This window comes from Lytechinus pictus, chromosome 14 (assembly GCF_037042905.1).
Source record: "Lytechinus pictus isolate F3 Inbred chromosome 14, Lp3.0, whole genome shotgun sequence".
NCBI lineage: Eukaryota > Metazoa > Echinodermata > Echinoidea > Temnopleuroida > Toxopneustidae > Lytechinus > Lytechinus pictus.
This window is the reverse complement of record NC_087258.1, coordinates 26,727,308-26,799,396: the sequence shown is the minus strand read 5'-3', so window position 1 is coordinate 26,799,396 and position 72,089 is coordinate 26,727,308. Positions and strand designations below refer to the sequence as shown.

The window sequence follows — 72,089 nt, the reverse complement described above, 5'->3', positions numbered from 1 at the left end:
TCCAGAGTTTATGCCATTATTACATCACAGGGTTCCCAGCTTTTCAAGAAAACAAAATTCCCTGATTTTTCCCTGATGTAGTTTAAAAATTCCCTGATAATTATTTAAACAAATTCCCAGTTTCGGATGTTTTCTAAGTTGTTGCAGTGAATTACATGTATTTTCAGTATAAAAACAATAGTGTAAAACTCATTAGTACCATTATAACCAGCCATTCAATGGGTGTTGTTTTGATATGCAAAAAATATAACAGAGTCTGACTGACTACTTTGCTTTCGACTTTTGGGCTGCTCAAAATTCCCTGATTTTTCCCTCATTTGAGGCATTTTCCCCTGATTTGAGGTATTTTAAAATCAAATTCCCTGATTTTTCCCTGACTGGAAAAAAAGTAAAATAACTTTCCCTGATGGGCTGGGAACCCTGACATCAGGCTCAATTTTCATAAAGATTTATGAAAACAAATGGACAATTTATATAACTAGATTTACTATCACACAATCCAATAGGATGATTTCAGTAGCTTTGAACCGTTATTGGAAAAAAAATCATCCAAAATTAAAAAAAATTATGATATGCAGGGCCTACTGGAAGAACAGCTTACAGCTAAAGTGGCCACCCTAGGAAAGTACTGAAAGTGTCATTAATATTATTATAATTTTTATTATTATTATTATTATTATGAAACAACTCTAAGATCAAATCATCCTACTCACCTGAAGATAGGCAAATACCATAACACCCACACCAATGTAGGAAAAGATGACAGCATACTCCTGCATGGTGTCATCAAATTCCTTTCCTGGATCTAAACCCGGTGGTAATGTTGCATCTACCGGGATCGCCGTTAAATTTGTTATATTCAGTTTGTCGAAATCAACAAATTGGTCGATGAGTCCGCCAAAGACGATGTTGAGCACCGGCCAAGCGCAGCCATGGACACCGGCGGCAAAGCAACCGATGAACATGAAGAGGCCATCTAGACCGGTAGCGTACCGGAACTGTGGATAAAGAAAGGAACACAAAAAAAAGGTTATACAAATACATGTATGAAACAGAGATGAGATGGTAGTTGATAGTATTCTGCAGTAAAAAAGGATAAAGATGATAAATAGGGGTAGCATTGATAAAGAAAGGCAATTAGTGAGTTAATAACATATAGCTTATATTAATCTAATGCTGTCAAGCCAACAAAGGCTGGATTCACTTAGAGAAAACTAAATGAAGGTCATAGCTGCAGACACGAGCACTTCAAAAGAGGCCCCTATTACAAGTGCTATTAAATGTCAGAGATGATGCTAAATAATAATGAGAATGATAATGACATTGATGATGATAATGATATTGGTGATAATGCTGATGATGACATTGATGATAATGACAAAAATGATTGACAATGATGACAATGAAGATTATAATAGTAATGATGATGATGATGAATTTATAATAATGATGGTGATGATGGTGATGACAATAAAAAGGATGATAATGATGATAGTGGTGGTGATGATGATGAAAATGGTGATGGTGATGATTATGACAACAATGATGATAATGTCGATGATCATGATCATGATCAGGGTTGGCACGTTTTAAACGGTGTGTTTTAAAACGCGTTTTAAAACACCCGTTTTTTTTACAAAAAAAACGTGTTTTAAAACACCTCATAGACTTGTGTGTTGTAAATTTGCATGGGTCATGGGTGTGACTTTACATGTAGATGATTTTTGAAAAAATACTTTTATTTCTTAAGTGGTGTATTGTTTTCTTCTAACTTAATAAAACTCTTTCTCTACACCACTCTCTTATCCTCTTTCTCCCCCCCCCCCTTTATTCTCCCCTTCTCCATTGCTTTGTTATGTTCCTTTCTTCCCAGTTCAATTTTGCACATCAATCCATATTAAGAATATTCTCATTTTAACAAACATATCTGAGTGTTGTGCTCATTTCTTGGACAGGGAAAGAAACACTATTTAATATAAGCTCAAATACATGTAATTGCAGTACTTGAATGAAATGGAAGTGTTGCACAAGCATAATAGGCCTAATGTAGACTGTAAAACTTACATCGTACTCTAACTCTTGAGGTACACACAAAAGCAGGTTAAACTTTGCGCTTTGTATTGATGAACAAAATAGTACGGAAGATGTTGATCATCATGGTAGTACAGAATCGGTAAAGGAAATAATCTGTTGTCTCATGATGCGGCAAACTGAAATTGCGACGTTTTGACTGCACCTGCTAGTCTTCGTCAGGCATGCGCTCCCTACGACCGCCCAATACTCATCGGTGAACCGCTGGCAGCCGACGGTATTTCCCTGACGTCCACATGCCGCCCACCGATTGCACCGTCTGCGGCTTCTGATTGGTCGGTTGCTCTGACCAATCATAGTGTGGCGGTTCCGGCATAAAAGGTGCACGCAGCGATTGTCCACTTCACTGCCTGACAAAGACTAGCAGGTGCAGTCGAAACGTCACAATTTCAGTTTTTGCCGCATCATGAGACAACAGATTATTTCCTTTACCAAAAAGTACTAAACAGTATAAGATAATCAGCGAGCAAATCTTATAGGACAAGTCTACCCCAAGAAAAAGTTAGATTAAGTAAAAAGAGAAAAATCCAGCTAGCAAAATTTCATCAAAATTGGATGTAAAATAAGAAAGTTAAGATATTTTAAAGTTTCGCTTAATTTTGCAAACAGTTATTCTGGTCGGTATGCAGATGAGGGGACTGATGACATCACTCACTATTAGTTTGTATTTTCATTATTTTCTCCTCATTGTCATGTGAAATAAAGTTGGTCATTATTTTCAAATCTGTAAAAATTGAAATATTGTATTTTTTATTCAAACATTAAAAAAAAAATGAGTGAGTGAGTGACATCACCGACTCTCATTTGCATATCACTGACTTGTGCATACAATTGTTATGTAAAAAATAAGCGGAACTTTAAATCCGATTTCGATGAAATTTTCAGCATTATGCTTGTTTTATTTTTCTATATTGATTTAATCAACATTTTTCTGGGGTGGACTTGACCTTTAATCCTAACATTGTAATCACAGGGGACCTTAATGGCCCCCCTCAAAACTTTAAAATGATAAATCCATAGACATGACAGGGCCATGCCATATCATTCAAGACTACATTGTACTTTTGGGATGCATGAATGGGTATTCGGTTATGATATTACACAACAAGTGCATGTCAGATCCCCGAATTGCTCAAAAAAAATGATTTCATGTATAAAGCGAATGCAAATTCACGCCAAAATTTGTATCTGTAACATTATTTGTATTTTTGGTAATATTGGAAAATTATTGCCAATAATTTCCATTAAAAAACAAAAAAGTAAAAATGTGCATAATAAGTATTAAAAAAAAACATTTTTTCACTGATTCTTTAATCCAAAATGCATTTGATCAGAATTCCCCAATAAAAAACAGTTCAAGGGCTTTCTTTATATTACATAGATTTAAACCCAAATTTATATTTCATTAATGCACTAAAATTGGCATAATTGATTCAAATGAAATAAAGCATATTGATTTAATGAAATTAAGCCTCAATACCCTATAAATATGTCATTTTCTTCCATTGTGCAAATTCTTCTGCCCCCTCCCCCCTAGATTGACAAGACTCAAAATACCCGAGACTACTTGTATGTGTACATGTATGAGGAATAAATTTACAAAATGTCAACTTACTTTCTTTTTTTTTTTGCATTCCATTTCTATGATTAATTTTTGGGGAAATATGAACTTTTCTGTTGGAAATTCAGTACAAAAAATTGTAGTCATCTCTTACTTACTCCAAAAAAGTATTTCAAACATCAAGAGCTTTAAATCATCCTGTATTAAGGGTATGGTTTAATTGATTGACCGAAAATTGCATCATTCGTTGGGAAAAAAACGTTTTAAAACGATTTAAAACGTTTTAAAACAATAAAAAACGTTTTATTTGTTTTTTTTAATAAAAAACGTTTTTTATCACAACCCTGATCATGATGATGATGATGTATTGATGAAAATGATGTTGAGTAGTTACATGTTCGATAATGGCAATGATGATTATGATGACGATGATGATGACGAGGAGGATGATAACAATAGAGAAGATAGGCTTAACTTTAATTCAAAGTATGGAATACTCACCAATCTTGTAAAAGGGACTTGTGGCTTCTCTTCTTCTTTTTCCTTATCTTTCTCATTAACCCTGCAAAAAATAACACGAAAAGCAAGAAGCGATTATAAGTGCAGTGCACATCCTTAACCACAAAGTTAACCCCCCCAAAAAAAAAAACACCATATTTTTCATATCAAATGGCAATTATTTTTTATGTGCTCCATGTGTACATTTCACGCCAATATCAACCTACATATAACATACATCCCTCATAAAAAATGAAAAGGTAACTTGTAATCAATAAAAGCAAGAGCAAGCCCCCCCCCCCCCCTCCAAAAAAAAATCCATTAAGATTGCCCCTTCCAATCCCCAGCCCCTTCTAATTGACCATAAGAAATATCACTGAAAGTAAGTAAAATCACACATTATGCTGTTACCATGGCAATGCAGGAAACTGGGTCTTGCATGTCTTTACCCCAAGACCAATGTTTGCGCTAACTTCCATAATAAGCATTGGTCAAGATCAGAGGAAGTAGTAAAACTCACTTGTCTTCTGCAGCAACAGTTCCATTTTCAGCACCTTTACCATTTGTTGCGCCGTATTTTCCGTTTTTGAACTCGACCTCGGTGCCATCGAGGCCTTTGGTATCACCGTTCTCCACCACCATCACAGCTTGTGTCTTTTGGGGCGATGTCTTATCGGTCGTTTCTATTTTGATTTTGTGTTTGTGGAGCAATGGGGTGCCCTCGCGTGGTTCAGCTGTACAGATATAACAAAAATAGCAAATAGACAAGACAGTTTAACATTTGGTACAAAATATTTGCTCTGAGTCAAAATGTGAAATATCTATGCTAATATCCTGGATGTGTTTCACAGGATTTTTCAAGCTTCCACATCCACCTTTTTTATACATATTTTCAAGATTACAGTAGGCCTAAAGGCTATAGAAGATTCAAGAAATTAAAAGTTGAACAGTTGGCCTCATTTATGTATTAATTAATATTCCCATAACAAAGCACGACATGTCGGTAACTCGGTATTCTTATTCATTAATAGCTCACATGCTATGGAAATGTCTAATTTGACTTTAATACTAGATCAAATCTGCATCTGTTCCCTCACTTGTCACTGACACTGGATTACCTAGTCCTATAGGCTATAGATTTCAATTCCAGAAATTTTTTTTTCTTGTCCAAATTTCAAGATATTGACTAGGATCCATGGTATTACCCTCCCTTTGTCAACTACTCAATGATTTCAAGATAATTTCGGAAATTCAATGATAAGTTAAAATGACTTTGTCAGGCACCAGTGCCCAGACCCAGTGGAAGAACCACCCGGTATAGGTTAGACACCAATGACGTTGTCAAGACCGCCAGCAGGCGCGGCTCCTCGACGGCGCCCTGGCCGGACTGCTGGACGAGAGAAGACGCTTAGATCTAGGCCTAATACTACTACTAGGCCTAGATCTACGCGCGCCTAGCCTAGGCTTAACTTTCAAAACTATTTCACATTCACCTGATTTATCCATGGTTGGTGTAATTCACAAGAGGCAAATTACGAGGCGAGTTAATACAAGTGAGTTTTCCTCTCCGTGCATGTGCCGTGCCCTAGGGCGCGGCCTAGAGGACCCAACTGTATATTAAAGCTGTTGTTGACCAACCCCAAATTTAAGAAACCAGCCTTGATTCACAATTGGTCGGCAAAGCTAAAAGCAAAAGGTACACAATGACTCACGACAAGCAGCTAGCTGGGCTGTTCATCCGGCCGCGCGGCGCGGCTAAAGGCGCGAAGCCCGCGCCGCGGTCTAGCTATTCAGGAGGACCGAGCGAAGCTAGCGCAGCGGACCCGCCCCCCTTTTTTTAGTCTTTGGTGATGAGCTCGATCCCTCCGAGATTTATTTGAATCAAAGTTACTTTAAGCCATTAAAAGTTATAGGACCTAAACATTTATTTACACATTATACATCGAAATATATTCATTAAAAAATCCGAGTCAAAATGGTGGAAAAAATACTGAATTTCAGGCATTTAATTAATGTGACGACCTCAAAATTAATGCAGCCTTTCTCATCAAAATCCCCGTACCGGTATCATTCAATCTGAAATAACTGGCCGAGGGGTTTTCCAAGAAAATAATATATTCCTCTCAAATTAATGAGATTTTGGCACACTTACTCATTACGAATATTATAAGGAACATTAACAACTGAATTTATTTTGAAATTGAAAAAAAATCATGATTAATTATCTTAATTCTTATTGTGCCCCCACCAGTTCATCATCGGATCCATTTTCTAATTAAAATTGGGCCTCTACAATCTAAATGACTAGTAGTGCGGTACCGTCAATTAACTTTTATTTGCTTAAATACAACACTAGATTTAAAAAAAAAATACAAATGTTAAAATCACCAGACAAATTTAGAACTGATTACGGTACTTACTAGCTCTTAATTGCTGTTAACAATTTACGTTGCTTTGATATTCTATTAAAAATAATGAATGAATTGTCACATTTTTCATCGACTTTGCTTGAATAATTGAAAATGCACGCGTCATCGATTATTAGCGAGCATTTATTTGCAACCAAAGTTTGCAACTAGTGGAGCGGTTATGTGACAAAAAATGGCCAAGATGCTCGGATCTGGCAGAAAGTGTGAAATTTGGTACACAGGGGTATTTTTGGGCGCTGATTTCAAAAATTGCCGGCCCCAAGCGATTTGACCATCGGGTCGGCCGCCATTTTGAAATCCAAGATGGCCGCCATGCAAAATCATCAAATGTCATTTTTTTTAGTTTTACATGGCATGTGACACTGAAATTTGGCATATAGGGGTATTATGAGGCACTGATTTCAAATATTGCCGGCCCCCAGCAATTTGACCATTTGGTCGGCGGCAAAATGGCCGCCATCTTGAAATCCAAGATGGCCGCCATGATATATTATTGCAATCATTTTCTCGAGTTTTATATGAACTGCGGTATTGAAATTTGGCATAAAGGCTTAATTTGGGGTGCTGATTTCAAATATTGCCGGCCCCAAGTGATTTGACCATTGGGTCGGCCGCCATTTTGAAATCCAAGATGGCCGCCATGAGAAATCATTAATGTCATTTTCTTGAGTTTTACATGACGTGTGACACTGAAATTTGGTATGTTGGGGTATTTTTAGGCACTGATTTCAAATATTGCCTGCCCCCAGCAATTTGACCACTTGGTCGGCGGCTGAATGGCCGCCATTTTGAAATCCAAGATGGCTGCCATGAAAAATCATTAAATGTCATTTTCTTGAGTTTTACATGATATGTGACACTGAAATTTGGCATATAGGCTTAATTCGGCGTGCTGATTTCAAATATTGCCGGTCCCAAGTGATATGACCATCGGGTTGGCCGCCATTTTGAAATCCAAGATGGCCGCCATGAGAAATCATTAATGTCATTTTCTTGAGTTTTACATGACATGTGACACTGAAATTTGGTATGATGGGGTATTTTTAGGCACTGATTTCAAATATTGCCAGCCCCCAGCAATTTGACCATTTGGTCGGCGGCAAAATGGCCGCCATCTTGAAATTCAAGATGGCTGCCATGATACAATATTGCAATCATTTTCTTGAGTTTTATATGAACTGCGGTATTGAAATTTGGCATATAGGCTTAATTTTGGGCGCTGATTTCATATATTGCCGGCCTCGAGCGATTTGACCATCGGGCCAGCCGCCATTTGAAATCCAAGATGGCCGCATGAAAAATCATTGAACTCGATTTCCTTGAATTTTACATAATATGTGCCACTGAAATTTGTAGTATATCGCTATCTGGGTGAGTTCATTAAAATAATTGCTGGCTCCAAGCAATCTGACAATTAGTCGGCGGAAAAAGGGCCGTCATCTTGAATTCGAAGCTGGCTGCCATAGAAATATTGCAATTATTTCGTTGAGTTTTATATGATCTGCGGTATTGCACTTTGACATATAGAAGTAGTGTGGGGAGCTTATTTCAAATATTGCTGGCCCTCAGCGATCTGATCCCCTGAGTCAGGGTTATACGGGCCAAAGATATTAACCCATTTAATTCTCAATTTTTAATTTTGATATTGCTTATTGACAAAATTGAATGAATATGATTGATAATCACTGATTCTAGGGAGGGTAACTTTACTGAACTTCCTTTTTTCAAATTGGGAAGATATATCACCACTTTGGAACTATTTTTATACTGGCGGAAGAAGTATTGCCATTTTACAGTCTCAAGTGATGAATTTGATCCTGTCAGGTGTAGTCTTCATAAATGCCGATTTATTTTTAAAATGAGCTGGTCTAGGTACCCTTTCTGGTCAGATATGGAATGTCAGACATGTATCCTATCCACTGGACAGGTAGTAAACATTCAATTCTCGAATTTCATCCTTTTTTTTTTTTAGAGCGCCTCTTTAACACACGAGTCTATGGGAAATGTTTTAGGCCCGTGATACCTCAGCTGCAAAATGGCAGCCATCTTGAAATCCAAGATGGCTGCCATAAAAAATCATTAAAAAAATAATTATAACGAAGGTATTATTTTAAAATTTGGCATCTTGGGGTATTGACATTTCCCTCAAGTAATCTGTCCAATAGATATGCTGAAAATGGCCACCATCTTGAAAATTCATTAAAATCATTTTCTTGAGTTTGAAATAATTTGAGGCACTGCATTTTAGACATACAGGCAGTTTTTGGCCTGCTGGTTTTAGAATATTGCTGCCCCAGTAATTGATCCACCGGGTCAGCTAAAAATCACCGCCACTTTGAAATCTAAGATGGCTACTACGAAATATCTTTCAAAAATGTTTTCCTGAATTCTACATTACCTGTGACACTGTAAATTGGTACTATGAAGCAAAAACTTGTATTGTATGTTAATTTCAAATATGGATAGATAATGAACATAATTATAACACATAACACACTTTATCTGCCATTTTAAATCACACAACATAATGGGGCAGCTGCTCGTACAGTATATGACGTCACAAATCAAAAACTTAAAATTCCAATATCTTTGATGGATTTACCAATATCCTTTTTATATCATATTTTCTTGTGTTTTTACAACAAACTTTTCTCCGGGGTGAACTTTCCTTTTTAATGGATAGAGCAACGTCCGATGTGGCGCTGCTAAGTTGCTGCCGGGCTCATGCATGATCTACAGGGTATGGGCGAAATAAATTTTCGGAGCATTTCTGTTACTGAATTCTATTTTGAACAATAAAATATGTATTATTATCATCCATCATTAATATTAATTTCATCATCATCATCTTACCACTATATAACCATCAGTACTTCAAGCCTGGAGCAGTTTTCTTCTTGTCGATTTGTAATAAAATATCGCAATTATTGGAGCAATATTCTGAAACCAGCAGGCCAAAAACCTGCCTGTATGTCTAAAATGCAGTGCCTCAAATTATTTAAAACCAAGAAAATTATTTTAATGAATTTTCATGACAGTCGATCCACTCTAGATTTCAAGAAGGTGGCCATTTTGCAGCATATCTATTGGACAGATTACGTGATACTAGACAAAGTGATTTTTTTTCAATGATCTTTTTTCATGGCAGCCATCTTGGATTTGAAGATGGCTGACATTTTGCTTCTGACTCAGGGGATCAGATCGCTGAGGGCCAGCAATATTTGAAATAAGCACCCCGCACTCCGTCGATATGTCAAAGTGCAATACTGCAGATCATATGAAACTCAAAGAAATAATTTACAGCCTCTCAACAGAAAATGATTGTTCCGGATGGTTATTATTCAACCAAAGCCACCTCAAATGTGTAACTGCAGAAGAAGCTAGCTGTTTGTGGATTATGGTGCTTCATACTTACGTAACATCTATATCAGCAATTAAGGGTGCCAAAGTATCATAATCCTTGCAACGGACAAAGATGTGGTTGTGTTGGATTGTTTTCAGTGCCAATACAATGGGTTTTACTCACCATTATAATGTTGTACATCATTCAAACTTGGTAACCATATTGGAATTCAAAATAGCATCTATTTATTATGTTTTTTTCATTGATCAAGGATGCAAAGATCAAGTTTTTCTCCAAATTCAAAGTGTTACAGGCCATACGTAAGACTTGAGCAAATTATCTTTCATGGCGGCCATCTTGTATTTCAAAATGGCAACCAAACAGGGGTATGACAATAATCAGTGCCTAAATATATGCCTATATGACAACTTTCAGGGCCAGAGTTCATATAAAACTCAAGACAATTATCATTACTTTTAATTCATGGCGGTCATTTTGCCGAAACCCGGTGGTTATACATTGCTGGTGGCCGGCAAAAATCAGTGCCACGTACTTCTGTATGCCAAATTTTGGTGTCATATATAATGTAAAATCCAAGAAAATTATTTTGATATGGTTTTTCATGGCAGCCATATCTTGCCGCTGAACTGATGGTCAGATCACTTGTGGCTGGCAATATTTGAAATCAGCACCCAAAAATAGGTACTCTATTTGCCAAAGTTCAGAGCACATGTAAAATTCAAGAAAATGATTTTTAGTGATTTTCATGGCGGCCATCTTATATTTCAAGATGGCAGCTGACCTGGTGGTAAGACTATTGAAATAAGTGCCCTAAACTACACCTACACTGTATATGCTAAATTTCAATACCATAGCTCATACAAAACTAGAGAAAATTATTGCAACGATATTTCATGGCGGCCATCTTGGATTTTAAGATTGCGGCCATTTTGCCGCTGGCCTGGAGGTCAAATTGCTGGGGGCCGGCAATATTTGAAATCAGCACGCCGAATTAAGCCTATATGCCAAATTTCAGTGTCACATATCATGTAAAACTCAAGAAAATGACATTTAATGATTTTTCATGGCAGCCATCTTGGATTTCAAAATGGCGGCCATTCAGCCGCCGACCAAGTGGTCAAATTGCTGGGGGCAGGCAATATTTGAAATCAGTGCCTAAAAATACCCCAACATACCAAATTTCAGTGTCACACGTCATGTAAAACTCAAGAAAATTACATTAATGATTTCTCATGGCGGCCATCTTGGATTTCAAAATGGCGGCCGACCCGATGGTCAAATCACTTGGGGCCGGCAATATTTGAAATCAGCACCCCAAATTAAGCCTATATGCCAAATTTCAATACCGTAGTTCATATAAAACTCGAGAAAATGATTGCAATAATATATCATGGCGGCCATCTTGGATTTCAAGATGGCGGCCATTTTGCCGCCGACCAAATGGTCAAATTGCTGGGGGCTGGCAATATTTGAAATCAGTGCCTCAAAATACCCCTATATGCCAAATTTCAGTGTCACATGCCATGTAAAACTCAAGAAAATGACATTTGATGATTTTTCATGGCGGCCATCTTGGATTTCAAAATGGCGGCCGACCCGATGGTCAAATCGCTTGGGGCCGGCAATTTTTGAAATCAGCGCCCCAAAATACCCCTGTATGCCAATTTTCACACTTTCTGCCAGATTCGAGCATCTTTTTCACATATCTACTGGACTAAACTGATCGGTACCGGCATACCATACTATACTACGGGATACAGTAATAGGAGCGCCTTCCTTGAACACTGCTTGAACACCTATACGAGGTGAATATACAACTCCTTGTATTATTATATTTTTAATTAAAACTGAAAACGTTTGCTCGATACGCCATATCTCTCCCCCCTCAAAATTTTCAGATCATTATGCCACTTGTAAGTTTGGAAAGTAACTTAAGGACGTTCCACAGTTATGTTTGACGCTGACGTCACAATGGATGAACTGGTGATTAATCAGCTTTAGGTATGTGAGCTGATATTCCATTCGTATATTAGACAGACACGGTATTATCAGACTTTTGCTTGATTTCGGCGCATTTTGGGCTGTTTTAAGCCAACTCTCAACTCTTTAGACACTGATATATAAAAAACGAGCACATGGACACCATATTTTTAACTTCCCTATACACCTTTGCAATGCATTCCTCTACAATTTTGCCGAATTTGATGAAAATGACATGGATTTTGAATAAAGTGCAGCTTAAACTTTACTTTTTTAGTTTAATTTTCGAGTAGATTCAAGTTTTCTGCATGAAGATTTGTTTTTTGGAAGTTTATGCACCATTCTTGTCATAATTATGAGGGCGCTGCTGACTCCAAATAAATATAGTTTTGCCAATTAAAAGATATTCTTCTACTTTGGTATCCTCTAGTTACATATCCCGAAAGTTTGATGAAGTTTGATGCGATATCGACTGAGACTGAGTAAAGATGGGGTTAGTAAGAAAGGCATAATTCTAATGATTGCGCAAGATTGCAGATCATTCAAATACGGCTACTTTGAAGACCGGTAAAAAAAAATAAGCACATGAACCTATATTATTTTTTGCATTTTCATAATGCATATATACCAAAGTAACTCTCTGCAAAATTTTGTGAAAATTATATGGACTTCATTATAACTGTGGAACGTCCTCAAATAGGAAGAATATACATAGCTCAAAATATCGCACAATAATTAAGTGGCGAAATTGACCCAAAACTTGGTGGCAGAGCATCTTTAATGGAGCACGTACACACAAAAAAATCTAACAGTCGAAAGAGAACGACAATTTTGATGACTCATTATTCCAAATCTTTTCTCTCTTTTATTTTGTTTTTGGTCGTGGAACATTCGGAGGGAGGGGAAACGTACCCCAAGGGGCCAATGCCTTCATCTCTACGGCAGTGATCGCAACTAGTGACCGTCACCCTCGGGGCAAGTTAGGCAGTGCCACCGCCCCCCCCCCCTACTAAACAGCTTACATGTATTCAAGTACTAAGCGTTGCCATGAACAACTACAGCATGTCCTTGGAACTAGTTTTGCTGTGTAATGCTGAAGTGTTAATGAATTAATATCGTTAATGATTGACAAGATATTCGCAACCGAAACAATTCTGACAGAATTAATGAACACTAGATCTATAGCCGGGGTCTATGTAGTTTTGCTTGCAAGATTTTTTTTGCATGTAGATAACGTCGTAGCGAGTCATAACTGACAATCTGACATAAATTTAATTGTATTGTCATAGACATAAACTACTATAGAATGGGGGTTGTTACGGCACATTTTGGTAAATTACCCAAATACCAGTAATATTTTTATTCTGGGTTTCCTCAACATACAAGCATTATAACAGTAGAAATAACTGTGATTTTTTTTTTGCGTTGTAATATTGTCTCACATTACTTCCAAATAAATTTTGAATAATTTGATCGCAAAGTTCTTGAACTTGCCGTCTGATCCAGACAAACAACCCGTCCAGACATACGATAACCGGGTATAATATTTTATGAATAATGAGAATATTCCGCTTTCACAAAGGGTTTCATGACATTTGCTCCGGCGACAATTGCTCGGATGGAAAATCTGCACGTCAACCAAACATAAAATCCAACCTCCATAACTAAACAAACCCTAATCATTGTCTTTACATTATTCTGAGCCAAAAACTCTATTACAATCCTTACTCTAAAGCCCTCTGAGATATCAAGACCGGAGCAAATGTCGCAGGAGCAATTGTCGTGTCACCTCACAACTACGTTGAAACTATGTCTTTATAGTCTTAGGCCCGTATTCTGAAGTCGGGTTTAAATTTAACTCAGGTTTAAAGTTGTGGTTTAAGTATGGACAGCCAATTGTTACATAAATCACTAACAGTAGGGATATAATATTTCAGCTCATTTGGCTCTCAAATCTTTCATAAATTGTCTAGAAAGTATGTAGATTGTCTTCACCATTGATGAATCAGGAAAGAGCACAGCAAACATAAAAAACGTACAACTTATTAAACAAAATTGATACTTTTGGCTGTCCATACTTAAACCACAACTTTAAACCTGAGTTTAACTTAAACCTGACTTCAGAATACGGGCCATAGAAGCGCTTTAAATGTACCCCTGTCGACTCCATTCATTTGCTCTGGCGACAATCTCTCCGCTCTAAATTCCACACACTGTATAATGGAACGACCAATATTTCGACCTTGGATTTAACGCTATACCTTATACCCTAAACCTATAACAAATAAGTAAAACCCTATTGCAACCCTAAATATCTTATAAATCCCGGAGCAAATGTAGTGTCACCACCCCGGCCATCTGATTCTGACTTACCTGCAAATCATGCACTCCTTCCACTCCCTGAGCATCACCCCAAGAGCCTTTCAATACTCAATTGTTAGGCATTATAAGGTTTTGCATTATACCGGGCACTCATTTAACACCTTGGTGGAGAGTGTGGACTGATGTTATGCATGCCTCTGAGCTCTAACTCGGGGGGGGGGGGCGTACTGCTGGTGTGCAGAAGAAGTAGGGAGAGAGAGACACTGGCAGGGCTCTACGCATTTTTTTTTCATGAGGGGAGCAAGATGTGTAAAAAAAAAATTGAAGAAACTCAAAAGCGAGAAAGCAAAGCGACCATGCTTGTCATGGGAGCGCTTCTGCATTTTCAAAAGTGCAAATGAAGAATTTTGGGACAATTTTTAGTAGAAATTTCTAGAGGGCAACTGCTCCCATGCAGCCGCCCCCCCCCCCCCCCTGCTGCATATGGCCATGTGAGATAGAAGGGGGGAGGGAGACGGCGGAGTAGGAATGTGTTGGAGGTGTGAGGATAATGGCGTACAGAGTGTGGGGGGGATTGGGGGCGCTTGCCCCCCCCCCCCCCCCCCCGGCCCCAAATTTTTCACGACCAAGAAAAAAAGGAAAGAGATATGGTTGAATTATTTTCTGAATATTATGTCAAAATCTATCACAAAAGTTGATTTTTGTAATAAATATGTGAAAATATGTCAAAATCTTTGCTCGCTCGCAACTGTTTATAAACTTTGCCCGATATGCCATTCCTAGTCCCCTCAAAATGTGTGGCTCATTACACCACGTGAGGATCAAAGGTCCTTGTAATATCATTTGATATAATGTATCTTGTTTTGCATTCTTTGTAGGCTAAATATTGTGTCATAAAAATGTGAAATACCTATTTTAAAGAAGACAAATATTTTATCAAAGTTTATCATCATTTGCAGAAGGAAAAATAGGCTTAAATTTGCTTGAACCCAAAACGAATCGCACCAGATTTTGACGGACATAATCAATTAGGCCCGATTGTTGTATTGATGTCGTTGATGATGACGATGACGAGATCGGTGTGAACGACAAAGAAGATGTTAGTGGTGATGGACATAGGATACGATAATGATGATGGTGATGATAATGATGATGATTATAATGATGATTATGGTGGTGATAGTAGTGATGATGATGATGATGATGATGATGATTGTGGTGGTGGTGGTGGTGATGATTGCGATGATGATGATAATAATGATGATGACGATGATGAAGGTGATGTTAATAATAATAATGATAAAAATGTTGGTCTGTTAGTGAATATGAAGATGTATCTTTGTATCCTTCATCAAGTGAGGCCGCCATCAACTACAAGCTTAACCGCTCACGATGGCGGTCTCCTGCGTTCATTTGTTTATGCTGCTTTTTATTATCATCCTAATGTGAAGTATATGCCCAAATCATTTTTTTTCTATTTATGTAATGTGAAGTATATATACCCAAACCATTTTTTTTTTCTAATTATTATGTTTATGTTGTAAACATTATGGATTGTTTTATATATTGCAAACAATGTAAATACTTTTTGATAATGTATTGTGAACGCAGAAATAAAATAAAACAAACAAACAAACAAACAAGTATTTTAGTCTTTTTATACCCTCGCAAATTGGACCGTAAACACGTATAGTTTTCCTAGCGAAATATATAGGCCTACCCTTTTTTCATTATTTAGCGTTTTGACAGCCTTATTACGTTATCCTATCTTGAAAAAGAGATCCTTTTTACTCGTTTCTTTGGTCACACATGGTATCCACTCGTCAATGGAAGCGCCCCCCCCCCCCCTGGCTAACTTCCCTTGAATTTGACTAGCTGAGAAGCAGTTACTATGGTAACTGTCAGATACGACAGGCCTTGTCGGATAAAACAGTCCTTTCATGGAACGCTCCCCAGTCAATAGATTTGGTCGGTCTCTGGAGTCAGTTCCGCCGGTGTGATGTTGTTCTCAATTTCGATAAGGAATTAATCACAATGGCATAGGGGGGGGGGGAATCGTAAGCACATTGAAAAAGTGAACATGCAACATATTTAAGCAAAATTACAGGCCCTGTGATGTAGCAACCCACTGTGATATGCTTACATGTCAATATCTGTTCAAAAACTAAAGTAAAAATAAAACAAACCATGAATTATAATATCGGAGGATAAACTTTCAAAATAGAACAAAGCGTTCGTTTCAGAAACTCAGGCTGGAGAATCAAGGAGAGGAAAGACCTACGCACAAATAATAATCCTATCTTGTTTTCATATGCATTGTCATGGCAACTGACATGCATAATTCATAGTGCAAACAAAATATCTGCCTTAAATCTGCCATTATCATGATTGCTCTCAAAGCGTATTGTATATACGAAATGTCACGAAAACGAACTTCAGGTTTTTCAATTCAAGTCAATAATGGTATTTTATTTCACAAATTCAATTGCATACATGGCAGCCACATGGCTGAAAATTTAGCATGCTTATAATAATTCTCCAACACATTTTTTTTTTATAAATGCATATGAATGAATGAATTTCAAATTAGAAAACAGTATACAAATAATCTCAGTAGCATGATGCCATTATTATATACACATACAAACTTTAGGAGGAAAATAAATAGTTCAAGAAGAAACATAATAATGGTGAAAAAAAATAGAAGAAAAAAGACATTCCTATGAATCAAATCATGTTCTTTAGCACGATATGACATTTTTCTACTGAATTCCAAATTTGGGTCACATGAATAATCCTTTCATAAAATGGAAAAGTAAATAGCATGGAATTATCTCTTTACAATATGTTTTCATTTTATTATATAGGCAGATTTCGGGGACTACCTCCATGGGCGGCTTAAAACAGAAAAAAGGGAATTAAAATGAAAAAAAAAATGGATATGTGTAAAACAAGAAAGATAAGAGGGCCCAGGGGAATTATTATTTTCAGCTCTTGCTTTCTTAGTGAGATAACTATCCTATTCATGATTACAAAAGTTCTTAGGATGTCGTGTTCTGTTAAGAATATCAGAAATTAAAGCACGCGCTTCGCGCTGCGCTCGTTATTTATTTTTGTTTAGGCCTAATGACTTAAAACTTCATTCTTTTACTGTTGAGGATTTTCCCCTTCTTCATGAGTCACTCTAACAAGAAGTTTCAATATACTGAAGACTTTTTAAAAGGAATAATGCTGAAATTTCCTTAGAATCAGATGCAAGATAAGATAAGATTTCTTTGACATAATTTCACTAAATAGCTATGCACAACATAGACCGCATACAAATTCGGGAAACAATGACGTCGCACATTCACTAATCATTTTACCTCTTAAAAGAGATACACGACTTCGAGATGAAAATTATGATTGATTCAACCTTTAAAAAGTTGACTCTGTGGAATCGCAAAAGTATTGCGATTCGATCAAATAAATAAGCTCTTTATTAAAAGGTTGATGTTCATTATCAACAAATACACATTAAGAAAATTTCATATGAAAAAAAAATCTGGAAACTTTCCAATTTGTAGGTTTTGACAAAGAAACTTTACATTCAATCACAATATACTGCAATAGTAATTCCACCTGCATTGGCCTAATGACCCTCCTAAACAAATAATAAAAGATAAATAAGAAATGAATGAATGAATAAATAAATGAATGAATACTGTAGATAAATGAATAAATGAATGAATGAATAAAATAAATGAATGAATAAATAGATAAAATAAATAAATGAATAAATAAAAGTTGACAGGGCCCACAGACTTTTGGCAAATTTTCTATAAAATAGGCTGCTAACGAAATAAGCAAGCAAAATTGACCTTGTTGAACAAAAAAAATATAGTTTTGTGATAGATGGTGACATAAAACTCAGAAAATAATATATTCCATCCCTTTTCCTTTCCCTTTCTTTCATCATTCTCTCCTTTTATTATTGGTTCTTAAATATTTGGAGTTCACCCCCTCCCCCCCCCCCACCTGTATTTACGAAGGAATCAAACTTTAGTTAGTGTGACATCATCGACCGTCTCATTTCCACATCATCCCTGCTGCGAATTTCGCAAGAACTTTCTTTATACATTGTTTATTATTTGACATCCGTTGTTTGATGTTCTATTTTTTTTTTCGTATGATGCCCACATTGTTTCCTATTTTATTCAAATCAATTGTTGATGTGGAATTGGATTTTAGATTGAAAACGCAATACCCACGGCCACCCTACCACTAACCCTTGCGTTTCACATGCTCCATCACTGTAAAGGCGCTGGTTAAAAATTTAAGCACGTTAAAACATGTGAGCAGCTATTATTTACAGTTTAAAACAAGTTTTCAAATAAGCTGTTTGATATCATAGAGTATGGCTAATGAATATGGTGAATGGCGTAATGAGTCAAACATTTGAGGGGGTCGGAAATAGCGTATAGCGTAATCTATATAAGTTGCGAGCGAGCGAAGCAAGCCAGCAAAAAAGTTGACACTTTTATTACAAAAATAAAATTTTGTGATAGATCTTGATATAATATAATATAATATATATATATTTTTTTTGGGGGGGGGGGCCAAGAGCCCCCAAGACCCAACCCCCATATTTTCTTCATTTCCAAGGGGGATCCACACTTTACAAGCTTTGCTTTTTAGTGGACCCCCCTCATTTCCATTTATGCTCAATATTATACTGTTTTTTTGTTTTACGAAGTACGAATGCTCGTCTGTAAAATTGTATTTGATTTGTATTACTTTATATTACTTTGTATTATGTTTTGAATGGAAATGGAATAAAGAATTGAATTGAATTGAAATCTGTACGCCAGTTAATATGATATAACGGTCAGATTCAAATTTCCACGATTTCAATCAGGATTTATCTATATATTAATTTATTGCAAAATCCTGTTTTTCTTCTATTTTTCAAGTTATTATTTTAATTGTTTTTGTCGTCCATTCTACTTATTCAATGGTGATTAACCTACATATATTTTGGTTTATCATATTCTCAAAGCATTTGCTTATACGATAACAATCCGTCTTGCGCAATTAATTTGATGTTTAGTAAAGTATATATTTGATTTAATGTAAAACTTGTTTGTGTTATAAAATCAAAATCAAATCAAAATTGATATTGTTTAAGTTTGTTACGGTCATTATACTTTTGCGAGGTACTTCTTATAGTCCAACGAATATCATTATCGAGTATATGATTATATTTACCACAAATTCAGCAAGGCTTAAACGTAACCATGACATTCAGGTATATAGGCCTATACAGAGATTGATATTTTGCCAAGGCCTCCCGAAAATGACACCACAATATAACCATGGATCCTATAACTAATATAATCTACGTATATGCTGTCATAATCTTTATATGGATTAATATCAGAATGTGAAGGCCTGTATAATCCAGTTTATATTCAGTCATGCTACGTCAAACTACCTAAAATCATTGGAAGCCGAAAATGTCAAAAAATCATTTACATTGTATACTCTTTGTGAAGAAAACTGATTTAGTCAACATTACTAGACAGTTATGATTTCAGTCAGATGAGATGATTATATTGAACCTGAACTGTAATTGGCTTTCCATAGTTAAACCTCAACTTTAGACCGGCTTTATACCAGAGTTTACCTAATACAAGATCAGAGTATGGACTATAAAGGCTACGATATAGTGTACCAGCATCAGAATAATCTATTTTGAGCTAAGATCTCATGATTTCACAAAGATAGGTTTACATTAATGTACCAGATCTAGATATATGATAATATGGTGACAATTAACCTTGCTTGAAAATAATTTCTCATGAAATTAATTGTTTGCATGCTGTAACTACTTTTCTTTTACCTTTAAGTCAAATGTGTTTCTAATGTATTTTTTAATTTGTTACACGTTATACTGCCATTTACTAGTATTTTCCAAAGCCAATCCATATAAATATCACTCTCCCTTAAATAATTCATATTTACATATGACTTAACTAGCTAGTCATATTTAATATGGCTTAAAATAATAATCATATTTGACTGAAAAGCTTTCAAGCCTAACCGAAAACCCCTTCTTCCTTTAGGTCCTGTACTGTATAATTAATATATAGCTTAGAATCTGAACATACCCCTGTTGAAAAAAAGAAGTAATATCGCGCCCTGGCAATTGAGTCTTGAGCATATTATTATAACATGTCCATATCGGCAAATGTATGTATACTTCATCCGCTCCACTGGTACTAAATATAATATAATTATGATAATATATGTGAATATCATTGATATGTGAAGCACTCGTCATGCTCATAACTAGATCATAGAAGAAATACAATTTGAACATCACCCATCTATTAAAGTGGCATATCAGAATATGACGTTGTCCATTATCATGTTTCGAATGATTTCGAATGCATATTCTATTGAATACCATCCCTAACTTTACGGGGAGGTGGGTGTAATTAATGCAAATGCAGATACGAGTACACCCATATACCGCTGGCTTTGCATTCAAATACCCACACACGTACAGAGCAACGAACATAATTATATAGCTGTTGCATATTGAATATAATAAACCCGTCATAGGTTCCCTAGTAGCCTAGGTTTCGAATGCATATGATATCTTTTCCTTCTCTCGTGCTCTCCTCGATATAACATCACTTACCAAAATGCAGCTATATCCTAATTCACTCGAGAAACATCGTTTCCTCCTACGTTATATCTCGACAAGAACTGCCCCTCTATTTTTTTCCACCCAAACAAATCGTTCCTTTGGAACGGGCATCAACGCAGTTGCCGCTTTGTTTGCAATCTCCAGAGCAAAGCGAGTAGATATGCTAGTTGTATAGACGTATATCTCTATGACACATACACATTATCGTGCGTAGAAACACAACCAATCGGACTTATTACGTAATATACGTAATATTCATTGTACTTCAATCGTGCGATCGCCCATTTCAGGTCATAAAGATCGATCAGCGCTTGAGAAAAATAGTCTTGCATTTCCAGGCACTCTCATATGCTTATTTTTATGCTCTTGTGAATAGGAACTGGGTGTAGAGTTGGCACCAGAAACATGGGCGAGGGGGGGGGTGCATGGGGCAAGATCCATTTTGCTCCCCCCCCCCCATCGGCATATTCGCGTTATGAATTCAAATCAAATAAAATTCATGCATGTATATACCCTGCAGTAAAATATTACGGAATCACTGACAGCGAACATGACGATCTTTGTTTATTGAAAAGCGAATTAGGATTTGCACTTGAAGTATAATCGCTTTAATTCTTTTGTCTTTAGCCTGTCAAATATCTTTTTAAACGGACTAGTTTTGAACTTTTATGTGACACGAACATTAAACTGTTGGAGACTGATCCTGCATTCCCCCGGCACCCCCACCCCCCCCCCCCCCCCCCCCTGAATGCGGGCTGCATGGAGTGTATATAGAAGACGTAAGTTATATACCTAAATCATTCTGTCTCAAATGAGTTTTACTTAAAGGAGAATGAAACTCTTGGAGCAAGTTAGCTTTTGTGAAAGCAGAAAAATCAAAGAATAAGATCAACAAAAGTTTGAGTAAAATAGGACTAGCAATAGAAGAGTTATGAGCATTTGAATGTCGAGATCACTAATGCTATGGAGATCCTCCCATTGGCAATGCGACCAAGATCTATGATGTCACAGATGAACAACTCTCCCCTTTTGGACACTGAAAATATACCCCAAAACATCTCTTTTTGCTCATTCTAATCATATGACAAACGATTCATCAATGATATAATGTTGTGAAACCTCTGTACTTGTCCTCTCATAAAGAGAACACCTCACCTTGTGATAGACTCTATAGAAGTGAGAATATAAGTGAAATAAGTACTAAAGTAATGAGGGAGTTGTACGTGTGTGACATCACATATCTTGGTCGCATTGCCAAGAGGAGGATCTACATGGCATTAGTGATCTCAATATTCAAATGCTCATAACTTTCTTATTATTCATTCAATCTTCCTCAAACTTTCAACAATATGTTTCTTTGATTTTTCTCTTTGATATGGATTCAGCTGGTTTCAAGGGTTTCATTCTCCTTTAATGGGAGGGGAGGGGGCAGGGTTGGGCTCAATTACAAGGTAATTGATCAATTACGTAATTAATTACATTTTTGAGTAATTATAATTGTAATTGTAATTGAAATTTTGAAAGGGAAAGTAATTGTAATTGAAAAAAAATGTATTTACTGTCAAATTACTTTTAACTACGTTCTAATTCTTTACAATAACCTTACTTAATTTATCATTTAATTTCATGACCTTTTTCATGTCAACTGCTTCAGCATCAAAGAGTGTAATAGGCAGAATCGATGCTCTTTAACATAATTAAACCTTCACCTTGTCAGTTTCTCTGTAACCTAGAGTTATGTTGAAATCGGTGGTGCGAGTACATACAGAATACAGATTAATTTCATTTATGACTTTTATAGGAAGTAATTGACAAAAGTAATCAGTGATTGTAATTGAAAAAAAAGTGATTTAATTGAAAAGTAATTGCAATTGAAAATTTCTACAATTACGTAATTGTAATTCTGAAGTAATTGAGCCCAACCCTGGGAGGGGTAACTAATTTTCAAGACCGGTATAAAATCTAATCGATTACCTTAAAAAAATGACCAGTTAGATCCCCCTGTATTATTAACATTGCGAATGCAAAATCCCTCTTCTTGAAAATATTCCTCACAAAGTAGGACATATAACAGTTTTTTTCTAGTCATTCAAAAACAAAATCAAGGTTATCATGGCCATAATCAAAATAATCATTGAGAAACAAGTATTACATGTTATCATAACAAAACACTTTATAGATAAGCTCGTATAGGTATACAAAAATACAAAATTTCCTGATAATCTGCAAACAACAAACTATATACAGACATATCATAAACATATATGGCCTTTGGTAGAACACTGAAACCATACATGGTAGTAAGGAAGCTATTATGCAAACATGACGATCAGAACCCTACATGAATATTCATTACGATGTAAACTACGTGATATCGCTGCGGGTAATTAAGACATTTCCCTGTATCTGATGAGCAATAATACATCGTTGTTTTTGGTTTATTCTAGAAAAGTTGTTCTTGACAGACTCAATATTGCCCGACGTAGCAATCAGTGGCGTAACGAGCCAAAACTGAGGAGGACAGAGATGACGTTTGGGGCAAAATAAGTGAAATGAAAAGTGAGCATGCAAACATTTCAAAAATCAAATTTTGTTATAGATTTCGTTATAAATATTTAGAAATTAATATCATATTTTTACCCTTTTTTCCTTTGTTTTTCTCCTTTTTTTCTTGGTTGTCATTTTTTTTATTCTTTATTTTTTTCATATTTCATTTTTGTTTTTGTATTTCTTCATTTCATATTTTCATTTTATTTTATTTTATTTAAATTTGTATTTATTTATTAATGTTTTATATTTTTTAATTTAATTCAATTAGTTAGTTATTATTATTATTTTTTTTTTTGGTCTATGCCCCCAAGCCCATTCTCATCTGCAATCCTGATTTGGGTCCAAGTAACTTTGATTGACCCTGGACAATGTTGTGACTCGTCTCGGTTTGGTTTCATGATTAGACATGTGGTGTTAACCGGTGTATAGAGGACCACATCTGTTATTTTACACCGGTGTTAAATTGACAGTGATAGTTTAACACCTATAGTTGTTATTACAACACCTTTGGTTGTTACATTTACACTCTTTGGTGATATGTTCAATCTATATTTGTCTATAGGGTGTAATTTTAACACCTCAGGGAGTGGTACTCTATATTCAAAGGTGGTGATACAACCTCGTCCCGCAAACGGTTTATTTTCATTTCGTCCAATGCCAACTGGTCCAATTGCCAACTCGTCTACTATTTGGTCTGCCATCAGTTCGTCCAGTATCCACGTCCATGATCTAATTGTTATTTCGTCCACTCACCATTTCGTCTAATAACCAGTTGGTCCAATAGCCATTTATATTTACTCCAAATACCATGGTCTAATGATACTATAAGTGTTAATTGGGCAAGATGAAGGAAAATAAAAACGAATATTAGACCAACTGGTTATGAGATGAAATGGTCATAGACGAACTGGTGATTAGACGAAGTGACAATTGGACCAAATGGTCAGTGGCGTAACAGGCGGGGGGGGGCAGGGGGGGGGGCAAGTTGCCCCCCTGGCGGATTTTAGCGGGAAAATAAAAAAAAACGGGAAAAAAAGAAAAGGGAGGGAGAAAGAAAGGGAAAGAAGAAGGAAAGGGGAAAAGGAAAGGAGGAAAAGGAAAGGGAAAAGTGAAAAGAAAAAAATATTTTTAATGGAAAAGGAAGGAAAGCGGGAAAAGGAACGAAAGAATATTTGAGAAAGAACAAATCATTCCGAAATAGGCCTATGTAATGCAATAGCGTGATGGGAAATAAATGAAAAGATGACAAAATGCCAAACAATAGCGGGAAATGAAGGTAGAATGGAATTAGTCAAAAGCTAAATTGGAAAACAAAGAAAAGGGACAAGAAAAAACTTAATAACATGACCGGGCACTGCCGAGGATAGAAAATAAAGAGCGGGAAGAAAGATGGACTGCATATACAACATTGTGCTATAACTATAAGCTTGCTAAATTTTATGCAAATAAGCTACCGGGGCTTTGCCCCAGACCCCACGCAGTAAGGGCTCTTCATCTATAACCTTCAAATGGCTCTATAACGCCCCCCCCCCTGTAGGGACCCTTCCTACATTAAGCTTTACGTTCAATCACTGGCGTTCAAGCAGGGGGGGGGGGGTCTTGGTTCCACACTCAAGAGGAAATAAAAGAAATTATAGGAGACAACGTATAATGAAATGAATGGAAACAATGAAATGTGTTATCACATAATTAAAATTTAATTTCAATAGGCATTTTTTTCCAGCTCGCTTTGCTCGCTGGCGCCTTTTTACAAATTTTCCCACATTGCAATGTTTTGCCCCCTTAAAAGAGTTGGTTCAACTGGGTTGAATAAATGTGTTGTGTAAAAGCTATATTCTGTATATACTCGTGATTTGATTAAAAATAGCGGCAATCTGCGAGGTTTAAAAGGCTTTAATATCAAGAAGTTCCGGGGGTTTCAGACGGACCCCAACCGCAAAGCACTGCCGTATATGAATATGGAAGGGTTGGGCCATGGCCCCAAAAGTTCTACAACCAAGAAAAAAAGGAGGAAAGAAAAGCTAAAGAAAAGTGTAGGATATGATTTTATTTACTGAATATAATGTAACAAAATATATCAAAGTTAAATTCTCATGAAAATGTGATTTTTATTCTCGCTCGCTTCGCTCGCTCGGGACATATATTAAGCAGCTTTTTAGCACTTGCGCCATACTGCGCCTTTCGTTTTTTACTCTTCACGCTACTGCTGCAAATAATCATGTTCACAAAGGCATACAGACCACAAAAAAGGAATGGAAAGAGAGAAGAGTGAAATATATTATTCTCTGGATATCATGTCAAAATCGATCTCAAAATTGGATTTTTGTATTAAAAATGAAAAAAATTTGCTCGCTCGCTTCGCTCGCTCACAATTTTTTCTTAAAGATAAATTCTGCCTGATGCACAATATCTGGCCCTCTCAAAATCGTCGCCTCATTACACCATTACGCCTGTTCATACCATGATATGACCGGGAAATGTTTGGCTCTTGCCCCCCCCCCCCCCCCTGGCCACCGACCCCTGTTACGCCACTGCAAATGGTTATTAGACCAAATGATTGTTAGACGAAATGTGGAATGACATTAGACTACGTGAAGGTATACCATGGGACGAGTTGGCAGTGGACGAATTTGGCAAATTACCCGGCAAACTACAGGCCGATATCCGTTCTACCGGCAGCCTCTAAAACAAATTTTTCAAACAAACCCACAATTATTCAATTTATTTGGATTTCGTATTTATGTCTTTACTTAATCTCTCCGAGGATGCAAACAGAGCCAAATATGCTATTGTATATCAAAGACAAAATCATATTAATTCCATTAAATAATTGTGACAAAATCTGTATAAAAAAAATAATTATGAATATTCCTGTCTTCCTTACCTTGGGTTACTCCCTATTATATGGACAGATCAATCTCGATCCCGCGATGTTCTTTAAGTAAAACTATATAGTAGTGACAGTGATTCCTTTTAATCTCCTGGTAATAGCTGCAAAAAAGCAGGAGAAATAACGTATGACTGAGGCCATTAAACCATCACATTCCCTTCATGTGGTCACCGATTACGTATGGTCAGCTGTAAAGTAGCTCCAGAAAGGGCGCGCAATCGTTAACCCCAAAATCGAGGAGTTCGCCAGAATGCAGGTTTCAGTGCGATTGAACACAACGAAAAGATAACAATCGTTTGGTGCGATTTTGATTGGTTAATTCACGAGTGGATACCATGCGCGACCATGGGGTCTCGAAAAGCACCCTAAACACATAATTTCCATATTCTGAAAATGCACCCCTTAACAAGTATTGGCGTCTAAAACCCTACCCTTAACAAGTATTGGAAATAAAACGATACTTTTGGCAAATATTTCCTGAAATGAACCCCTAAACAAGTACAGGAATGTTTTATTGTTACGGGTTCTTCGGTCTCCGTCTTTACCTTATTTGGTTTAGTGCGACCCCACCTTCTACACCTCGCGCAAATCGGACTCTAAACACAAAGTTTTGGGGCAAAAATGACATCCTTTATCAAACATTTTAATTTTGTTTTATCATCCCCGCAAATTCGACCCTAAACACGTAATTTTCCTAGCGAAATAGATACCCTTTTTTCATTATTTTTGTGTTTTTGACACCCTTATCACGTTACATACGTAACGTGCCCTATCGTGAAAAAGACATCCTTTTTACGTGTTTTTTTGGTCGCGCATGGTATCCACTCGTCAATGTAAGTGGCCCCCCCCCCCCCCGGGCCTCCGTGCAACAAGTCAATTAAGATGACATAATCACGGTAAAATTATTATCTTGAAGGGGCAAGGGTCATAATTCCAGGCTGTTAGAGGGAACCATAAAAATAACCATCTTATCAAATAGGAGATGTATTATGGTGAATGGAGTGACCGTATTTTTTTTTTTTTATCGCTGATTATTTGCATCATGCAAATACTTTAGCCCTACCTTCAGTTCAGTCTTGTGACTTGCGATTATAATAGTGCGAATGGCATTCAGCTCGATCAAAGTTCAATTTTCTTGAAATATTGCGAGTATAATGCGCATCCTGAGAAGCATTCAAATGCTGAAGCGCATATCGATATAAACCATCGCATTTGGCTACATGCACATACTTTCTTTTCATAAAATGATAATAATAACGCGTGTCATAATCCTTGAACCGGTAAGAATACAATATGATGCAAATCCCTGCATGCTTGCACTGTGGCCTATTTAATTAAAAATTGTGCCCATTCTAAAGTAATTGCTGCTTATTTTTTCAACCTTACTGGACAATATGCTTCCCGCATTGGCTAAAATACTGCTCAAAATTGGTTGGACACATAATTACCCTCGTGCTGGTTAAAATTTTACCCAATATTTTTTTTACGGTGTGTACAAAATATTTCTTTTGAAATGCCTATAATGGTAAATATTTTACAGCCCCCTATAAATCTCTAAATTAAAATGGTAGGGTTCCCGACAAAACATATAGGCCTACTTTTTATCAATGTACTAGAAGATGACGGGGGTGGTCACATCTGTCCATCTGTAACACTACAGCTGATGATGATGATATTCATGGTATTTTAGTTCTAATACTGATAAATAGCCGATTCCGATAATAGGTTATTTCCATATGATTTTTCATGTGGAAAAAAAAAATCGAAATTGAATTTGAAAGTGCAATATAAAAAAATCACAATTTTTTCCCACTAGAAAAATTATATGAAAAAAATATATTATCGAGTCATTTCTGTTGGGGGGTCGAAATTGAATGTGAAAGTGCAATATAAAGATTTTCATCCTTTTTCCCCAACAGAAATGATAGTCCAGGATATAAATAGAGAAGGGGTAGAACCTTGTTTTTTTTTAGATATACAATGTTGTATGATGGTTTCTTGTCAATTCGATGGTGCTGTTTCCGAATCTGAATGATGCCACTCTTGTAACCTTGAGCATTTTCCGCAAATTGGCAAAATCCAATATGGCCGCCAGAATATGCAAATTACCCTAGAAAATCATAAAATTGCCCACACATTAACTATGAAATGTATTTGTTGTGGAGAAGTGAAATACTCGTTGGAAGAACGTTATTTGACAAAATATTAATTTTATTGATATTAAAAATGGCCGCCATAGTCCCCTGCATACTCTATTATGTAGATTATGAATGGGGAAAAATAATTTTAAAACAAGAACACTATTATTGCATGTGATTGTGACCTACGAGTGGATTACTGTCTGAAAACATGATTATTAACAAAACTATGTCATTTGTATACTATCTAATGTGATAAATGCTATATTATGATATTCAAAATGGCTGTCATAGACTCCTCAAACTCTGCCTTTGTACAATACATAAAAGGGGACAAATAATTTTCACAACATTTGAATTTGCTTGACCATAAAATGCCAATAATTGCGAAATATTGGTGTAAAAATGTCTGACAACATGATTTCTAACGAGACATATCACTTCCCTTGCCATTTCGGCAATAATGCTGTACTTTGACATTCAAAATGCCTGCCATATGCCCTATCTGTATTATGAACAAAGTGAATGAAGAAACTAATTTTCACAAGAGTAAGAACAATAAAATGAATGTATTTGTAATCTACGAGTGAAATATTGTCTGAAAACATGTTTTCTAGCTAAACATACATAATTTCCTTTGTCATGCATGAGATAAATGCTATATTGTGAAATTCAAAATGGCCCCTATGGCCCTTACAGTATTATCTATATACAATGTAAATGGGGACAAATAACTTTGTAAGGATTAGGATTCGCTGAATTTGAAACCCGTATAATTCTGTTGTATGAGGAAAATATTGTTTGAAAACGTGATTTTTCAATAAAATATAGCATTTCCTCTCCCATGTAGGTGATAAATACTGTATTTTGACTTTTAGAATGGCCGCTACAAGCCCTAACTAAATTATGTAACATGCGTATAGGGAAACAAATTTTCACAAGAATGGGAACAAAAAAAAAATGCACGTAACTATGTGATTTATATAAGTAAAATAATGTCTTGAACATGATTTCGAACTAAATAGATCACATATTAATTGGTCGAGAAGGTGATAAATGCCTTACTTTGAAATTCAAAATGGCTGCCATAGGACCCTAAAGTATGTACATTGTAACTGGGGACAGATAATTTTGACAGAATTTTTACAATAAAAATTGCTTGATATTGATGTAAGTGTAGTGTGTTGTCCAAACCCTATGATTTCTAACGAAATATAATTATCATAGCTTGTGCCATAAAGGTGATGAATGCTGCATTTTGAAATTGAAAATGGCCGGCATAGTCCCTTATCATAATATGTAAAATTTGAATGGGGAAATATAATTTCCACTTTTTTTCCAAAACCGTGTACAAAAACGTAAAAATGCCGATATGAATATGATTTTTGCATGGTCTCCCCCCCCCCCCACTTTGAAAACCGTTGCGCGGCCCATGACAAGTGTATTTTTCCAGTAGATGCGGTACAGAGATTGGTATGAAGAACATGAAGTATAATACAAATAATTTCATACATCCATAATTACATTCAATGATATAAATAATAAAATATTAAGAAATTTGCATAAAACATATAGGCCCGTATTCTGAAGTTGAGTTTAACTTAAACTCAGGTTTAAAGTTGTGGTTTAAGTATGGGAAGCCAAAAGTATCACAATTTTTATTAAGATGTATATGTTTCTTATGTTTACTGTGCTCTTTCCTGATTCATCGATGGTGAAGACAATCATCTATTCATACTTCCTACACAATAATTATGAATGATTTGAGAGCCAAATGAGCTAAAGTATGATATCTCTACTGTTAGTGATTTATGTAACAATTGGCTATCCATACTTAAACCACAACTTTAAACCTGAGTTTAAGTTAAACCCGACTTCAGAATACGGGCCATAGAATATTTTTGTAGACCTACCTTTGTTAGATTGAATCCGTTCCTTATTCGTTGCTGATATTTGAACATCCATACTAACGACAGAAATCTGGATCCAGAGAATAATGTGTTCTCTTTTTGTAGATTAAGAAGAATTAAAGGAACTCTCCCATTGGTCAATTCTTCGTTTACCAATCTGATGAGTCAGACTTTACTTCGAAAGACTCGCGCCATTATGAGGTCATCACGTACAAATTCGCGAGTGCCGAGAGTGTCAATGATAACAAAAACACCGGTTAGGTTCGTACCATCGTCGGCACTTATATCTATGTCGATTTAAACATTATTTCATTCCTTTCCACACAAATCAGAATAAGTATATATACTAAACAAAAGTGAACGGATAAAATGCTCATCAGGCTTGTACGTGTTGTTTACCCAAATTGACACTCATAAAAAATACAGACATTTAATTTTTACTCAGTAAGTCTTTCTGTACATAATATTATGTGCTTGGTCTATTCATGGAGCTCCATAGTCTATTAGGCTACGTTCTTATTGTGTCGAATGAAAAGTTGATTTAAAAAGTTTATAGACTAAACGGTGTTAGAACAGGTGGATATTAGATGAATGAGTATAAACCCAACTGGGAATTACTGAGATGGTAAAAGGGACCTACTGCAATTGGACCAAATAGTAGACGAACTGGGATAAATGTCATTGTAGGATGGATGATGGAAGCAGTTGTATAAGTATTATGCTGATCACACTGGTGGATCCAGGGGGCCCTTTTGAGAAGCAACATTAAAATTTGTAATGTAAAAATGCCATTAAAACAGAGATGTGTCCCCTCTTTTGGAATTGAAGACCTTTTTTTTTTTTTTTTTTTTGCTTGTCAATTTTTTTCGGGTACGAAATATCCTTAATTTGTGGTTGAAAACTTTTTTTTTGCTTCTCAAAATTTCCTCCGAAAAAATTGCCCCCCCCCCCTTTAGAAAATCCTGGATCCGCCCCTGGCTGAAAATGATAACAAAACTATATAATAACAATCACATTGGAGTGTAAATATCTGTTTAAATGAGAGCAAGGGGAAAGGGAGGGGGAGAAAATGAGACAGACAGCAGACAGGGAGACAGAGTTTTTCAGAGAGGCCGTGCAATATACAAAGAATAACAAAATAAAATAAGTAAAACAAAACCTATAGACATATTATTCACTCGATTTCAACGATATTGTTGACAGTGTTTTAAGCATGTCTGTTATTTTTCTTCCTCTTTTAATCTAAAATGTAACCTTTAAAGCACGGGAGTATAATATCTGCTCGATTTCCTGAAGGTTATGTATTCTTATCTCTATATTCAAGCGGCCATTTAAGATTCCAAGTTTGCATATCGAATGATATGTTTATTGTGCTAAAAGACAGACAAAAGATCCAAATATGGGCAACACCGCTAAGTGATAATGTTCTAAAAACATGATGCAATAATGTATTCTCATTTTCATATATCAATCATGTTCCTATTTTTAGTGGATTTATGGTATCTTTTTCTTCCTTTCTATCACATATGCATGGGAGAAAGAGAGACCCAAATCGTATGATGATCATGATGATGAAATTGTATTATCTGCTTACTATGTACCCTCTTTCACAACTTCCGTTCGGACTGCATGGTTAGGTTTTACAAACACAAATTATCTTTTTGATTGTTATTTTCGGCGCTTTTGTTCTCAAGCGTGCGTCATGTGAAATTATTTCGTAAGAACTCTTTCGTATGAGCAATAGAGAGGAAACGAAAATAAATTATTATTTATATCATTTGGGTAGATAGATCACCAAAAATTGGGGGGTAGAATGAATGATTGTTATGCACTGAATTTATTGGCATCTGCCAATATTGTGTTTAAAGCAGAAATACAAAATAATACAAAATATACAATACATAAATACTTAGGGGAAAAATGGTAAAACAAGGTACAACAAATTGTTAAATACAAGTAATTTTGAATGGGATGTAACAATATACAGAAACGTACATGATGCTGGTATCTGTACAGTATCGATATCAAACTGTTATTATTATTATTATAATTATTATTGTTTTCTTCATGTTTATTATTATTAGTGGTAGTATTAATAGTAGTAGTAGCAGTAGCAGCAGCAGCAGTAGTAGTAGTAGTAGTAGTAGTTATAGTAGTAGTATAGTTAGAGTAGTAGTATTAGTAGCACAAGCAGTATTAGTAGAAGTAGTAGTAGTAGTAGTAGTCGTAGTAGTAGTAGAAGTAGGAGAATGATGATGATAAAGTTTTATTACCTGCTGACACTTGCCCTCTATCACAATTTCCGGGCGGACTGCATCAGGTTTTACAAACGCATTTTATTAATTGTTATTTTCGGCGCTGTTCCCAAACGTGCGACATGTGAAATTATTTTGTAAGAACTCTTTCGTATGAGCAACAGAGAAAACATTCGTCAATGTAAATTACTATTTATATCATTGGGTAGATAGATCACCAGAAATTGGGGGGTAGAATGAATAAATAATATGAATTGAATTTATTTTCATCTGCCAATATTCTGTTCTATAAACAAAAATACAAAATAATACAAAACATGCAAACCATAAATATAATTTGAGGATAATATAACAAAAGGTAGAACAAGGTAGAGCAAATCATTACATACAAGGCATAACGTTATTTTAAATGGTATGTAACAATATATATACATTCACAAATATGATACTGACATTTGCATAGTATCGCTATCATTAAATAACATCTTTCATTGGAGGTCATAGACATAATGTATGGAAATCGCCTCTTTTTTCCTTTGGAAGTAAAAAATCTTTCTCATCAACTGCAGTAATATATAGTAATCCATTTATTTTTATTAGTATTTTCATGTTGAGGAAGCTAGTCTGTCAGAAAGGTGAAACTGGGAAACTTGTGTCGAGTACGTAGACTACGCTCGATTTACGAGCGTCTGGCGTTCGATCAACATCACCTTGACGTCATTTTCTAAATATAGGCCATTAGTCTCCCTTGTCGGCTTACAACGTGGAAGCGGATGGACAGAATGCATATGTATGACATCATCGTCACCCACCCCCTTTACCTTCACCTGATCACCTGATACCCGAGATTGCGAAAGAGCGTTGCATCATGCCTCTCTCTCCTCATTCCATGCCTCCCTCTCTCTTTCTTTCTTTTTTCTTTCTTTCTTTCTTTTTTGATCTTTCTTTTTTTTTTTCTTCTTTTTCTTTCTTCACTGCAAAAACTCCGGTGTTGATTTAACACCATGCAGCCCGGAATCTATATGTCCACACCAGAGAAGTATTGAAACAACACCAGTTTGGAATCAAAGCGATGCAGTTTTAATACTAATTGGTGTTGTATAAACACCTATCTGTTGTTAGACCAAATGAAACTAGTGTTGTTTAACACTTCTCTGGTGTGGACATATATAGATTCCAACAGATTCCAACACCAGAGATTTTGCAGTGTTTCTTTCTTTCTTTCTTTCTCTCCATCTTTCTTTCTTTTGTTCTTTTTTATTCCTTCTTTCTTTCTTACTTTCTTCTTTATTTCTGCCTTTCTTTTTTTCTTTCTTTCTTTCTTTCTTTCTTTCTTTCTTTCTTTCTTTCTTTCTTTCTTTCTTTCTTTCTTTCTTTCTTTCTTTCTTTCTTTCTTTCTTTCTTTCTTTCTTTCTTTCTTTCTTTCTTTCATTCTTTCTTTCTTTTGTTCTTTCTCTCCCTCTTGTTTGTCTCTCTTTCTATATTTTAAGGTACTAAACCGGGGATTTCGCCCTATCAGAAAGGAAAAACATAATTAATTGATATGCCAACTTTGTGTAATGCTTCTACATTTACTACATTCGATTCAAGATGTACTGAAATAGCCACATAGATTTGTATACGCCCGTCTCGACGGGACGTATTATGGTATCACGCTCGGTGTCCGTCCGTCTGTTTTTCCGTCTGTCTGTCCGTCCGTCCGTCCGTCCGTTAACTTTTCCTTGTAAAACGCGATAAATTCAGTTTAACTTAACTTAGGCTCATATAATTTGGTGTGTATGATACTAGCATGGATCCAGGAAGCCTATTGATTTTGAGGTCAAAAGGTCAAGGTCACGGTGACATATTTTCATCGTACCCTTTTGCAGTCCTTATAAACGCGATAACTACAGTTTAATTTAACCTAAGCTCATATGATTTGGTGTGTATGATACTTGTACAGATCCCAGGAAGCCTGTCGATTTACAGGTCAAAGGTCAAGGTCACAGTGACTTGTTTTCATCTTACCCTTCTGCAGTGTTTGTAAACGTGATAATACTTCAGTTTAACTTAACCTAGACTCATATAATTTGTTGTGTATGATACTAGCATAGATCCTAGCAATTCTATTGATTTTTAGGTCAGAAGGTCAAAGGTGAAGTCGCCACCTTCTACTTTTCTTGCTTGACCAATAACTCAATTTTTCGTGTTACAGACGGGCGTATTATGTGCTCGCCTTAGCGACATTCTTGTTTTCTTTTTCTTTAGACAGATCGATGTCTAATAAGGTCTATGAAACCCTGTGTTCAACATACGTCTGGTTAGTGAGACATCTACCATATGCTAAGATATGACCAGAAATCGAGTTATTTTTGTTCGGAGTCACATTATAATCCACACAGATATTCACATACATGGGGCTATATTATAAGCCCACACAAAATGTCAAATTTTGCCCGGAATATTTGTTTGCATTCATTTTTGTTTTCAATTCAATTGATTTTTCTTATTTATCTTATTTATTACAGAATATTAATTTATTTACGAATATATTTATTTATTCAATTTATACATATATTTATCTATTTCTATTGGGGGTCGTATGTGAGTCCAGAGTATATGAAGAGCATCACTTTGTAAAGGACCTTTCTTCCTGGATAAAAGAAAAAGTACGTAAAAAACATTGTTTTCATCTTCCCCATGAATAAAGGATCGTGTTCCTCTTTAAATTTTGTGCCTGCCCCGCTTTTATTGTTTTGTTTTTATGATTATGGTGATCAAAATTTAAAAATTTTCTAGTAGTGCAAAATACCCCAAAAATGTACCCCTCTCTATACTCTATCAAGTTTATGACCTCATATCCCGTATGACATGTATGATGTCGTTGACTCACCAATTATCAAATGTTAAAAATCAATGGCGATGGATACCATCCCCTCGTATCCAACCTGTTTCTAAAGATAACATGATTTACATTGTTAACTAATAATTTACAGTGCCATCCGGCATCATGATCACTTTTTAAAGGACAAGTCCACCCCAACTGCCCAACAAAAAGCTGATTTGAATAGAAAGAGAAAATTCAAACAAGCATAACACTGAAAATTTTATCAAAATCGGATGTAAAATAAGATAGTTATGTTTTAAAGTTTCGCTTAATTTCACAAAACAGTTATATGCACATCCTGTTTGATATGCAAATGTGGAGACTGATGACACCACCCACTTACTAGTTATTTTGTATTTGATTATATTAAATATTTTTATTTTCTCGTCATTGTCATGTGAAACGAAGTTTCATTCCTCCCTGAACACGTGGAATTCCATTATTTTAACATTTTGTGGATCAGGCAAGGAGGTTCTAATTGTCAAATTCGTAAAATTTGAAATATTGTATAATTCAAACAATAAAAAACAAAAGAAATAGTGAGTGAGTGACATCATCGACTCTCTCATTTGCATATCACCGAGTTGAGCATAGAACTGTTTCGTGAAAAATAAGCGAAACTTTAAATGTCGTGATTTTCTTATTTTACATCCGATTTTGATGAAATTTTCAACGTTATTCATATTTGATTTTTCTCTATTTGTTCGAATCAACTGTTTTCTGGGGTGGACTTGACCATTCAAGTTTCAATTTGCTGAATATGATTTTCTTTTCTTTTCTTAGTTCATTTCATCAAATTCATTCTTCTTTTCTATTTATGGAATATTGATTTAATGTGATTTATATAATTTACTTACACTCAGAACTCCTTCACGTAATTTGATATTTTTTTGTAATTCATGTTTTATTGATCCTTTTCATCAAAATATACATAACAAAACATTCATGATATAATGGATCACATATAAAAGTTCAGATGACGTTGGCATATAAAATAACACGTCTAACATACAAAATAGTATAAAATAAAAAAAACATATATGTTTGTTTACAACAACACAAAAAAAATCAGGCACTTGGCCTATATAAAAATATAAATAAACATAACAAAAACAGCCTTCTGCTTTATCGCCTCTTTAAAGTATTCAGAATGATAGCCCACTTGCCATCATGTTTGTCTAATTTGCATTTCCTCTGTGCTATGGTATGTTCAACAGTTTCAAATGATAAAAGAAAGTTACAAAAATGGGGGAGAGTAGGTTTTGTTTCGTCACATCGACATCTAAAAATATATTGTTTACCTGACAGGAGCAGAAAGTTCAATATGAATATATTTCTGGGAATTTGGGGCTTACAGATACCAAAAAGAACATATCTTTCTGAAAGGAAATCAGGAAGATCTAGTGAAGCAAAAAGTGTACCAACATTATTCCAAAATTGGTTAACGACATGGCAAGAATAAAAAAGATGCACTAGAGTTTCTGGTGATACTTTACAAAATGCGCAAAGTGTATCAGTTACCTTGTTAATACGGAATAACCAAACCTTGGTAGGAATCAAATTATTAATAATCTTGAACTGTAAAGCTCGAAGTCTCGTATCTATAGTAGTACGTAGAGGTAGTTTTAAGAGTTCTCTTATACTTCTTCTTGTTGAAACCCATAAGTGTCTTTTAAACGTGTAAATATATTCGAAATTGATGGGTTATTTTCCTTCATAAAAAATGTGTAAAAAAATTACTTTGGTACACCCGTTACTTTTCTAGTGATGCCATCAATAGTTAAAGTTGGAAACAATGAAATGTTGTCGACAATGGGATGAAAGTTTTGAGATAGAAAAAATACTTTCCATTTTGATGGCATAAACTTGTAACAATCAAGAAGCAAAAAGTATTCAACAAATGTTAAGCCTTTATTTTTGGCATCTTTCCATCTTAATGGTCTGCCATACTCATCCAACATATGTGACACTTTAACAAAACCTTTGTTTTTTTTATCTCTGGCTTATAAAAAGATTTTCCATTTTGTAATATGCATCTATTATTCCATAGTATTTGGTTACATATTTTTATGTTTTTTTTTGAAATACTGTGCTCCAACTAACCATGAAATCTTTATACCATTCAGGAATTGTCAGGTTTAAAATATTAAGATCATAATTGCAATAAAGTCACCACCTACATTTTGAAGCAGTGTCAACAGGATAATCTTCCATCCCTTTGAATTGGATGTAAAAACTCTTTGTATCCACTTGACTTTTTGCACTTGTAGAAGAGATTTTAAGCATATCATTTTGAGCCCCCCATCTTCATACTGCTTAACAAGTATCCCCCTTTTGATCCTGTCAGGGCCGTTCCAAATGAACCCAAAAACTAACTTATTAACTTCTTTTATATAATAATCTGGGATTTTTGACAAACTTGCAAGGTAAAGTAATTTCGAAAAGGCAAAGGTTTTGACAATTTGTATTTTGCCTATTAAAGATAAATGACGAGATTTCCATAAATTCAACTGTACTCTAATTTTATCAAGTGTTCTTTGCAATTGTAAAGAAAAAAACATCGGGTGCATAAGCTATATTTACCCCGAGAATTGTCAAAGACTTCTCGAACTGGATATTCTCTAGTGAATATTGATTATCTTTAACGGCTCCTATCCACATTGCCTTTGTTTTGAAAATATTGATAGAGAGTGATGATTCCTTTCGGAAATTCTGAAGTGTATTCAAAAGGTGTCTAAATGAAATATTGTCTGAAAGGAAAACCGTTATGTCGTCCGTATATATACAGCGACAATTTCAATTCTAAATTGTCCGATATTTTTAAACCATGTATTGTCTTGTTTTCACGAATATTTATGGCAAATGTCTCTATAGCTAAAACAAATAAATAAGGACTCAATGGGTCTCCCTGCCTAACACCTCTTTCAACGGGAAAATAACCCGATGACAGACCCCGATTCATTACCGCGCTTTCTAAATTGGTATATAAAACTTTAATAAAGTTACAAAATCCTTCTCCAAAATTGAATGATTTGATATGCTATAATAAATATTTTGGAGCAATTTATGGATCGAATACTTATCATAATAATAGTGTTTTATTTAATTATCTACTCTTCGTATAATGTCTTTGTATTGTACATTCTTATGCTATGTAAACATGAATATTCAGCCACTGGCTGCCAGTCATGTATGTCATCAATTAACCATTTCTATTTTATTCTATTATATTCTATTATAATTATGTTCTATTCTGTTCTGTTCTGTTCTATTCTATTTATTAAAATGTATTGTATTCTGTTTTATTTTTATTTTATTTATTTTATTTTTATTTATTTTTTATCTTTTTTCATTTCATTTTTTTATATTCTAAATAATCACTTCTGAGTATCTATGCATATACTCCAAACCGTAAATCATATTGTAAAGAAACGAAATGATTGGAAATTAATTATGAATGATAGTCGTCTTAAATGACTCTTGCTCATTTGTTCTTTTATGAATGTTAATTATATTATTCTTTATTTTTTCAAATGAAGCAATCGATTTTTAAAATGTAGAGTTTATAAGGCCCGTGTGTGTTTTCATATAGTAATATTTTTTCTCTCTTTCTCTCTCTCTCTCTCTCTTCCTCTCTGTTTTTGATGGAGCATCTACAATAATTATTCCGCACATCTCACCACTATTAACCATTCCCCCATCAGTTGTCCTAGTAAATAATAATGATCAAATCAGTATTGTCATGATTATCTGGTACCTTAGAGTTACGCAAGCCGCCGAACGTTGCAGGTGAAGGAGTTCCTCCTTCAATTAATTCCCCATACCACAGATGGCGCTATTGAACAATACAGTGTCATTTGGAATGAGTTCAATGATAATCATAGATCTAAGCATGTTGTGAAATGGAGATAAGAAAGTAGAAACACAACTATACCCCCCCCCCCTGTTGATTTGAATACGATGCTGAAATGTTTTAAATCAACTCCATTGGGAATTAGAGGTTAATCTCTAAGAGTAAATTGATAATACATTATATATTCAAAGCCGATCTGAATTTATTCTAAATCCTTGAAATTTAGAGTGTAGTAGTAGTGGCAGCAGCAGCAGCAGCAGCAGCAGTAGTAGTAGTAGTAGTAGTTGTAGTATAGTTACTAGTAGCAGTATTAGTAGTAGTAGTTACTAGTAGTGGTGGTAGTAGTAGTAGTATAGTAGAAGAAGTAGTAGTAGTAGTAGCACTCAGGGGCCGCGGAAGCGGGGGGGGGGGGGCGTGCTTTAGCGTGCTTTAGCCCCCACTTTTTTCCAAAACCGTGTACAAAAACGAAAAAATGACTATAGAATTGTAATTTTTCGCATGGTCAGCCCCCCCCCCCCCCAATTTTGGCTCAGCCCCCAAACTTTGAAAACCGTTCCGCGGCCCCTGGTAGTAATAGTGGTTTGATCATGAATTGGAGGCAAATCACAGACTAGTCAGTTCTTATAACACTATATACAACAGACATTTATTAGGTTAGCTGCAACAACATCATCACTATGGTGACCGCGCTTTTTCATTAATTGCCCCTTCCCTTTGGAATACAGGGGCCGCGGAAGCGGGGGGGGGGGGGCTGGGGGGGCTTCAGCCCCCCCCCCCCACTTTTTTCGAAAACCGTGTACAAAAACGTAAAAATGACCCAATGATTATGATTTTCTGCATGGTCAGCCCCCCCCCCCCCCACTTTGAAAACCGTTCCGTGGCCCCTGGAATAAGCTACCATCTTACAGGCATAATGCCAAGTCTGTGAATCAGTTCAAAACCTACCTGTTTAATAAATGATTCACAGTTGTGGGTCGATCAATTGGAGGTGCACACCAGTTTATATTTTTTCATTATTAGTATAGTTGCATTAGCTGTGTCATTTTCCCCTGCCACATTTTTTCTTCTTTTTTCTTTTAATCCCAAGTATAACCATAAACAGAACACGGTGCGCTTAGAAACACCAGTATAAGCGCCTTATGCTATGTATTATTATTATCATCATCATTGCTCCGACATCTTGGTAGCAACCATAGCTTCTCAGAAGAAGTGGTCACGTGTATAGTATAGCCTACGCTTGCAGTTATCACCACAAGAAGTAGTAGTAGTAGTAGTAGTAGAAGTAGTAATAGTAGTAGTAGGAATAATCATAATAATGATGATGACGATGATAATAATAAATAATAATACACAGTTCTTGTATAGCGCATATCACAATTATGAATAATGTCTCTCTGCGCTTCCAAAGGACTCGGATATTATTACCCCATCTGTAGCTTGGCAGCCGTAATTACTAAGATTACAGCGAACACGCATTTCAAGGAATAAATTCCTGCCAGGTATCCATTCACCTCACCTGGGTTGAGTGCGGCACAATGTGGATAAATTTATTGCCGAAGGAAATTACGCCATGGCTGGGATTCGAACCCACGACCCTCTGTTTCACAGTCCGGAGACTAATCCACTGGGCCACAATGCTCCCCAGCCACAAATTTGTTTTCTTCTTTTTTCTTTTAATCCCAAGTACAAACCATAAACAGAAAACAGTGCGCTTAGAAATGATGATGATGATGATGCTTTAATGATAATTTATACAATATTGATTGTAACCAATAGGAAGTCTATGCCGATCCATTCTCTTGCTCCGAACACTAATGTTTGTTATTTCGCGTTGGATCTTTATTGTTACCTTTTTGTGACGTACACAAGGTAGATCTCAAATTATGGTTTCATTATTACCTAAGGTTGAGTTTACGACTGAAACAGATTAGTTTCAATGAATAAAATTACACATTTGCTGGTATCAAGAAATCACAAAAACAATAAGCATTGGAATTTTACCAACAAAATGAAGGAGAAATGTACCGCAATCTAATAGGATGTAAAAAACCATACTCTACCAAACTCTTCAGTCTAAAAATATTTCATAATATTCAAGACGTTTGTAGATTGGGTTTACGAGTGAAATAGATCAGTTTCAATTAGTAAAAGTACATATTTGCTGGTATCAAAAAATCATAAAACAATAAGCACTGAAGTGGTACCAAGGAAAAATGTACCGCAATCTAATAGGAAGTATAAAACAAAAAAAAACTCTTCAGTCTAAATATATTTCATAATATACAAGACGTTTGTAGATTGGGTTTACGAATGAAACAGATCAGTTTCAATTGATAAAAGTACACATTTGCTGGTATCAAGAAATCATAAAACGATATTAACACTGGAGTGGTACCAAGGAGAAATGTACCGTAATGTAATAGGATGTAAAAACTCTTCAATCTAAATCTATTTGATACAAGACGTATGTATTCGTGGTGTTGGTATAATAGAAACGACGCCATTAGCTGAGGTGTGCATCGAAAACGGAACAGGAACCAACTGCATTTGATCTCAGATACCGTGTATTAGATCTTAAACCTTATTCTTTACCATGTTACGATACCTCTACACTTAAAATAGGAAAGGCGGACCTGTGCGCTATGTAAGAAGTCACTATTATTATTAACAAGTTTCTATAAATGTGAGTATGGCGGATGCTGGTAACACTGCAGTTCCATCATCTTCTACGACTCCTTCAGGAACTGTGGCTGATGATGTCGGTGATTCGATTGAACCCCCAGCCGTCCAAACGAATGTCGCTGGCACGCTCACCGACATCGAAAGCATGATCGATGGAGGAGCGACGACGGCCGACGGCACGGTCATCCCCAAAGAAGTCATCCGGAACACGGCCTGTATCATATTCGGCGACTTCGCGGCGACGTTCATCGCGTATACTGTCGTCACTAACATCGGCATTTTCGGGAAGGACTTCCTCCACCTCGACCTGCGCGACGTCGAGGAGTGGAACCTGATTGTCGTCGGGATCGATGCCGTGTTCTTCCTGCTTGCGGGATGCTTTACCGATTGGTATGGAGGCTCATATGCAGCGATGCATATATACGGCATCGTTTGCTTTCTAGGTAAAGTATTACACATTTGGACCTTCAACATCATCAGAAAATAATATCATTTTAACTAATACAATCTCTCATATTACATGTATTATGAGAGAAAAAAAGTGAGTGGGAAAACTCTGAGTAGAGTTATAAAGAATTTGTACTTTCTATTATTTATTTCCGACCATCTTCAGAAATTGCTTTGGAAACCGACACAGGGTTTATATTTAAAGAAAACTGGACCAATTAGGAAACAAAGCTTAAATCAGTCCAAATAAAACAAACATAAGAACCTCCAAACTTTCACATTCTCTTCAAGATTTAATGCCAATATTTTGTAGGTTCATACATTAACCAATGCAGCCCGAGTCTGTCAGAATAAAACCTTTTCCGGAGAAACTTGGGATATCTTTAAGCAGAGTCTATTCTTGCGTGAAAGTGAAAGGTGGAATCATTTTATGGGGGGTGTGTGTGCGTAAGGGTATGTTTATATGTGTGTGTTTATCGGAGTAGTTTTAAGATAAAACGTTTAATGTAACATGTGCCTAATAATTTTCGATATCTTCCTTCAAGAGTACGTTCCTAGAAAAAACGTGGATGATGCCATTTAGTCCCCTCCGAAATAGATATTTTTTTTTAACCTTTCATTTACTTTTTTGTAAAAGTATCTACGAGTTCTGATATTACCATCGACAAATCATGTCCCGTATGATTCACAGTTGGTTTGATGGCCATTTTGGAATATTCATGAAATACAATAATAGTTGCTTAGCTAGACAATGGCAATAAAAATGAATGAATCCACTTTTCACAATAATTGTGATAGCAGGCAGAGGTTGCAAAGGGTGCAAACTACACCCTAAAAGGTGCAACCCCCCCCCCCCGGTGCAGAGTTGTACCCAAATTAGAGATTTCAGTGTTGGGTTTAAAAGGCGCAAAATTACACCTTTTTTTGTTAGTTTGTAGGGTATGATTTTTATATTCTGTCTTATCTGATCTGTTTTTTTTTCTAATAATACATTTCAAATTTAATCTCAATTTTCTCCCGAATCATAATTATGTATAAGTACCTCTTTCGGCAGCTCGCAGCATTACAGTTTAAGAACAAAAAAACGGTAACAAACTAATAAATAAATAAATAAAAATAATAGATGATTTTATCAAAACATTTCTTAAGTGGAAATGCATTTACAAGGGTTTTCATCCTCTTCGTTCAGGGAACACACACAAACATCACTTTTTATAATTTTCTCGTTTTGTTTTGATTCGTTCATTCTATGTATTGGCTGTCTCTGAAATTTAAAGAATTATATTTAAAAAATTTAGCAGATCTCCATCATGCTAGGTTTAATTCTGTTTGTATGTATTGTGTTGATCTGTTACTTTCTCTACACTCTTTTTAATCATGTTAGTAAGACAATGTCTCGGGTAATATAATAGCTCATTAAATTTAGACTGGTAGAAAGCAAAGAAGGAACGTTCATTGATATCGTCTTGTAATGCATGTACTATATGCAATACAAGACGATATCATTGAACTTTCCTCGTAATTTTCAGACAAACATTTGTAATACGAACCTCGATTCCGAACCATTAATCTAGAAGTCTATTTTTATGGTGACACGACATTTGCTCCTGCGACAATTGCTCCGGACTTTATTTTGTCTACGATATATGGTTAGGGTTGCAATAGGGTCTAATGTTAGGTTTAGGATAGGGTATAGTGTTAAATCCAGGGTTGAAGTTGGTCATTCCATTAGTGAGTGGAATTTACAGCGGAGTAATTATTGTCACCAAAGAAAATTTCATGGAACTATTTTTATATTACCCTGACTGAAAAGTGGAAATCATATACATTTAAAAGATACTATCACACTTCAAAAGACCTTCCTTTAACCATACATACACAGTGGCGGATACTAATCCAAGGCGGGAGCAACTAGGGGCACACACCTCCTCTATACTTCGATAATTATTGTCCACTCAACAAACATATCAATATAATTAACTAAATTTAAGAAAACTGTTGTCTGCTCCATCTCTATTTTAAAGTTTTGGTATTTGCGCCCACTATATTTCAAAATCCTGAACCCACCACTGACCCACAATCTTATAACCATTCAGTCATGTTAACTGAATGAATAATTCATTTTTTTTTTTAATTCTTTTTAGGATCCTGTATTCTGCCTCTACTCACCTTCAATTGGTCTGTCTTTGGTCCTGCCTACGGGATACCAGTCCAAGGTCGCCGAGTTCTGTTTTACCTTGCCCGAATAACCATAGGGTTAGGTTTCTCAGGTATTTATGTGACGGCTCCCCCTTTTGCAGCGAGACAGCTAGAGGCTTACGGGAAGGCATCCGTTCAGAGCTGTTTTCATTAGTAAGTACCAATCTCTTTGTGATGATGATGATGATGATGGGTTCTTGTATAGCGCCGGTATCCGCCTCAGCTGGGCGCTCATGGCGCTTTCTCAAAAATAGGAAATATCTCACAAATTTCAATGTCTTCAAACAGTGCTTAGGATCATCATTCAGTTCAAGTACTGTCCTAGTAATGCTACAATTGAGTTATTCTTGCAATAATGTTGGAGTGGGGAACAGAAAAGTCTTCAGGTAAGACTCAAAAGTTGATTGGGTCTCTGCTCTCCTGATGAATTGGGGAAGGCTATTCCACAGCTTTGGTCCAGAGATGTAGAAGGCTCTGTCACCCCAAGTTGTGTGGCTGAGAGATTCTGTCAGCAATGCTTGATCTGTTGATCTGAGACCAGCGGCGTAACAGGGGTCGGTGGCCAGGGGGGGCAAGAGCCAAAAATTTCCCGGTCATATCATGGTATGAACAGGCGTAATGGTGTTATGGGGCGACTATTTTGAGAAGGCCAGATATTGCGTATCGGGCAGAATTTATCTTTTAAAAAAAGTTGCGAGCGAAGCGAGCGAGCAAAATTTTTGACCTTTTTAATACAAAAATCAAATTTTGTGATAAATTTTGACATAATATCCAGAAAATAATATATTTCACTCTTCTCTCTTTAGATTCCTTTTCTGTGGTCTGTACGCCACTGTGAACAGGATTCCTTGTGGCAGTATCGTGAAGGGTAAAAAAAGAAAAAAAAAACAGGGGCGCAGTATAGCACATCTGCTAAAAAGCTGCTTTATATAAGTCCCGAGAATCTAACTTTGAGCTATTTTTTAAACATTATATTCAGTAAATAAAATCATATCCTATACACTTTTCCTTTGCTTTTCTTTCCTCCTTAATTGTTCTTGTTTGTAGAACTTTTTGGGGCCATGGCCCAACCCTTCCATACGCGGCAGTGCTGTGCGGTTGGGGTCCGGGGCAGAGCCCCCGGAACTTTTTGATATCAAAGCCATTTAAACCTCGCAGATTGCCGCTATTTTAATCAAATCGCAGGCATATACAGAATATAGCTTTTACACAACACATTTATTCAACCCAGTTGCGTAATGAACCAAATATTTTGAGGGGGCAAAAACATAGCAATGTGGGAAAAATTTGTAAAAAAGTCGCCAGCGTGCAAAGCGAGCTGGAAAAAAAATTGCCTATTGAAATTAAATTCTAATTATGTGATAGATTTTTCCATTATATTAAGCAAATAACACATTTTATTGTTTCCATTCATTTCATTATACGTTGTCTCCTATAATTTATTTTATTTTCTCTTGGGTGTGGAACCAAGACCCCTCCCCCCCCCCCCCCCCATCTGTATACCAGTGATTGAACGTGATTGAACGTGATTGATCGGGGGCGTTATAGAGTCATTTGAAGGTTATAAATGAAGAGCCCCTACTGCGTGGGGTCTGGGGCAAAGCCCCGGTAGCTTATTTGCATAAAATTTAGCAAGCTTATAGCACAATGTTGTATGCAGTCCATCTTTCTTCCCGCTCTTTAATTTCAATCATCGGCAGCCAGGCCGTGTTATCATTATTTTTTTCTTGTCCCTTTTCTTTGTTTTCCAATTTAGCTTTTGACTAATTACTCTCTACCTTCGTTTCCCGCTATTGTTTGCCAGTTTGTCATCTTTTAATTTATTTCCCACCGTGCTATTGTATTACATAGGCCTATTTCGGAATGATTTGTTCTTTCTCAAATGTTCTGCTTTCGTACAATTTCCCGCTTTCCTTCCTTTTCCATTAAAAAAAAAGTTTTTTCTTCGTTTTCTTTTCACTTTCCCTTTCCTTTTCCTCCTTTCCTTTTCCCCTTCCCTTCCCCTTTCCCTTTCTTTCTCCCTCCTTTTTTTCTTTTTCCCGTTTTTCTTTTATTTTCCCGGTGAAATCCGCCAGGGGGGGCAACTTGCCCCCCCTGCCCCCCCGCCTGTTACGCCACTGTCTGAGACTGCGTGATGGTCTATGCTGAGATAAGAGCTCTGATATGTAGGGTGGAAATTTATCGTTAAGCGCTTTAAATACGAGGACCCCAAGTTTATAGGTTATTCTCTGGTTGACAGGCAGCCAATGTAGGTCACGCAGAATTGGAGTAATGTTTGTATTATGGTGGGTGGTGCCAAGCAGCGACGGACATTGAAAACATCTTCAGAAGGGGGGGGGGTGGGGCATTTCCGACAACTCAAGCAAATGGGGAAGAAGATGAAGGTAACCGTCATTTCAGAAAGCAACCGTCACAATATTTTTTGACGAGCAAATAACAGAAAAACAATAGAAGATTTTGAAAATAATAATAATAATAATAATAATACAGGTATATTTACCCAGGGAAGCCGCTTCAGTTCCGAAAACTGTTCTCCCAGCGGGCCCTGCTATTATTATTACCCCGGCTTTAGCTGGGCTGCCTAGGCGCTCAAAGCATTCAAGGAATTTCTTCCTACCGGGTACCCATTCATCTCAAAAATAGGATCATAACAATTTCGTCAGGGGCATTCAACAACTTTAATCGTCGTAATCCTTCCTCGTTTGTTTTGTATTCCCAGTATATACACCGTGGTTCAGTTTGCTCCTCTGATTGTCCTCACGAGTATATCCTTCATACAACTGAACGTATCCTTCTTCGTTGGGTACCTCGTCATCTTGACTGTCAATGTCCTCACCATGGTATTCTTCAAGTATGCCAGAAGCATATTCATACAGGGCATCCCTGATAGTAAGTAGTTCCACGTCCCGGCGGCACGGGAGTGTCCTAATGGTGACATAGTCACACTAAAGAACCCGGCTACAGACTGACTGGCCCGAATTCTCTCGGAGGGCTAACTTGGACCATGGGCCAAAACGCATGACGCCCTTGGCCCACGGAGGCTAAATTTTGCATTTCTCGTTGGTGGGCTAATTTAGGCAACCTTTGAGAATTCAGGCCTTTAAGTATTTTGAACGACATGTCACCATGGTCACTGGGCGGTTTGAAATCGGTTCCGTTAGTGCGAGTGCTATGAAAATAAGTCTTTAACTATACAGTGGTGCCAAAAAGTATGAACCCCACCAGAAAATGCATTCCTTCATACTGAGTGTTGAATGGAGACAACAACACTACAATGTTCGGTGAGCCAAGATTAACACTCTTTGTTGAATTTAATATTTTATCACATGAATTCACAATTGAATATCTAAAACATGAACGAACTTGAACACTTGTGATATGTTCATTTTCTTGTGGGGCTCACTAACTTTTTAGCACCACTGTATATATCAATTCTAAGTCTTTGTACATTTTGCTTTTATCACCTTCTTTTGGTTTTTTTTCAACCTATCACCACAGGACTTTTAAGGCTTCAGAAAATATCTTATGAAGGTAGTACAAATGTGAATACCGTAATAATATCCAAGTCCTTTGGAAGCGCATAGGGACGTTATGACAATGTGGTATGCGCTATACAAGAACTGCGTTGATATTATTATCGTTCCACTTCGAAATTCAAAGTAAGTTATTAAACTGAGGACAAAGATTCTAAATGGGAAACACTTTGCCTCATGTCCCACTGGTATAATTCGGGAACTGGATTGGACAAAAGGGAGGGGAGGGGTCATTAACTTCCCCATGTCCCCGCACACTTACACATCCATCCACCCCCGTACACGCACAAAAACACGCAGTCCACCTCCCCCTCAGGCACCTCGGGCGAACGTTGAATTTGTGTGTAGGCCAATCCAGAACTATATTGTTTACTTCTTGTCCTCCAATTATATTGAGAGGCAATTTTATTTCCTTCTTTTGAACAGAGGGCAAGAAGACCGCCTTGGTCCTGAAAACAGCGGCCCAAGCTGTTAAAACAAAAGTCACAACGAGAACATCTTGCTGTAGTTCCAACTGCTGTCCCAACCTCTGGTCCTCGATCCAAACGACAGATGACGAAAGTGTAGAGCTCCTGAGGAAGGGCGCCCTCACGGACTCCTTGCCGACTGCGGATGCTGCTGAAGCGGAGGACACGCATGCAACAACAGTCGATCCCTTGGGAAGTACAGCGGTTGACATATCTCGCACCAATGGATCATCACCAACTCCAGCAGTATATGGTACCTTGGAACTGGATATAGCAGGAGTTACAGGGCATCATCCTGAAACGGTTCGACGAGCACTCTGGGTCTGCTACGCAATAGTTTTACTCTCCTGTGAATTCCCCTATAGCATTGTGAGATATCAGGTCAGTACCGCTTAGACCCCATGAATTAAAATCAATTGCAAATTTAAAACGATTCAGATTCAACTGGCATGTTGCGCAATTAATCATAATTATGTAAGCAAATGCAAATCTGATTAACTCTAGCTAGCTTAGCGATCGATGGCAACCTATATACTTATCACGGTCGTGCATTATGCCACTTGTGCATGGGATCCAAGTTAGAACTCTAGAAGGGGTTCAACGCAAGGCAGTCCATTTCACTGTGGAGATTATAGTCGGGAAAGTAGCGTCAGTGGAATGTTAGAAGATTTCCAACTCGATACACTGGAAAGTAGAAGGGAAAAGAGCAGACTGCTATGATGTTTAAAATCCAGAGTAATATTGTTGATATAAACAAAGATGAATAAATGAACTAGATTTCGACAAGGGACACGAGGAACAATAGTGGTACCCGTATAGAAGTGCCCTTTGCCCGGACAGAAACTTACAAAAATATATTCTTTCCAAGAACAATTAGAGCTTGGAACTTATTGGATCCTTATGTAAAGAACAAAATATATGTAGAAAGTTTCAGAGCAACACCCACCATGCCCACACGGGTCGTGAGCAGCACGCTGGCGATTTGCAGTCTACTGTCCTGCCGGTGTAAATTCAGAAGGTTCAGAAGATCGTGTGGTCTAGTGGTTAGAGCATTAGAATCATGATCGTAAGGTTGTGAGTTCGAATCCCCTCTCTGCCATTGTCCCCAGTTTGATTTAAAAAAAAAACACCCTATAGTAATTTCTGTCGTCTTAAGATAAGGTCAGCCACTATGCCTTATTAACTTAGAAGTAAAATTATTCCTATGTAATTGGTTATAAACCAGCTTGGCATTATACCAACAAAAAGCTGTCCTGTCGAGTTCCTTTATATAAGGGAGGTACCACAACAGAAACAACATGTGGTTAAATTCCTACGAAATTTTGTTCATGGTCAACAGAGTGCTATATAGAGATCAACTTACACCGGGTCATATCTATATAGCCGACGAGTTCATCATTCCAACATCGGGTTTAAAGATTCAAACACACACCATTCAAAGAAACAATAATCTCTTCCATTCTTCTTCAGCTGTAACAACTCGAACTTATTCCTTCCCCTTCTTTGCTAGGTGTCCACTTCCTTCGTAAGTCAGGCGGAGCGCATGAAGCCAACGATCCTAGGGCAGGTGGTGGATTCGTCTCTCCTTCAGCGCTACTTACCGGTGTTAGGCATCACACTGGCTCCCCTCGTGAACGTTTACATCTATCCCTACATCAGTAAACGATTCGTCACCCTAACTATGCCCTTCCGAACAAGTAAATACTCCTATCATTATGTCCTTTGGAGACCTAATACTTCTACACTACAATTACTCAATTATTAATTAATTCATTTTTAATTTCTTTTTTTTTAATACACAAACTTAATAGACATTCAGTACATTTTACCGGCAATAAAATTGCTTATTGATTTTGTGATCGACCGATGTACCGAAAAATAAAATGGCTATAGGGAAGCTACATAGTTTCTTTAGAACACCAAATTGCTGGAAATGGTTCAGAGACGAGCCGCCGGGTTCGTCACAGGGAACTACACATGGGGATCCAGCGTTACAAACATAATGACAACACTTAGCTGGATGTCTCTCGAAGAAAGGAGGTGAAATCACCGAATCATCAACTTATATAAGATCATCCATGGAGAAACTCAACTTGACTTAAATAAATATGCCACAAGAAAAATAACAAGATTAAGAAGATCCCATGATGAACTGTATGTAGTCACTTCAAAGTTCATCACAACTACCCAACTAGGTAATTCCTTCTTCCCTGAAGCAATCTCCCACTGGAATAGTCTCACAGCCGATACGGTATCCTCCAAAAGCACTGACATACTTAAAGTAAAACTAAACATGCAAAACCTGCAACAAAACAAAACAGAGTAATAATACTCCCACTCTCGTCAGCCCTGAGTTACCCTTCCTGGTGGAGGACTTCAGGGAATCTAACTACAAGGTACAAGGTACAAGGTTATTAAAAACCGTCCCTGGCGATTCATTGTTGGTTTTGAGGTGGCTGGAAGGATTACACGGTAGCTTTTAACTGTAATTTGCTATTATAACAAGTTTTTATGAAACTTGTCCCTTATTGAACGTAACCACCATTTTTCCCTTCAGTAATTGGTCTCGTCTTCGCCACCCTTTCTGTCCTGTCGGCGGCCATCGTGGAAACAGCCCGGCTGACATTCATCGACCGAGGGAACTTTACCCTTGAGGACGTCAACGGTCAGACGTTGGAGCTTTCGGACCTATCACTCGACGCCCTCATCCCTCAGTACTTTTTCATGGGTGTGGCCGATGTTTTCATCTTCATCACCGGTAAGTCGCAGTTTGCAGGTCGGTAGTGTCTTATAATCACTTGGTTTACAAGCGGTTTGTCTTCTGCTCAGATAGTCTTATACGACAACGGCACGTGGGCTAAACCAAATTTGGTATATCAGTCTGGTCTAACAAGCGTTTGATCTACATTACACTTAGTCCAATGCCACTTCATCTCATCTCATGCCCAGGTGGGTGTTTTATAAAGCTGTTCGTAAGTTAAGAGTGACTTTAAGAACGACTGGTGATCCTTTCTTATGGTAAATGATATTCACCATTAATGTTCATTGGTGATTATTTAGCGCGTAAGAAAGGTTCACCAGTCGTTCTTTAAGTCGCTCTTAACTTACAAACAGCTTTATGAAACGGCCCCCAGCTTTCCCAAAGTCCACTTCGGCTACTTATTATTATTTTCTTACTTAAAATTTGGTTCATTAACAGTTCATCTAACCATATAGAAAAATAGTATACATATTTAAAACCTACAATGTGTTGCCCAAATTGTCTAAGTGTTTTTTCACAACATATGTATCATAATTTTTTTTTTGCAACGGATACAAATATTTATGTTTATATATGGTATACAATTTGTTTTTGTTTGATGGAAGTGAAATAAATAAATTTGAATTTTGAATATAGACCAAGTGCAATATTAGTCCAAATGGTTAGTAGAAGATAGAACTTGTTGAAGGAGAAGTAGGATTAGACCATGTGGGATTACACCAAACGGGAAGTAGGTAAAGTGAGACCCATCGGTATTTTGGAACCACTTTACACTTTCGCCAGGCGTAACTAGGGGGGGGGGACCAAAACTAAGAAGAAAAGTACAGATAATTTATTTATGCAATGATTTAGGTTTGTCATAAGTCAGTACATAGAAATGCTTGAAGCTTCCATACCGAAGATAACGCAAAAACTCATGAGTTTGATTGCTAGTTTGTATCCACTGAATAAATATATCGGTTCAATATTGTTGAACATCCGCTTGTCCAGAGTCAAAAAGACAGAATTCGACTGAACTTTCGTTTCGGAAAAAGCTAGGAATATAGTAATTTTCATGCACTGGTTTGCTCTTCTTCCCAAATGAAGGTCTTGAATTCGCTTTCACTCAGTCTCCTTGCTCGATGCAGACTGTCGTCACAGGTATCTTCTTGTTCTTCGAGGCCACTGGTCGAATAGCTGCTACATTACTTGTACCACTTATTAACACCATCACAGCAGGTAAATATTCTGTCCAAAACGAGTGTGGTTGGTATTGATTAATGTGTTTCTGGAGAGCGTTTCGTCACCACTTTTGTCCGACAAGTTGTCAGATCTGACATCTTTCCTTGGTTCTTAATTGCTGAGAAGCACTGTTACTATGGCAATTGTCGGATAAAATAACACTTGAGAATGTCAAAATGAGTGGTGTAGATTGTTTAAAATATCCCCATTCATTAATTATGTCACATGTATACCCCCTAGATATCCCGGCGCTGACCATTGCCTATAAATCATAATAATCATTATTTTCTCTTCCAAAATCAAATCTAACAAGAGGTTATTTCATCTAATGGTTCCCAGCACTCGGCAGAATGACCTACTTTGTGACAATATGTTTGTTCTTGGAATAGACCTAGTCCAATATTTTGGCACAATGATCTCTTTGAAACAACTTACCCATTACGATAATAGATCTGCACATTGTTTCAAGACACATCGACCCATTGAAATAATAGACTGACAATGCTTTATTATACCTCTCACCCATTACAATAATAGATTGACATGTTTTCTTATACAGCTAACCCATTATAATTGGCACAGTGCTTTTTCATGCAGCTAACCCATTAAAATTTTCTTTTAAAACCCATTATTATAACATTTTGGCACGATTTCTTATACAGTTGACTCTTTCCCATTATACATGTACATTGACAGAATTCCTTCTTATTGCGACTGATCATTACAGTAATACATTAGCAAAAAAAATGATACAAGTGAACTATTTCAATGATAGTTTAGAACATAGTTTGATACGATGTCCCATTACAATATTGATTAACACATTACGGTAATATATTAACAGGTTGTGTACAGAAACCCCACTGCAGAACGTTCTAAACAGCGAACCAAGAGCGAGTTTGAATGTGATCCAAATGATCAATAATATTTCATTTTACAACTGAGTCATAACAATAACAACATATAAGTACATTGTTCTTTGAGTTAATGCAGTTAGCCCATTGCAATAATATATTGACGCAATATATTGTTATATAACTGACCGTTTACAATTATTGGTATATCGTTGTTTTTTAACACAGCTGATCCATGGTATCCTCCAGAAATCAACCATGGACATCTGAATTTATACTTCCTTGTCTTGACCGGTATAAGCCTGACCAATCTCATTATTTTCTGTCTGTTTGAGAAAGGGTATGAGATCGTCGACGAGCAACTATGTCCGGACGACGTACATACGGTTGGCGAATCGACAGGGACGACGACGACGTCGAAAACAACACCTTCTGGAACACTATCTGCAAATACCAATCAATCTCAGACATCTACTCCATTATCGACGTAACAACTGGGGTGCGGGGGAATTTTAAGTTACAAATAGGCAATCATTTTCACCGCCGCGTCTGAGTTTTAACTCCATTGTGGAGTATGTTGACCTGTCATTAAACAACTTACGTTTAATACTGGGCGGGAAGCGACGCGGGCTGGAACGTTCCCGAGAAGGCCTAATAACACGATATGATTCCATTGAACAAAACTAACCAAACAAATCGATTGCCCATCCACCGGATGTCAGATAGAAAATTGTGCATTCATCTACTACTACTACTACTACTACTACTACTACTACTACTACTACTACTACTACTACTACTACTAGTGCTACTACCACTACCACTGCGTTGCCATAGTTCTCAAAGAACCATCGGCATTCTCTTGTATGCATTTTCTCTCTATCCAATACCTGATATCAAACTGTTAAGAATGACTTTAAGAACGACCGGTGAACTTTAATAACAATGATAATAATAACAATGATAATGATAATAATAATAATGATAATAATAATAATAATAATTATAATTATAATATTAATAATAGCTTGCTTTTATATAGCGCTTTTCCTATAGACTGCTCAAAGGGCTTTCCAGCATATCATTACCCCCGTCATTGGATTCATGTCAATCCCGCACAATAACTTCGCATCCTATCGGGTACCCAATTAACACCTGGGTGGAGAGTGGCAAATGCAGATCAACGTCTTGACAAAAGAAGCTAGCGCCAAGTGGAACATTTTATGGTGAATATCATTTACCTCAAGCAAGGATCACCAGTCGTTCTTAGTGTCATTACAAGAACAGTTTAATGAAACGATTCGGTGTAAAAATGACAAATGTAAAAATGGCAGAGGTAATAATAGCAGAGGTAATAATTACCTCTGCCATTTGTACCTCTGCCATTTTCACCTCTGCCATTTTCACCTCTGCCATTTTTACCTCTGCCATTTTCACCTCTGCCATTTTTACCTCAGCCATTTTTACCTGGCACCTTATGAAACGGCCCGTCGTCCTATAGCCTTCCTTTCACTTCGCCATCCACCGCCATTTGGACTAAAATATTCTGGTGGTATCACAGGCCTAATTCATTCCCCATAGACTCGTGTGTTAAATTGGCACTTTAAAAAATTCATAAAAAATAAGGATGAAATTCGGGGGTCGAATGTTTACTACCAGTGGATAGGATATATGTCTGGCAATCCATATCTGACCAGAAAAGGGTCCCTCGACCGGCTCATTTTAAAAATAAATTGGCGTGTTTGAAGACACCGTCGGGGGGAGCAGATTCATCACCTCAAACAGCAAAATAGCCCTAATCCTTCCGCCAGTCAGAATATAGTCCAGAATTGGTGATATTTCTTCCCAATTTGGGAAAAGGAAGTTCAGTAATTACCAAAAACAGAATCAGTGTTAGATGGACAATCATATGCATACACTTTGTCAATCAGCCATATCAAAATAAAAAAAATAGCAATGGGTTGGCTCGAATGAATATCTATGGCCTGCCTCTAGTGATTAGGCCCGTGAAGCCTGTATTGTATGGCACATGAAGGTTTCTTTTTAATTTACCTTCCTGGCTTTTCTTTAACATCTGTACACTCACTTTATCACAAAGAAATGCATGAAATATACAGATGTGTTATGTAATGACCAATTTTAATGTTACTCCTAATGTCTAGTGCCCTATGGATTTACACACATCATACCTGCCTATATGTAGCTCAACAATGGATGCAACTTAGGGCCCAGATCCTATAATGCAAATTGTAGATATGAATAGTGTGCATATCTGGATTCAAGATCTGCCCAAAATATAAATACCAGATTCACATGAGTTAAATTAGATAACAATAAAAAGAAATGAGAATCAACATACAAGCATACTATACATTCACATCTTCCTATGACAAGGGCCCAAGCCAAGGGATGTAAGAGAGAGAGACAGGGAGAGAGGGGGGTTAGATGGCTTGTATTCTAAATGGATGGGGGCTAGTCTGGCTAGAAGTCAGTAAAAGTTGAACAAGATAGCAGTAGCACTCATTCTCAGCCCCCCCCCCACCAAACATACTAACTATGCTTTTCTCTACCCCCCCCCCTCCCTATTGAATCCACCACTCTTCAGCCAAATTCTAAAGTTTTCTCTTCTCCTTCCCTTCCCCATGAACCAATTTCACAAGTGCAATTGATGCAAGGGCTATCTAATGTGTACTACATCTTGTGATGGGTGCTATACAAGATTTACATCAGCGCTCGTCGGTATACGAAAACACACAACAACAAGAATCACAGAGACAAACACACAGCCTACACGGCCTAGCCTATAGGTACACAAACACAGAGTTACTAATCACAATTTGTTACCTGTTATACCCCCTATGTAGCCTTGTATATAGCCATGAAGTTCAGTTTTGGACCTCTTGATGATTGAAACATGTATACTAGTGAAAGCAATCTGCTACTGAAGAGTTTGGGCCCCTTTTGGGCAGATATTTCATCAACTAGGGAATTCCCCTTGTAGGCTATGGTCAAGGCTTATATTATAGGTATCACAGGCCTAATTCATTCCCCATAGACTCGTGTGTTAAATTGGCACTTTAAAAAATTCATAAAAAATAAGGATGAAATTCGGGGGTCGAATGTTTACTACCAGTGGATAGGATATATGTCTGGCAATCCATATCTGACCAGAAAAGGGTCCCTCGACCGGCTCATTTTAAAAATAAATTGGCGTGTTTGAAGACACCGTCGGGGGGAGCAGATTCATCACCTCAAACAGCAAAATAGCCCTAATCCTTCCGCCAGTCAGAATATAGTCCAGAATTGGTGATATTTCTTCCCAATTTGGGAAAAGGAAGTTCAGTAATTACCAAAAATAGAATCAGTGTTAGATGGACAATCATATGCATACACTTTGTCAATCAGCCATATCAAAATAAAAAAAATAGCAATGGGTTGGCTCGAATGAATATCTATGGCCTGCCTCTAGTGATTAGGCCCGTGAAGCCTGTATTGTATGGCACATGAAGGTTTCTTTTTAATTTACCTTCCTGGCTTTTCTTTAACATCTGTACACTCACTTTATCACAAAGAAATGCATGAAATATACAGATGTGTTATGTAATGACCAATTTTAATGTTACTCCTAATGTCTAGTGCCCTATGGATTTACACACATCATACCTGCCTATATGTAGCTCAACAATGGATGCAACTTAGGGCCCAGATCCTATAATGCAAATTGTAGATATGAATAGTGTGCATATCTGGATTCAAGATCTGCCCAAAATATAAATACCAGATTCACATGAGTTAAATTAGATAACAATAAAAAGAAATGAGAATCAACATACAAGCATACTATACATTCACATCTTCCTATGACAAGGGCCCAAGCCAAGGGATGTAAGAGAGAGAGACAGGGAGAGAGGGGGGTTAGATGGCTTGTATTCTAAATGGATGGGGGCTAGTCTGGCTAGAAGTCAGTAAAAGTTGAACAAGATAGCAGTAGCACTCATTCTCAGCCCCCCCCCCCCCCCACCAAACATACTAACTATGCTTTTCTCTACCCCCCCCCCCTCCCTATTGAATCCACCACTCTTCAGCCAAATTCTAAAGTTTTCTCTTCTCCTTCCCTTCCCCATGAACCAATTTCACAAGTGCAATTGATGCAAGGGCTATCTAATGTGTACTACATCTTGTGATGGGTGCTATACAAGATTTACATCAGCGCTCGTCGGTATACGAAAACACACAACAACATGAATCACAGAGACAAACACACAGCCTACACGGCCTAGCCTATAGGTACACAAACACAGAGTTACTAATCACAATTTGTTACCTGTTATACCCCCTATGTAGCCTTGTATATAGCCATGAAGTTCAGTTTTGGACCTCTTGATGATTGAAACATGTATACTAGTGAAAGCAATCTGCTACTGAAGAGTTTGGGCCCCTTTTGGGCAGATATTTCATCAACTAGGGAATTCCCCTTGTAGGCTATGGTCAAGGCTTATATTATAGGTATCACAGGCCTAATTCATTCCCCATAGACTCGTGTGTTAAATTGGCACTTTAAAAAATTCATAAAAAATAAGGATGAAATTCGGGGGTCGAATGTTTACTACCAGTGGATAGGATATATGTCTGGCAATCCATATCTGACCAGAAAAGGGTCCCTCGACCGGCTCATTTTAAAAATAAATTGGCGTGTTTGAAGACACCGTCGGGGGGAGCAGATTCATCACCTCAAACAGCAAAATAGCCCTAATCCTTCCGCCAGTCAGAATATAGTCCAGAATTGGTGATATTTCTTCCCAATTTGGGAAAAGGAAGTTCAGTAATTACCAAAAATAGAATCAGTGTTAGATGGACAATCATATGCATACACTTTGTCAATCAGCCATATCAAAATAAAAAAAATAGCAATGGGTTGGCTCGAATGAATATCTATGGCCTGCCTCTAGTGATTAGGCCCGTGAAGCCTGTATTGTATGGCACATGAAGGTTTCTTTTTAATTTACCTTCCTGGCTTTTCTTTAACATCTGTACACTCACTTTATCACAAAGAAATGCATGAAATATACAGATGTGTTATGTAATGACCAATTTTAATGTTACTCCTAATGTCTAGTGCCCTATGGATTTACACACATCATACCTGCCTATATGTAGCTCAACAATGGATGCAACTTAGGGCCCAGATCCTATAATGCAAATTGTAGATATGAATAGTGTGCATATCTGGATTCAAGATCTGCCCAAAATATAAATACCAGATTCACATGAGTTAAATTAGATAACAATAAAAAGAAATGAGAATCAACATACAAGCATACTATACATTCACATCTTCCTATGACAAGGGCCCAAGCCAAGGGATGTAAGAGAGAGAGACAGGGAGAGAGGGGGGTTAGATGGCTTGTATTCTAAATGGATGGGGGCTAGTCTGGCTAGAAGTCAGTAAAAGTTGAACAAGATAGCAGTAGCACTCATTCTCAGCCCCCCCCCCCCACCAAACATACTAACTATGCTTTTCTCTACCCCCCCCTCCCTATTGAATCCACCACTCTTCAGCCAAATTCTAAAGTTTTCTCTTCTCCTTCCCTTCCCCATGAACCAATTTCACAAGTGCAATTGATGCAAGGGCTATCTAATGTGTACTACATCTTGTGATGGGTGCTATACAAGATTTACATCAGCGCTCGTCGGTATACGAAAACACACAACAACATGAATCACAGAGACAAACACACAGCCTACACGGCCTAGCCTATAGGTACACAAACACAGAGTTACTAATCACAATTTGTTACCTGTTATACCCCCTATGTAGCCTTGTATATAGCCATGAAGTTCAGTTTTGGACCTCTTGATGATTGAAACATGTATACTAGTGAAAGCAATCTGCTACTGAAGAGTTTGGGCCCCTTTTGGGCAGATATTTCATCAACTAGGGAATTCCCCTTGTAGGCTATGGTCAAGGCTTATATTATAGGTATCACAGGCCTAATTCATTCCCCATAGACTCGTGTGTTAAATTGGCACTTTAAAAAATTCATAAAAAATAAGGATGAAATTCGGGGGTCGAATGTTTACTACCAGTGGATAGGATATATGTCTGGCAATCCATATCTGACCAGAAAAGGGTCCCTCGACCGGCTCATTTTAAAAATAAATTGGCGTGTTTGAAGACACCGTCGGGGGGAGCAGATTCATCACCTCAAACAGCAAAATAGCCCTAATCCTTCCGCCAGTCAGAATATAGTCCAGAATTGGTGATATTTCTTCCCAATTTGGGAAAAGGAAGTTCAGTAATTACCAAAAATAGAATCAGTGTTAGATGGACAATCATATGCATACACTTTGTCAATCAGCCATATCAAAATAAAAAAAATAGCAATGGGTTGGCTCGAATGAATATCTATGGCCTGCCTCTAGTGATTAGGCCCGTGAAGCCTGTAGGTATCACAGGCCTAATTCATTCCCCATAGACTCGTGTGTTAAATTGGCACTTTAAAAAATTCATAAAAAATAAGGATGAAATTCGGGGGTCGAATGTTTACTACCAGTGGATAGGATATATGTCTGGCAATCCATATCTGACCAGAAAAGGGTCCCTCGACCGGCTCATTTTAAAAATAAATTGGCGTGTTTGAAGACACCGTCGGGGGGAGCAGATTCATCACCTCAAACAGCAAAATAGCCCTAATCCTTCCGCCAGTCAGAATATAGTCCAGAATTTGTGATATTTCTTCCCAATTTGGGAAAAGGAAGTTCAGTAATTACCAAAAATAGAATCAGTGTTAGATGGACAATCATATGCATACACTTTGTCAATCAGCCATATCAAAATAAAAAAAATAGCAATGGGTTGGCTCGAATGAATATCTATGGCCTGCCTCTAGTGATTAGGCCCGTGAAGCCTGTATTGTATGGCACATGAAGGTTTCTTTTTAATTTACCTTCCTGGCTTTTCTTTAACATCTGTACACTCACTTTATCACAAAGAAATGCATGAAATATACAGATGTGTTATGTAATGACCAATTTTAATGTTACTCCTAATGTCTAGTGCCCTATGGATTTACACACATCATACCTGCCTATATGTAGCTCAACAATGGATGCAACTTAGGGCCCAGATCCTATAATGCAAATTGTAGATATGAATAGTGTGCATATCTGGATTCAAGATCTGCCCAAAATATAAATACCAGATTCACATGAGTTAAATTAGATAACAATAAAAAGAAATGAGAATCAACATACAAGCATACTATACATTCACATCTTCCTATGACAAGGGCCCAAGCCAAGGGATGTAAGAGAGAGAGAGACAGGGAGAGAGGGGGGTTAGATGGCTTGTATTCTAAATGGATGGGGGCTAGTCTGGCTAGAAGTCAGTAAAAGTTGAACAAGATAGCAGTAGCACTCATTCTCAGCCCCCCCCCACCAAACATACTAACTATGCTTTTCTCTACCCCCCCCCCCCCTCCCTATTGAATCCACCACTCTTCAGCCAAATTCTAAAGTTTTCTCTTCTCCTTCCCTTCCCCATGAACCAATTTCACAAGTGCAATTGATGCAAGGGCTATCTAATGTGTACTACATCTTGTGATGGGTGCTATACAAGATTTACATCAGCGCTCGTCGGTATACGAAAACACACAACAACATGAATCACAGAGACAAACACACAGCCTACACGGCCTAGCCTATAGGTACACAAACACAGAGTTACTAATCACAATTTGTTACCTGTTATACCCCCTATGTAGCCTTGTATATAGCCATGAAGTTCAGTTTTGGACCTCTTGATGATTGAAACATGTATACTAGTGAAAGCAATCTGCTACTGAAGAGTTTGGGCCCCTTTTGGGCAGATATTTCATCAACTAGGGAATTCCCCTTGTAGGCTATGGTCAAGGCTTATATTATAGGTATCACAGGCCTAATTCATTCCCCATAGACTCGTGTGTTAAATTGGCACTTTAAAAAATTCATAAAAAATAAGGATGAAATTCGGGGGTCGAATGTTTACTACCAGTGGATAGGATATATGTCTGGCAATCCATATCTGACCAGAAAAGGGTCCCTCGACCGGCTCATTTTAAAAATAAATTGGCGTGTTTGAAGACACCGTCGGGGGGAGCAGATTCATCACCTCAAACAGCAAAATATTCTCTGACGTCAGTACCTACGTGGCAATAGTAGGACGTGCAATTCACTTTCTCTGAAAAAATCAGGAAAATATCAGGAAAATTCTGTAAATTATACCAATACCGCGTTGTTAGTCTAAATTGTGCATTTGGAACATCGCTATATGGTCAAGTGACAGGGTAAGCGAACATTTGTGGGCTTTTTAAGCACTTCACACTTACTTTATGTAGCAGGTCGCACCTATATACGCACCGTACTAACATTCAAATTTCCCGCCCTTTTACCAAAGGCCAATCATGGCGACTGGGCCGGCGGCATCCGAGCCGGACCACACAATAACGAGTACGGATGAAGATAATATTTGGATGATACAAAGACCACGTCGAAAAAAAAGCACTTCGTACCAACCAGAAAAAAGAAAAAGAGAAAAGAGTGACGAGATTACAATTGAAAATATTAATCAAAATGCATCGTCAGACTCTGACTCGAATACATCATATCGTACTCCAGGTTTTACTTCGACCAAAAGATTGTCTGATTTCAAGCTATTTATAGCACCTATAGATAGACAGAAGAAATTGAATTTAAGGAATATTGATCCCTTAAAAGTTAAAAGAGCGATCAGAGACGTGAGTTCACAACCAGTAGAGTTTATCAAACCAATTAGCACTGGGTTGCTGGTAAAGTGTATCAACCTAAAGCAAATGAAATCCATCGCACAGATGCAAAACATTGGTAATATACCAGTAAAGGTCACGGAAAGTAGGTCGGGAATTAAAGGAGTGATATATGGTGTCCCAACTGAAACATCAGAAGAGGATATTCTTGAAGAATTGAGGGACCAGAAAGTGACAGCAGTAAAAAGAATAGTAAAGAAATATCAGAGAAACAAAAATGACAAAGAAAGAGAAGATGTTGATATCAATCAGCCTACTTTTATTCCCTTGAGGAGTGTGATTCTTACTTTTAGTCGGGCAGATCTCCCTCAGAATGTCAATCTAGGCTACCAGATGTTTATAGTAAAACCATATATCCCTCCTGTATTCAGATGTTTTAAGTGTCAAAGGTATGGTCACACTGCTGATATATGTAGATCTCAGATTAGATGTGTTAGATGTGGAGATCACCATAATTTTGATCAATGCCCAAAGAAATTGACACCAATATGTGCCAATTGTGGAGGTGAACACTCCGCTGCATTTAAAGGATGCCAGCAGGCAAAAAAAGCAAAAGAAGTACAAGAAATAAAGATAATAAGAAAGCTAACATATGCTGAAGCATCCCAGGTCTGGAAAACACAAAGTGAAAAAAGGGTCACACAGACAGTCACTGAAGATGCTAAAGAATGTTCCCAATCAGTACCTAAGTTAAGAGAAAAAACCAACTTAACAGATGATCAGAGTAAAGTTACAAATACACAGGTAGAAACAGTTTCAAGTGAACTACCTATGGAGACTAACCTCCCTGTCGACACCCAACAAAGGGATACGCCACTGTCTGCAGTTAAAGACCAGGCTACCAGGTCAGCCGGTACATCGGCAAAGAACACCACACCTAATTTCATAAGTCTAGCTAGTGATGAGCAAATTGTTGTTTTTATATGTCAATTGATTATGTCATTAACTGAAGGGAGAGAAGAAGAAGAAATAAATGCTTTAATTTTAACCGCTGCAAGAAGATTGCGGCAACAAAAAAAGGAAATCATAACTCAACAACGCAGGAACTAACGCTTTCCTTGCCCTACTTTCCATTCTTCAATGGAATTCTCAGGGCTTATTAGGGCACGGACAAGAGCTACTTAATCATCTAAAAATAAATAAAGAATATGATTTAATTTGTGTTCAAGAAACGTGGTTTTATGATAATAGTTCACTTTGTATTCCAAATTATACAAGCCTCCCAAGAAATAGGGAAGGTCAACGAAGAGGGGGTTGTGCAATATATATTCATGATAGGATTAAGTACGAAGATCCAATCAATGATTCAAGTCTAGAATTACAACATGTGAACATATATGTCACCAATAAAAAAATATCTATCATCAACTTTTATAATCCATGCAAAAAATTAAACGAATCAATTCTAAACACATTGTTGAAGAATGTTAATGAAACAGATAACCTAATAATCTTAGGTGATTTCAACGCTCATAGTACCCTCTGGGGCAGTGACAAAACCGACAGAAATGGACAAGCCATTGAGCAATTTATATATGAGAATAACTTAATAGTATTGAATGATAAAACAGGAACTAGACTTGATCCTTGTACTGGAAAGCTTTCGTGCTTAGATCTATGTATGTCCTCCCCATCACTGGCCGGTAAGGCGATATGGAAGGTTATGGAAGATTCCTTTGGGAGCGATCATTTTCCAATTATTATACAAATAACACTTGGAAAGAAAGGTAAAAATCATGAAAATCTAAGTAATCAGGCCAAAGATAACATGCCTCATGAACATATTTCTTTCAAGAATGTTAACTGGCCCATATTTGCATACAAATGTGAAAATATCATAAAAAATGAAATAATTAAATCTGAAGATGGTATTAAGAACATTTTTTATTCATTTATGGAACGCTTGAAGGAATGTATTCATGAAGCAGTCCCGAAAAAAAGAAAGACGGGGAAAAATCCTGTCCCATGGTGGAACAAGGAATGTACTGAAAAGATTAAAGAAAGAAATAGAATAAGAAACCACCTATCAAGAAAAATCACACTTGATAGAATTAACGAATACAAAAAAAAGAAGGCAGAAGCCCAACGAGTTCTCCGGAAAGCGGAAAGAGAATATTGGCAAGCTTTTTGCAGAAGACTAGACAGATTCATGCCAGAGACAAAGATATGGTCATGTATAAAACGTTTAAATGGTGTACCTGTCAAAAAATCACAAAATATGCCTATTTTGATTGAGAAAGGTAAAGCCATTACGTCCTTAACAGAGAGAGTAGAGATTTTTGGAACTTATTTCCAATCCTTAGGACAAAAAAATAAAGATTCCAATAAAACATTAACCAAGGAAGTACAAAATTCTTTCTACCAAAATGAACATGTTATTAATGAACCTTTCTCGATGAATGAATTTGAGAAAGCAGTTATATCTAGTAAATTTGCTGCTCCAGGAAAAGATAATATTCCATACATTGTATACGAAAATATGTCAAAAAGCACAAAAGAAATTATGTTGACCATTATTAATAGAATATGGGAATCCGGGGATATCCCGAGTTCTCTAAAACACTCAATTTTAGTACCAATCTTGAAATCTGGTAAGGACTCAAAAAATGTTATCTCCTATAGACCAATATCACTTACATCTTGTTTTGCCAAAGTTATAGAGCGTATGATAATAGACAGATTGCAATGGTACATGGATAAAAATAACTTATTGCCTAATTTCATCAGTGGTTTTAGAAAAGGTCGTAGTACTACTGACAATATTGTTTTATTAGAAAATGACATTCAAAAATCTATCAATTGCAGTGAGCACACTCTTGCAGTATTTTTGGATGTCGAAAAGGCTTATGACAGTCTTTGGATTGATGGATTACTGTACAAACTCACTCAATGTAGTATAGGAGGAAAAATGTTACATTTTTTAGAAAATTATCTAACAGAACGTACCTTTCAGGTAAGAGTTACAAATACTGAATCCAGAACATTTCAAATCCATAACGGACTCCCCCAGGGGAGTGTTCTGAGTCCCCTTCTATATAATGTCATGATGAGAGATATTCCAATTGATCCTGAAGTGACATTATCCATATATGCTGATGATTGTGCAGTATGGTTTTCTGGAAAAAATGTAGAGAATATTAGATTAAGGATACAAACTTATCTAGATGTATTATGTACCTGGTTTAAAGACTGGGGCTTCAATTTTTCTATTGAGAAGACTGTTCCGGTATTTTTTACTAAGCTTTCAAACGTTACCCCTCCAACAATCAAGTTTGAAGGGAGTATACTCACTTATAAAAATAATCACCGTTTCCTTGGAATGATATTTGATAGTAAATTGTCTTGGCATCCCCATATAGAGAACGTAGTTTCAAGAAGTAAAAGGAAATTAAATATATTGCGAAGTTTAACAGGAACTAAATGGGGAAGTTCATCTAAGTCCTTACTTATGGTTTACAGGGCAATTATTAGATCAATTTTTGATTATGGTTGTCAAGCTTATGATAGTGCTCCAGTAACTACAAAAAAATTGTTAGACTCGGTGCAATATCAGGCACTCAGAATATGTGCTGGTGGGCTGCCATTAACATCGTTAGTTTCACTGCAGGTGGAAATGGGAGAACCCCCTTTAGATTTAAGAAGGCAAATGTTATCAAGCAAGTATAGACAAAATATAGAAAGACATAATAATCACCCATTAATAACACGAATCAAACCATGCTGGCAGTTCGATTATCTTAAAGGTAAGAATGTTAGTAAACCGTTTGGTTACAGGCTCCAATCCAAGATAGGAAAAGAAATTAGTATCGAAAATATTATTTCTCCATCCTTTCCACCTTGGTTATTTTGTCCACCAGTTGTATCTACTGAATTGAGTTCACAAATCAAGAAATCGGATCATCCAATACAATTACAACAATTGAGTTTGGAATTGATACATACAAAATGGTCACACCAACTCCATATATACACTGATGGATCCAAAGCCCCTGAAAAGGGGATTAGCTCAGCTGCTTTTTATGTACCTTATTTTTCCTGTTACCAAGGCAAAAGACTATCGAATTTCACGTCCTCCTATAGGGCTGAATTAATTGCGATTGTTCTCGCACTGGAATGGATAGAATATTTAGATATATATACAGGTGTTGTTATTTTCAGTGATTCATTAAGTGCACTTTTATCTTTACAGAATCGGAAAGACGATCCTATCATTACAGAAATTCTAACTATTAGTACAAGACTCAAATATAAAGGTATAGAGGTATACCTGGAGTGGATCCCTGGTCACTGTGGAATAAAAGGAAATGAAATAGCAGACTCCTGCGCAAAAAAAGCTTTATCAAACAAAATAGAAATTCATAATCAAATAACATTATCAGAAATTATGCAACTTATTTCAAAAAGTTGTAAGATAATTTGGCAAGAAAGATGGAATAAAACTAACTCAGCACTGAAAGAATTGCAACCATCAGTGCTATCCACATATAAATGTAATCTAGGAAGACAGGAAACTGTACTCCATCGTCTCCGTTTTGGAGTCGCTGGTCTTAACCAAGATCTACTAAGATTAGGGATCCATCCAACAGGGTTTTGTGATAGATGTCCTGAGGTAGAAACTGTCAGACATTATCTTTTACATTGTCCAAAATATATAATTGAAAGATCAATGCTCCTTGTAGAATTGAATGAATCACAGCCAGGACAAATAATGGAGTATTTAAAAAAAGATGACCCAGGGATACAGAAAGCATTTTTACGTTTCGTTTCAAGAACGAAACGTTTTAGTAAGGAGTGATGTACTATTTTAATATTGTATTGTCTATAAGAAATATGAATGGATATGCTTGTACAAGTCTAATGTGAAAAGAAGAAAAAAAAATATATATATACATAATAATGTATGATATAATATATACAATATGATATATTCTGCACATATAACTAACAAAGCCCACAAGTGTTTTCGCCTTGTTGTTGTTGTTGTTTAAAAAAAAGAAACAAATTATTTTAATGTTTAACCCATCTGTAAGCACAGGTACACTAGCGCCCCCTCGTCTATGCATGGGTGACCTAGGCATTTATGTCCGAAAAATCGGCACAATGTACCGTGCTGACCGGTATGATTGCATCTTTGAAAGGGCAGGGCAAGCGCAACTAGTTGGAACTGAGCTGAAGATAGCGGTTTGTTTTTGGTGAAGTTTTGTTTATATGCCATTTTGACAAGAGTTACTGCAAACTTTTGTACATATCATAATTATCCTCTTTCATATCAGAAGGATACAAAAAAAATATTTTATATATGTATACATCATATTGGTAATAATATTATTATGTGAGAAGTGAGATTTTTTATTAATAATGTCAATGGCGACAATAGTCAAATATGACTAATCGCCACTCAAACAAACATAAGAAGAAGAAGAAGAAGAAATAGCCCTAATCCTTCCGCCAGTCAGAATATAGTCCAGAATTGGTGATATTTCTTCCCAATTTGGGAAAAGGAAGTTCAGTAATTACCAAAAATAGAATCAGTGTTAGATGGACAATCATATGCATACACTTTGTCAATCAGCCATATCAAAATAAAAAAAATAGCAATGGGTTGGCTCGAATGAATATCTATGGCCTGCCTCTAGTGATTAGGCCCGTGAAGCCTGTAGGTATCACAGGCCTAATTCATTCCCCATAGACTCGTGTGTTAAATTGGCACTTTAAAAAATTCATAAAAAATAAGGATGAAATTCGGGGGTCGAATGTTTACTACCAGTGGATAGGATATATGTCTGGCAATCCATATCTGACCAGAAAAGGGTCCCTCGACCGGCTCATTTTAAAAATAAATTGGCGTGTTTGAAGACACCGTCGGGGGGAGCAGATTCATCACCTCAAACAGCAAAATAGCCCTAATCCTTCCGCCAGTCAGAATATAGTCCAGAATTGGTGATATTTCTTCCCAATTTGGGAAAAGGAAGTTCAGTAATTACCAAAAATAGAATCAGTGTTAGATGGACAATCATATGCATACACTTTGTCAATCAGCCATATCAAAATAAAAAAAATAGCAATGGGTTGGCTCGAATGAATATCTATGGCCTGCCTCTAGTGATTAGGCCCGTGAAGCCTGTAGGTATCACAGGCCTAATTCATTCCCCATAGACTCGTGTGTTAAATTGGCACTTTAAAAAATTCATAAAAAATAAGGATGAAATTCGGGGGTCGAATGTTTACTACCAGTGGATAGGATATATGTCTGGCAATCCATATCTGACCAGAAAAGGGTCCCTCGACCGGCTCATTTTAAAAATAAATTGGCGTGTTTGAAGACACCGTCGGGGGGAGCAGATTCATCACCTCAAACAGCAAAATAGCCCTAATCCTTCCGCCAGTCAGAATATAGTCCAGAATTTGTGATATTTCTTCCCAATTTGGGAAAAGGAAGTTCAGTAATTACCAAAAATAGAATCAGTGTTAGATGGACAATCATATGCATACACTTTGTCAATCAGCCATATCAAAATAAAAAAAATAGCAATGGGTTGGCTCGAATGAATATCTATGGCCTGCCTCTAGTGATTAGGCCCGTGAAGCCTGTAGGTATCACAGGCCTAATTCATTCCCCATAGACTCGTGTGTTAAATTGGCACTTTAAAAAATTCATAAAAAATAAGGATGAAATTCGGGGGTCGAATGTTTACTACCAGTGGATAGGATATATGTCTGGCAATCCATATCTGACCAGAAAAGGGTCCCTCGACCGGCTCATTTTAAAAATAAATTGGCGTGTTTGAAGACACCGTCGGGGGGAGCAGATTCATCACCTCAAACAGCAAAATAGCCCTAATCCTTCCGCCAGTCAGAATATAGTCCAGAATTTGTGATATTTCTTCCCAATTTGGGAAAAGGAAGTTCAGTAATTACCAAAAATAGAATCAGTGTTAGATGGACAATCATATGCATACACTTTGTCAATCAGCCATATCAAAATAAAAAAAATAGCAATGGGTTGGCTCGAATGAATATCTATGGCCTGCCTCTAGTGATTAGGCCCGTGAAGCCTGTAGGTATCACAGGCCTAATTCATTCCCCATAGACTCGTGTGTTAAATTGGCACTTTAAAAAATTCATAAAAAATAAGGATGAAATTCGGGGGTCGAATGTTTACTACCAGTGGATAGGATATATGTCTGGCAATCCATATCTGACCAGAAAAGGGTCCCTCGACCGGCTCATTTTAAAAATAAATTGGCGTGTTTGAAGACACCGTCGGGGGGAGCAGATTCATCACCTCAAACAGCAAAATAGCCCTAATCCTTCCGCCAGTCAGAATATAGTCCAGAATTGGTGATATTTCTTCCCAATTTGGGAAAAGGAAGTTCAGTAATTACCAAAAATAGAATCAGTGTTAGATGGACAATCATATGCATACACTTTGTCAATCAGCCATATCAAAATAAAAAAAATAGCAATGGGTTGGCTCGAATGAATATCTATGGCCTGCCTCTAGTGATTAGGCCCGTGAAGCCTGTAGGTATCACAGGCCTAATTCATTCCCCATAGACTCGTGTGTTAAATTGGCACTTTAAAAAATTCATAAAAAATAAGGATGAAATTCGGGGGTCGAATGTTTACTACCAGTGGATAGGATATATGTCTGGCAATCCATATCTGACCAGAAAAGGGTCCCTCGACCGGCTCATTTTAAAAATAAATTGGCGTGTTTGAAGACACCGTCGGGGGGAGCAGATTCATCACCTCAAACAGCAAAATAGCCCTAATCCTTCCGCCAGTCAGAATATAGTCCAGAATTTGTGATATTTCTTCCCAATTTGGGAAAAGGAAGTTCAGTAATTACCAAAAATAGAATCAGTGTTAGATGGACAATCATATGCATACACTTTGTCAATCAGCCATATCAAAATAAAAAAAATAGCAATGGGTTGGCTCGAATGAATATCTATGGCCTGCCTCTAGTGATTAGGCCCGTGAAGCCTGTAGGTATCACAGGCCTAATTCATTCCCCATAGACTCGTGTGTTAAATTGGCACTTTAAAAAATTCATAAAAAATAAGGATGAAATTCGGGGGTCGAATGTTTACTACCAGTGGATAGGATATACGTCTGGCAATCCATATCTGACCAGAAAAGGGTCCCTCGACCGGCTCATTTTAAAAATAAATTGGCGTGTTTGAAGACACCGTCGGGGGGGAGCAGATTCATCACCTCAAACAGCAAAATAGCCCTAATCCTTCCGCCAGTCAGAATATAGTCCAGAATTGGTGATATTTCTTCCCAATTTGGGAAAAGGAAGTTCAGTAATTACCAAAAATAGAATCAGTGTTAGATGGACAATCATATGCATACACTTTGTCAATCAGCCATATCAAAATAAAAAAAATAGCAATGGGTTGGCTCGAATGAATATCTATGGCCTGCCTCTAGTGATTAGGCCCGTGAAGCCTGGTCGTCTCTTTCCAATGGCTGTATTTGGAGAAATTACTCTTCTTCAGCTGCATAAGTAGGCCGTTACGCCGTTATTGACAGGGGCCGCGGAACGGTTTTCAAAGTGCAATGGGGAGAGGGGGCTGAGCCAAAAGTGGGGGCTGACCATGCAGAAAATCACAATCATATGGTCATTTTGACGTTTTTGTACACGGTTTTGGAAAAAAGTGGGGGAGGGGGGGTGGCTGAAGCCCCCCCCCCCCCCCCCCGCTTCTGCGGCCCCTGAGGGACTCGGACTTTCCCTCGAACCGTTTCATTAGTTCTCCCCTCTCTCTCTCTCCAGCTGATCTGGAGCATTTTGCGCCAGATTAGGGGGCCGTTTCATAAAGCCTTTAAGAGCGACTGGCGAAACTTTCTTACACGCTAAATAATCACCATTGAACATTTAATGGTAAAAGTCATTTACCACAAGAAAGGATCACCAGTCGTTCTTAAAGTGGCTCTTAACTTACGGACAGCTTTATGAAAACCCACAAGACCCACAGCTCGAATGACTGTATCTTTCTCATGTCACTAATATTCTATGTTAAATTTGTTTTGAGCAAATTCAATTCAACGCTTTCGGTGTTTGTATAAAAAAGTAACTTGCCATTTACCACAGGTTTTTCTGGAACAAAACCTATGCATTTGGAGTGATTTAAAGAGGATCTGATTTTGTCTTGTTGGATTTTTCTATGAAAAGCACATAAATACAAAAAATGAATAAAACAAAAATCTTGGTTAATATGTAAATAATTGTCCATGAATTAGCACAACTAGAATTTGGGACTTTTTATCATTGGAATATTTACATTTTGGTTAGCTATTAATAATATTATGTTTTTTTGTATATATTCTGATAAAAGTGCATATATTCATGATCATGATAGGAGTGCATTTTTATATGCAATGAATTATGTTTAAATTTGTTGGCGTGGGAAAGTAAATATTTCTGGCCTTGCAGTGGTTTTGCAATTAAGAGCGTAACTGCAATGACTTTTTTCTTGGTAATTCTTTTTAGTTGTATGGTTCTACATATGGTTTAAACAGTGAAATATTAATAAATGTAAACAAATTAAATAAATAAATAAAAACGAACTAATCGGCGTACCCTGGAAAATAATCAAGAATGTTTTGCATGGTAATTCAAAAAAATATATTGTTTCAAAAATAAATGTTGATGGCGAAATAATAGAAAATCCACTTACTTTAGCCAACACTTTC

At 36.9% G+C, this 72,089-nt stretch overlaps 2 protein-coding genes and 1 long non-coding RNA gene across 3 annotated transcripts in view; 1 reads left to right on the top strand and 2 right to left on the bottom strand.

Moving 5' to 3' along the window:
- Positions 1–5,702, bottom strand: part of LOC129276396 (ATP-dependent translocase ABCB1-like) — a 38,203-nt gene extending 32,501 nt beyond the window's left edge. Inside the window, exons 1-4 of the mRNA XM_054912771.2 lie at positions 5,644–5,702; positions 4,671–4,884; positions 4,154–4,214; positions 714–998 (exon numbers count right to left, since the gene is read on the bottom strand). Of these exons, the coding sequence (XP_054768746.2) occupies positions 714–998; positions 4,154–4,214; positions 4,671–4,884; positions 5,644–5,656 (573 nt within the window). The 5' untranslated portion in view covers positions 5,657–5,702. The remainder of the gene's footprint in view (positions 1–713; positions 999–4,153; positions 4,215–4,670; positions 4,885–5,643) is intronic.
- Positions 5,703–41,804: 36,102 nt separating this feature from the next.
- Positions 41,805–56,087, top strand: LOC129275632 (solute carrier family 15 member 3-like). The gene is made up of 8 exons (XM_054912145.2): positions 41,805–42,526; positions 44,675–44,882; positions 47,449–47,618; positions 48,689–49,110; positions 50,240–50,426; positions 51,287–51,487; positions 52,577–52,708; positions 53,794–56,087. The coding sequence occupies exons 1-8, from the start codon at positions 42,091–42,093 to the stop codon at positions 54,054–54,056; spliced, it is 2,019 nt and encodes a 672-aa protein (XP_054768120.2). The 5' UTR covers positions 41,805–42,090; the 3' UTR covers positions 54,057–56,087.
- A 9,246-nt stretch (positions 56,088–65,333) lies between these two features.
- Positions 65,334–66,763, bottom strand: LOC135156660 (uncharacterized). The gene is made up of 2 exons (XR_010295716.1): positions 66,413–66,763; positions 65,334–65,503 (listed from the first exon to the last, which is right to left on the bottom strand). It is a non-coding gene; the product is annotated as an uncharacterized LOC135156660 (long non-coding RNA).
- Positions 66,764–72,089: the final 5,326 nt, after the last annotated feature.

Coding starts and splice junctions, on each gene's coding strand:
- LOC129275632 (XM_054912145.2), top strand. CDS start 42,091: ATGGCGGATGCTGGTAACACTGCAGTTCCATCATCTTCTACGACTCCT. Junction 42,527..44,674: donor CGGCATCGTTTGCTTTCTAG/GTAAAGTATTAC, acceptor AATTCTTTTTAG/GATCCTGTATTCTGCCTCTA. Junction 44,883..47,448: donor GTTCAGAGCTGTTTTCATTA/GTAAGTACCAAT, acceptor TTGTATTCCCAG/TATATACACCGTGGTTCAGT.